The following is a 72,089-nucleotide window of genomic DNA, read 5'->3' as shown; positions in this document are numbered from 1 at the left end:
AGTTAAAAGAATAGTATTCCCACCCCCACCCCCCATCTTTTTGATCATACAGTGGAATCTCGGGTCACGGAAGTTTTTGTCCATGACTAAATTGGGTGATGACCAAAGATTTCAGAAAAGTTTTGCACCTGGTCACAAAGAGATCCTCGGGTGGTGATCAAATACAGCTGCGGCAGGGAAATTTCCCCCTCTGCACCATTTTTTTTTTATCCACACATGTGCAGTCAGTCTTGCTTCTGGTCACAACCAAATCGGGTTGTGACCAAAGTCTTGGAACAGATTACGGTCGTGACACGAGGTTCCACTCAAGTCCACTCAAGCCACTCAAGTCAGCCACAGCTTCCCACTCAGCTCTGACAGGTGTCCGTTGGCATGGCCTTGGTTCACATGCCGGCTGGTAGATGTTTTGACTAGCAGATGAGGCACCACATTCCTAAGTTCCCCTATCCCTCCCTCCATGAATGGCCACCAAGAAGTGAAACAGGATGAGAGAGAATGGCTTCAGCTGGAGTCGTTCAGCTGAAGTATCTACGAAAGAAATGACAGGCAAGATGACGGCTGCAATGTCACAATTGAAATCCCACCTCCCTTTGGACATGAATCAATATTGCACACATCTAGACAAAGGGGCGGGCTTGTGCGATGATGATACAATTGCCATCTTACCTGTTGGGACACACACACCCCGGAGGATGCTGCTGTTCCCACCCTTGTGGGAAGCTTTTTCAATGATTTTTAAGATCCAGAAGGTTTAGCCAAGAAGAGATTAATTTAGCAACAAATGAATATCCTGAAAACACACAATTGGATATAATACTAAACCAGTGCTAGTGTACCTGTGATACATGTGTCAAAGTTAATGCACCATGTTTTGGGTGATGAATCAGTTTTTTACCAACATCCAATGCCAATTATTCTCAAAAACTAGCCCCATTCTCACACAATTTTTGGAAGCTGTGTAGAACATGCAAGAAAGGGATACGTTCTCAAGAGACAACTGGAAGTTGTGTGAGAGGGCTATGTCCTAGCATGGTCTCTGGAGCCTCCCAAAATCATATGAGAATGGAGCATGCTTTCATATGATTTTTGGAGGCTGCAAAAGAGCATTGTCTGAAGTCACCATGAAGAACCAATGCCTCGTGTGACCGCAATCTTCAACTTCAGGCCAGGTTTTGGCACTGCCGCTAAGTGCCCATTGTTCAGGCTGGCTTAAATGGGAAAGAGAGAAGTAGAGAATTGTTTCTCTTTTATTTGTGTAGGTGTGTTTGTGTGACATACGAGCAGAGTTTAGGCATGTTTTGAATGATGACTGTGATGACCCAGGATGGGATACAAAATAAATACAGTCACAAAAAACAGGGGAAGCCCCTTTTATTCCTTCACTTTGTTTGCAAGCTCCAAATATCCTTGACTGGAGACAAAAAACTCCCACAAGAGCAGTTACTAGAAGGAGGAAATGGCATTTAAATTATAAAAAGTAAAAAACAACACAAACCTGGGCATGATAAGGGCTGGAGGACATCCACAGATAACAGAACAGACACTGGGAAGGATGTCAAACTCAGAGAAGAACAATAAACTAGAGATATTTCCATGCTTTGTTTCCAGCACTCGCCTGTACACATGTCCGTTCTCTTCAGTAGTGGGATTAATTTTTTGTTTTTACTACTGGTTCTGTGGGCGTGGCTTGGTGGGTGTGGCAGGGGAAAGTTACTGTTCAATCTCCAGTCAGAGGTGGTATTTGCCGGTTCTCCTAACTACTCAAAATTTCTGCTACCGGTTCTCCAGAACTAGTCAGAACCTGCTGAATACCATCTCTGGTCCTCTTATTCAGTTGTCACAGCTGCAGCCCATGAAGAGGATCAAGACCCTCTCCTCCCGAGTATACCACATCTTTCCCTTATCGTCTCCTCCCTGCGTGCCCTAGGATGGAGAGGGGATGGGCCTGAGTCCTCCTCTGACTGCTCAGCCTCTACCCTTCCCCAGCCTCCTCCACAACCTCCAGAGCCACACTTCCACTCCCTGTTGGCTGTTCCTCCTCTTCCTCAGAGTCAGTCTCCACCAGGGACATGACAATGACATTCCAAGTCTTCTTCATCACTATAGTATATTAATTCTCTCTCTCTTTCTCTCTCTTTTTAAAAAACAAAGATTTTTTTTAAAGAAATTGGAAAACTGTTTAGACAGCATCTTCTTTTTCTCCCTCAATTTTTTTCTTTCTCCTTTTTACTTTCTTGTAATGAATTAATAAAGCTGGCAGGAAGGTCCTGCTTTAGATGAGAACTCATATTCACCAAACAAGCAGGGCCATGTGAAGAAGACGTTGAGAAAAGAAGAATAGCTACCATTTGCTTTCTCAACTCGATAAGGCTGTCAGCCTCCTGCAGCCCAGATTCAGCGTCGAAAATCCCAGTGTACTGGGGAGACCAGAGAAGCGTGTTCATATATTACCTTGAAGAAAGCGAGAGCATTTATATATTATGATAATCCAAGTATTGCCTGGCTGTTCATTAGGCATGGTTAGAACTCAATTTCTCCTTCCTTCGACAAATACAGTACGAAAAGGAATGCTTGTATTTATCTTGCCCTGGCAGCAGCTCTCAGCTCAGCTGAAGGTAATGGAAGAAAATTGGTCCCAGGAGTCCAGCTATGTATTGCTCTTGAGTAAGGGGAGGAAGGGAGCAGGTAAATTGCATTCATTAGGCAAGACAGTTGCAATTCATGTTAAACTGGAAACTGAGAAGAGGCAAGGGCTGGAGCCAGGGGGAAGCGAGAGGAAGCGGAGAGCACCTCTCTCAGGGGGGTTGAAATGGTTACTCTGGTATGATAGTTGATTTCCATATTTATTGGATTTGTTCAGGTTTTGATTGGGGGATGGGATGCAGGGGGAGAACAGTAGGCTCAGAATCCTAGGAATTTGTTCTTTTTGAGAAGCTGGAAATCAGAAAGTCTAGCATACTTTTACTTAAGAGATGCAGTTAAGGAGTTAATTTTTTTTCCAAGGATGCCCTCCATAAGTTCAATAAATCCAGTTGATGGACCAGTAAGTGATAGTTTGTTTAATGCAACCTTACTCAATCAATCACAATTGGCTGGATTTGCACAACATGTTAAGCCAACCATGTCAATCTCATTCTCTGCAGAAGAATAAAGTTCAACTCCTTGAAGTATTTCAGGGGTTGCCACAAAGAAGAGAGAGTCAAGCTGTTCTCTAAAGCACCTGAAGGCAGGGCAAGAAGCAATGGGTGGAAACTAATCAAGGAGAGAAGCAACCTAGAACTAAGGAAACAGTTAGAACAATTAATCAGTGGAACGACTTGCCACCAGAAGCTGTAAATGCTCCAACACTGGAAGTTTGTAACAAGAGATTGGACAATCATTTGTCTGAAATGGTATCGGGTTTCTTGCCTAAGGAGGGGGGTTGGACTAGAAGACCTCAAAGGTCCCTTCCAACTCTGCTATTCTGCTCTGCTCTGCTCTTTTCTCTCTTCTCTTCTCTTCTCTTCTCTTCTCTTCTCTTCTCTTCTCTTCTCTTCTCTTCTCTTCTCTTCTCTTCTCGTCCCTTCCCTTCCCTTCCCTTCCCTTTTCTTCTTTTCTCTTCTCGTCCCGTCCCTTCCCTTCCCTTCCCTTTCCTTCAAATTCTAATTCCAATTCCAATTCCATTCAAAATCTTGGCTGGTGCAACAGAGGAGTTAGGAGGTCCCAGATTAGGGGAAATTGTGTCAAGCCATACTATGTGGCTGGGTTAATAAGACAAATCCAAACAGAACACATTGAAACCAGGCAGTATCTTTCAAACTGGCTTTTTAAAAAATGAAATCTTATGCTCAATCAATCCTCTCAGGAAGGTTGCAATCCAGCAGGGATTTACTTGGGAATAAGTGCCATTGAATTTAATGGAAAACACTTCTGAACAGAGGTGCGTGGGATATTGCAGGTCAAGTACCTTTTATTCCTTTATATATTCAGGAGACCTTTCAAGCCTCATGATACAGCATCCTTTTCATTTTTCTAAACTTTGATGGTGTTGAGTGCCAAAACGCATTTCCTTCGAAAGATCTTCCCCTAATCAGATCAGATCAATCAATCAGATCAGAGAGCTGAACTTCTGGCAGCAGAGACCTCACCAAAGAGAACCACTTACTGATCTAACCTATCTATCTATCTATCTATCTATCTATCTATCTATCTATCTATCTATCTATCTATCTATCTATCTATCTATCTATCTATCTATCTATCTATCTATCTATCCCTACCATCTATCAACTGATCTATCCATCCATCATCTATCTATATCTATCTGTCTATCTATCGTCTATCTATCCATCTATCCATCTATCTTTCATCTATCGACTGATCCATCCATCCCCTGTCTGTCTGTCTGTCTATCTATCTATCTATCTATCTATCTATCTATCTATCTATCTATCTATCTATCTATCTATCTATCTAACAATTAGGTGCAAATGTAGGGCAGAGTTCAGATATTTAAGTCCTAAACAGGGATGAGCAACTATGGCCCCTTTACAACCTGTGGACTTCAACTCCCAGAATTCCTGAGTTATGCTGGCTCAGGAATTCTGGAAGTTGAAGTCCACAAGTCATAAAAAGGCCATAGTTGCTCACCCCTACCCTAAACTATTTTGCCCTGGACTAAATGTTCTGTGACATCATTTGCAAGTTGGAACTGCTAGCAGGCTGAAAAAAGAAAAGAGAAGAATTTTAAGTCTCATCCTGAAGTGCTTGAGAGGCAGTCAGGAATGAAATGGGCCTTTCAAATAGTTCAGAAGTGGGTCTCCAATGCTAGCACCACTCAATATTAAACTTTTAGCAGTTCAATATTTCAAACATTCCTAGCTGAAGTGCTCATTCTGAAATTAAGATGCTTTCCTTGTGCAGTGCTACCATAGACGTGGAAACTTCGGACACATCCTCTTGCTTCTTACCCAGAGGAGCTGAAGTGGATTTGCTTCTAGGAGAGGAAAATAAAAATCACAATTGGTTTCACGTTTTGCCTGATGTGGGCTTAAAGCCGACTAAACTGGTTGTAAAAACTTCAGAAGAGCTTTAGAGGGCAACAAATAGACATTCTCATAGCCATCCAGTGATTACTGATAAGGGAAGTCACCCCTCCTAGAAGAATGAAATATTTTGAGAAATATTAAAAGGGCAGAATATTATATTTCCCTAAAGAAGAAAAGTGCTCTTGGAAAGCAGCCCTCACCTGTCTTAGTAGCCCCAGCAGGACTGGGCCAGCCTATCTACAAGACAAAAGACCTTCAGCCTCAGGGATTAGCCCGCACTCAAGATCCAAATCAGGACAAAGCCATTAAGACATAATAGGAATTGCCCAACACCCTCTCAAAACACAAGCCTTTTCATTACATTATCTTCCTCTAAGCTTCAACCAAATCTGAGAACTCAGACAACCTCAGCTATGACCTCTGCGTAGCCCCATGGGAGTCTGACAGCAACCAATAGAACACATGCTCTTGCCACAGGAACAGGAAGCTCAAGGGCAAAGCCCAAGAGAGGATATAAATACCCCTCTCTCTCAACTCCATGTGGTCAGCTACCCAGAATCACATGTGCTTGGTGGTTCTGCTTCACTATTAACCAGGCTTTTCAATCAGCCTCCATGTTTCCAGTATCTTTCTCCCCACTTGGAACTGAACCAGATGGATATTTTTTCCAACACTGAGGCCCAGTGCTGTAGTCCTTGACGTACGATCATAATTCAGTCTGGAATCACAATCACAAGTCATTGTTGTCATAAGTCAAGGCATCATGTAACCAGACCCAATTTTTTTGTAGCGGTGGTTAAAGCAAAGGTGGCAGTAATTAAGCAAATCTATTTTAGGCAATGGGCATTTGTTGTTGTTGTTGTAAACCGAAAGTAAACACTCTCAAAAAAGTCCATCAGATATTATGGTCATATGATTGAAAGATGCTGCAAACAGCCCTGAAGATGAACGAATTGCCAAAATTTCAAAATGCCCATGAATTTGTATGTGTGTGTGTGGGGGGGCTGTCAAAACTTCAAAATCTTTTTGTAAGCAGGTTTTTGGTGTTGTTGGGGTTTGTTTATTTTTTGTAACTTCGAACCCGTTGTTTTCATCCGCCTTCCTTTCCTCCCTTTATATTACTTGGCAGATTACATACTTCCTAATAACATTATTATTTAAAAAAAGTTTCACCATAGGAACCCAAAGGGATCTTGCTTTAAGCATCGAAGAAAGGAGAAATAGGCATACTTAAGCATTTTTATCAAAGTACTAAGTAAGGAGAGAGAGAGAGAGAGAGAAGAAGAAAAATCACCTGGCAACCTAAACACCCCCATCAGGGAACTGCCTGAGGGACAAATGATATTATACACTGCACAATGACTTCTGTGCTATCCATTCAATATCTCAAGGTTTACCACACACTGCTTTTATACCCAGGAGACAGCTAATGCAATTCCTTCCAAGCTCTCTTCTGACTTGAACTGAATCTGAATACAAACGAGTTAGGTGTTCAAGGCAGGTGAAAGAAAGACATTAAATGCAAGGCATATGCAGGGGTTTTCTCTGCCCAAATCCCATCTGGAGTTTTTTTTTGCATTTAAAAGGGGCACCAGCTCCATTTCTGAGACTTAAACATTCTTTCTAGTGAATCGCTTTAGCTCCTCTCATCCCTGACACACAGATGATCCATTGTGCGTGTGCATACATACAATCACGTACATTCTCAAAGCCTCTTCCATTCAGGTTGCCAAGCTCCCTTGCTGCTAATCCAATCATCACCATCATCTTTTAATAATCCCATAATTCCTTGCGGGATGGAGTCTGGACAACTGAATGGAGCTAGCAGAGTGTTTTACTGGCTGGATGCCCTTCCTGTCACCAATGCAGAGTTATATTCAGCAGGTATAGTCTCATTGTGCCAAGAGGGAGAGAAATATCTGCCTCTACCTAGGATCGAACTCACAGCCTCCTGATTGTAAGGCAAGAGCTCCACCACTAGGCCACCATATGTATCCTTGCTACTAATCCAACTGACTCATTTGTTATCCTGCTTTAAATTAAACTTTCAGGAAACCAGTTGGTTCACCAGTCTTTGGTGAGGGTTGGCTGGTTTCACAAGGGTTAGAGAGATCTACCGCTACTATGTCATGTCAACTATGAGAAAGGGAAATTGAAAACAGAAAGACTCTCCCTAAATCCTTTTTTAAAATGATAGATGAAATAAATTTAAAAGATACATGGAGAGAAAGAAATGCTAAGACTAAACAATACACCTTCTATTCAAACAGACATTTATCATGGTCCAGAATAGATATGATATGGATGTCAACAGAATTAATAACTAATATTCAAGAAATAAATATTGAAACAAGTACTTGGGCAGATCACAATCCAATGACAATTAAATGGAAAGGACAAAGAAGAAGATCTAGATGGACGTTAAATAATACTATATTAAAGGAAAAAGACTTCATACAGTGGATGGAGAAAGAACTGGCTTTCTTCTTTTGAGAAAACAAAAAAGAAGATACATCAATGCAGAATGTATGGGATACAATGAAGGCATATGCCAGAGGCTTGATAATAGACTATACAAGGAAAAGAAATACCATGAAAAGACTAGCCTCTAAGGCATTAGAGGATGAGTATAAAGGACTTGAAAAGAGCTACAGAAAATGCCACAGAAAAAGGACATTAAGTTAAAAATGGATATAATTAAACATAAAATGGGACTAATGGAAAAAGAAGAACTAGCACAGAAAATCAGAGGTGCGATACAGAACTATTTTGAAGATGCAAATAAACCAGGTAGATGGTTAGCATACAAATTGAGAAAGGAGAAAGAATCAAGGAAAATATTGCAATTAATAGATGACCAAGGCCTATGAGGCCAAGTTTGCTATGGTAGTAAAGAGAAGAAGGAAATTATACAAGACTATTATGGGAAACTATACACACAAGAGAATATTGATAAGGAAAGAGTTAAACAGTACTTACAGAATGCTAATCTACCCCAGATACCTACAGAGATTGAAACAATGTTAGAAAGCAATATAATGATGATGGAGTTAACTAAAGCATTTAAGAAGCAAAACAATGGAAAGGCACCAGGCCCAGATTGACTTCCGGCAGAATTTTATAAAACACTACAAGAATCGTTGAACCTTCCATTGCTAGAAGTTATGAATGAAGTTATGTTAAAGAAGAAGATACTCAAATCATGGTCAGAAGCTTATATTGTCCCAAAAGAGGAGGCCAATCCATTACAAATCAAGAACTATAAACCTTTTTCCTTACTAAACACAGATTATAAAATTTTTGCTTCAATATTGGCAGAAAGACTTAAAAAATACTTAAACAATTTTATCTACCCTGATCAAAATGGATTTCTGCCAAAGAGACAAATTAAAGACAATATGAGAGTAATCTTGAACACTTTGAAATACTACAAGGCACACCCTGAAAAACAAATGGCTTTGATATTTCAGGATGCACAGAAGGCATTTGATAATGTGAATTGGCAATTCATGTTATTACTGCTGGAACAGATGGGCTTTGGTAAAAAATTTATTCAAGCAATAGAAGCTATATATCATAACCAAACAGCAAAGGTAATGACAGAGAGAGAACTGGCAGACTCTACTGACATAAGTAAAGGAACAAGACAAGGGTGCCCACTATCACCTTTGTTGTTTGTGTTAACCTTGGAAGTGTTAGAAATATTAGAGAAGAAGAGGATATAAAAGGGATGAAAATTAAAAAAGAATTCAAGTTGCAAGCATTCGCAGATGTTCTGGTTTTCATTTTAGAAGACCCACTAGAAACAGCATCAAAATTGATAGAAAAGATAGAGGTATATGGAAAGGTGGATGGTTTGAAAATAAATAAAGATAAAACAAAGATCTTGACAAAGAATATGCTATCAAGACAAAAGGAAGAACTGGCGGATGTATTGAAAATCACAAATAAGATCAAGTACTTGGGGATACATTTGACAGCAACTTGTAGTACACTAAAAGAGAATAATTATATCAAACTTAAGCAGCAGATAGCGCTAGATTTGGCGAAATGGGAAAATTTACAACTGTCATTAATAGGGAGAATATCAACAATCAAGATGAATATACTACCCAGAATTTTATATTTATTCCAAACAATTCCAGTTAGGCTTGGAAAAGATTATTTTGAAGATTTAAATAAAATCGTGTTGAAATATATATGGCAAGGTAAGAAAGCGAGAATAAAGTTAAAACTTTTGCAAGATGCCAGAATAAGAGGAGGATTTGGTTTGCCTAATTGGGAGTTGTATTACCAAGCTATAAATTTGATGTGGGTTAAGGAATGGATAACATTAAGAAATACTAGATTGTTGACATTAAAAGGACATGATCTGTTGTTGGGGTGGCATGCTTTTCTATGGTATAAAGGAACTAAAACAACAGGTTTTTTTTTGAAGACATTATTTATGGGAGTCTCTGTGGTTAAACTGGGAGAAGACTAAAAGACAATGTTATTTGAAAATTCCAGTCTGGCTATCGACTATTGAAGCATTTTCCTATCCTATAATATATAAAAAAGGAACAAACAGATAGGGTGAAATATTGAATGAAAAGGGTGAACTTAAATCCATGCAAAAATTAGAGGAACAAGGTATAAAGATGAAGTGGTTTTCATATGCGCAAATACATTCAAGGTATGATAAAGATTCTAAAACAGAAGGTTTCTATGATAAACTGACTGATTTAGATAAGATTTTGACAGGTACTGATGAAAAGGTGATTTAAAAATTATATGGATATTTATTAGAAATTAAACTAGAAGAAGAACAAGTTAAAGAAACAATGATTGCTTGGGAGAAGAATTTTGGATATGGGATTGATCTAGAGAAATGGCAAAAATTGTGCTCTCAAAATTATAAAATGACAATGTCAATAGCATATAAAGAAAATTTGTATAAGATGTTTTACAGGTGGCATTTTCCTCCGACAAGAATAGCAAGAATGTTCAAGAACAAATCTGAAAAATGTTGGAAATGTCATCAGACACCTGGCTCATATTACCATATGTGGTGGACTTGTGCGGATGCTAAAAAATATTGGACTAAAATCCACACGTGGTTGGAAAAAATGACAAAAAGGCATATAGACTTGAAACCAGAGATATTTTTATTGGGAATTTTACCTGAAATATATAGTAAAGACTTGAAATAGTTGATTGTAAATGTATTAACAGCGGCTAGGATTGTATTTGCCAAAAACTGGAAAAATGAGAAAATACCATTACAGGAGGAAATCATTAAGAAAATATTGGAATGTGCTGAAATGAGTAGATTGACATTTGAAATTAGAGAACAACATGATGAACAATTTTATAAAATTTGGGATCTATTCTATCAATGGTTAGACAATAAAATACAGTAGTGAAATATGTAGACTTTTAGAAAATAATAAATATATAAAGATGTATTCTTTTCTAATTATATCTACAAAATGATTGTAGGATAGATTTGAGATGATAATATGAACTGTCATAAAACAAATTAAGTAAAGTATGGATTATTTCATAAAACATGAATGAATAAAAGTATAGTCAAATGATTGATTAGAGTCACCATTGATTAGAGTCACCATTATATTCAATTTAGATATTTTACTATGGGTATGTTTCCAATTCAGAACAGAGTTTGAAAACAGGTTAGAAGGGTGGGGAGGGAATGGAGATTTTATAGTATCCTTTCCCTGCCATGCACACCAAGCCACACCCAGCAAGCCACGTTCACAGAACCGGTAGTAAAAAGTTTTTTTAAATCCCACCATTGACTGGAGAGAACAAGTGGAGTTTATAATCACCTTGATAAAAATGGTGCTATGTTTCTTTTCCCCTCCCCACAAACCAAATATATATCCTGGAGCCTTCTGCTGTGCCAGAGGAGATCTACTTTATCAACCTCAAGATCTCTAGTGCATCTTGGTAGCCATTAATATGTGGGAGTTCTTGGGTCACTGGACATGTGAGAAGTAAGCAGGTCATGGATCGGAGAGGATCCCAGTCCGAAAGATCCAACTCCCATGTGATTTCTGGATCTTCACATCTATTCTGATGCAAATCATCTGCTTCACTTGGAACTTTAATTGATATCTGCTCTAGCAGTCTTCCAATATTTGAGGGGCTGCCACAGAGTGGAAGGAGTCAAGCTATTTTCCAAGGCCAGACAAGGAATAACAGATAGAAACTGACCAAGGAGAGATTCAACCTAGAAATAAGGAGAATTTTTCTGACAGCGAGAACAATCAACCAATGGAACAGAAGATGCCTTTAGAAGTTGTGGGAGCTTCATCACTGGAGGCTTTCAAGAAGAGATTGGACTGCTATTTATATCAGAAATGGCGTAGGGTCTCCTGTTTGGGTGTGGGGTTGGACTGGATGACCCACAAGGTCCCTTCCAACTCTGTTAATCTGTTATCTAAAGAAAAAAAGCAAACGACATCTCTTGGAACTCAGTTTAGTCACCATTTGGATTTTTCTCATATTCCTCAGAGACAAGACTGCTCTACAGCACTGAAACAAATTAAAAGAATAATCTGAAAAAAATGTGGTTACTGCAAGAACTTGCTGGAGCTCCTTGCTGAGCTTGTCGCTCAATGAAAACCTCATGATACTTGTTTTGTAGCATGTGAAAAGTCTGCAGGCCTATCACTAGGCCACTGAACTTGTTTTCCTCTTTCTTTAATGATTGATTATTAAATATTCAGTCTGTTGTTGCCTCTGTTCAGCATCAGGGTTTTCCTCTATTTCACCCACGAAGACTCAACTTATCCTGACATAATGACTTTTTCTTTTTTCTTTATCAAGCTGAGATAATTGCCCAGAATCTATTGAAAAGGGCCAAATGCAAGCCTTGTATTAAACGAAGAAATACAATAGGCAGATACATGTTTGCTCCTGCATGTGTGTATTTTAGAAACAGCTAGCTTAAAAATAAAAGAAAGAAAGAAAGAAAGAAAGCTTCAAGATATTTTAGTCCATATTTAATCCAAAACCTTTAAAAGTTCCTTGGATAGCTTCATTAAAAGGCAATTCTTTGGTGCATTGGCACAGTCTTTTAAAGGCCAATAATGTTGGAGTCTTAATTAAAAAATAATGTAAATTTTAAGGATTTGGGGTGATGAGACACCCCTCCCCCAGAAGAATGAAATATTTTGGAAAATATTAAAAAGACAAAATATTATATTTCCCTAAAGGAGAAACATGTTTTAAAGACAGAAATCAACTACCTGCCCCCAGCAGATATTTGGTGCCCATTAAGAAAGACTGGGGCAGCGTATCTACAAGACAAAAGACCTCCAGCTCCAGGGTGATGGGATTAAGAAGAACAGGACATGATCCTTCAGGACATAATAGGATTAACCCACTACCATTTAGCAGAAGACACAGAGATCACTACATTGCACAATTTCCTAAGGGTATTTCAAACATTGCATGACTCCCCCACCCCACCCCACTGCAGAGCAGTCCAAACTTCAACCAAACTTAGCTCAGACAAACACCTAGGGTTTGCATTTGCCTATAGAGACAGCTATGTCCCCTATATAACTCTTACATGACCCCATCTGGGAACATCCAATAGAAGTCACGTTCTTGCACAGGAACAGGAAGCTCAAATACAAAGCTCAAAGAAGGTATAAAAACACCTCACTCTCAAGTCCATTTTGCCAGCTGATGGTTCTGTTCATCAACAAAACATCTTTCCAATCAGCCTCCATGTTTCCAGTGTCTTTCTTCCATCTTGGAACTGAATCAGATGAATATTTCTTCCAATGGGGGAAGGGTATGTCTCCCCACCACAACCGTTTCATCGGAAGTCAACAGGAAGGATTACCAATCTAAGTGTGAAAGATTTTGATTCAGCTTTGGTTTTGTCCTCTTAAAATATAGGTCCTCAATTCAGGGAATAATATCAACATGTATTTCTTTATACAGCCTCCTGACAAATTGTAAATGGCCTTGCAGCAGGATTTAGAGGTGTCTGTAAACATTCAACATAAGAAGAGGCATGGGTGAATGGCCTCTGCAACTGGTATAATAATCAAGTCAAAAAGAGCATCAGGAGAGAAACCTAACATTGGAGATAAAATGGAAATGGAGGGAGAGAAACCTTTTGCAGGAAAAGATCTCAAAACAGGTAGCTCCCAGGACATGAGTGGATTTAAATCTCTATGTCAACACACTGAATTCAATTCCAAACTGACTGATAGTCAATGAAGATGCCACAGTATCAGCTGTTAGTTCTCTCTCTTCTCCAACTTATGCTGAACATCTCTTCTACCAGTTTCAGTTTCAGAATAGCTTCTTAAGAGAGCCCGCTAGGGTTTTACAGTTGACAAAATGCTGTGGCTTGTGAATATTTTTCTTCCTGAGAAATCCTTTCTTCCTTCAGCTTTATCTTGATTCCGGACAGCACTTTAGAAATCTCTTCAACAGTCATTAGTTTAAAGGCACAGTAGAGTGAAACCTAATTGAGGAGGGGGAAACCTCTTCATAATATTCAAATATGAATTACACCAAAGTATCAAAAGTGGCAGGAAGACTCCCAAATGAAGATCTGTAGATAATTTGAGCAGTTGATACCTGAAGTAAGACAATGATATGAGACTGGAAATTTTGGTCCAAATAGTCCAAAACTAGTATCCTTATGATAATGAAGACTAACTGTGGCCTCTCTTTAGTTTAGATGATAGTTGAATCAAGATAACCTAACAGGAGGTCCTCAAATCCTGGAGGAATCAAGAATGATTTCTTTGTTAGCTTGTGCCTTCTTGCTATCTTCAGTCATGGTGGATTATTCTGTCCCATTATCCATCATGAACCAGGATTCAACCTTCATAATGTTTGAATTTTTTCCATTACATGATAAAGCACCATTCAATTCCTCATTCTAGTTTGTAGAAAGTTTTGGGCCATCCACACTTGTTTTGTCCTCAATACACGCTAGTCTGTGTGCGACATGCAGCGAGGGTGGGATTCTACCAGTTCGGATCGGATATATAGAACCGATTGTTATGATTCTGCGCAATTTAGAGAACTGGCGAATCATGATCCTGGCTGGCCCCTCCCCTCTCCGTCTGCCCCTCTCCTCCCCTCGGCACCCAGTCAGTCTTTATTGGGCATGCGCAACATTGCCGTGCGTGTCCAACATCGCTGACTGCATTCTTTCCTGCCCAGTCACTCCTTAAGGTATTTCTTATTTATTTTTCCCCTCCCAACTGATGATCAGCTGTGCCAGGATCCCTGTTGCTGTCTTACTGCTTCACCCAAAAGGCTTCCCTGAGACCCAGGAAGCAAAAAGGGGTGTGGAGGGGGGGGAGCTGTGCCCCCCACTCCATTTTTTGCTTCCTGGGCCCAAGGGAAGCTTCCTGGGAGCAAAAATGTCCCCCAGAAGGCTTCCCTGAGGCCCAGAAGGCTCCAAAATGGAGCATGGGGGGGGGGGTGCTGCAAAAAAAGAGAAAAAGTAAGAAAGAAGAAGCCACACCCACCCAGTCACATGGTCACACCCACCTAGCCATGCCCACAGAACCAGTTGTTAAAAAATTTGAATCCAACCCCTGCATGCAGCTACACCCACCAACCCTCCAATAAAACAGACTGTGTGCATAGATCTGAACGCTTTATTGAAAGAACATGATATGGTGAAACTGGGAAAAATAGGAATACATACAATGAGAACCAAATACAAGATAGACAGTATTAAGTTACTGCTGCACATAACAATTAAATAATATAAGCAATTTAAATCTCACCAGCAATATTCTGTGTGTGGGATGTGGGTTTGTCCTTGGATGACCATGTGCCACAGATTAAGATGGATACTTCTTGTGCTTCTGCCTTCTCCAAATGCTAATGGAAATGGAGTCTGGCTTCCCAGAGTGCACTTGGTCTGAGAGTGCAGGCTGCTGGGTAAAATGGTCAAGTTTCAAACAGTATACTGGGTATTTGTGTCTCCGATCACTAGATGGAGCTAGAGAGCAACAACATATATAAAGATTATATGCTGGGGCATGACAACATTGGTCCAGATTCCAGAATAGCCCACAAAATTTTCAGTCTTCCGTCATTGTCTCATTCAGCTGCTTAAATTATCTACATATCTTTCCTTGTTGCTGATGAGCAGTTCGCTCCCACCTCCTCATTCTTGGAGATACACTACGCTCCACCTGGAAAAGTAAACTTGGATAGCTTTGTCATGTTCCCTGGAGGCAAAATGTTTAGCAATTCGGCATTGCATTATCAGGATTAAAAGCTTGACAGTGCTCCGTTTCATAGCGCTGACATGAAAGTGACGATGGCTGTTCCAAACAGCAGTTAATTTGGTTTAGAAATTGCCAAGTTTAAATTATTAACAAACAGACAAGCACAGCAGGAAAAGGAAGGAGAAGTCTACACATACTCCTATTTCTTTCTCTAATGAAATATACTGTATTTATTGCCATCCTAGCTGTTGAAATTGTCATCCTGTGATAAGAAAGATTCTCTGATGTTATTCATGCTAGGAAGGAACAATGGTGCTACCTTCCCCCATTCTTCTGCAGAGAGGGCTTGGTTTCAAGATCTGAAACATTTCAGGAATAATTGGAAATGGTCTAAGTTGAAGAGCTATTTTGTTTTTGCTTTTGCTAAGCTCAGGCGAACTAAACATGAAACACAAGGAATTACAGTAAGCAATTTTCTTCCGTTTGAGTATGGCAAGATGTTGAAAGCTGAAATTACTGGGGTTTGAGGGTGGACTCTAACAGTCTTATCGGTGCAAATCATGGGTGGTTGTGAGTGACAGGCTGAATTCCAACATCCGAATTGCATTTTTTCAGTGGCAAGAAGCTCTCTGACACTAATTGGCTGAGATGTTTCAGGATGTTTATGAACATTGCAAGTGTACAAATAACAAGTTGTTGGCAGCAAAAAACAGCCTCTGACTCAGAACAAAAGCACTAGCAAAATAGCAAAAGCGCTTAGACTTATATACCACTTCACAGTGCTTTGCAGCCCTCTCTAAGCGGTTTATAGAGTCAGCATACTGCCCCCAACAATCTGGGTCCTCATTTTATCCACCTGGGAAGGATGGAAGGCTGAATCAACCTTGAGTCTGGTGAGATTCGAACTGCCAAATTTCAGGCAGCCAGTAGTCAGCAGAAGTAGTCTGCAGTACTGCACTCTAACCACTGCACCATTGCAGTCCAGTCCAGCTTTTGAGATGGAAACAGAAACTATCATTTTGGTTTGGATTAAAACATTCAACAGTTCTTAGGGAAAAGGCTTGGGAAAGTGCACATAGCTCTGAGTCTCTTTTAGGGAAAGAAGAACTCACCCCTAACTGTAATATTTTATCTGGTTTTGTACTTATTGATGTTTTAAATGTGCTTTTGTTTCCAATTCTGGTCAGTGACTTTAATAAAAAATATTCACTCATTAAATTCTATATTTGTATAAGAAGTAGGCTTAGCACATCTAGTTTTCTGTAGTGTACAGTAGTTCTTGACAATCTCAAGAGATGAGAATTCCCCAGGACATTAAATTAATAGCAAATTAAAAATGCTATTTGGATATGAACATTCCCGGACATGCCTGTGTTGTGAATTCCATATTTGCTAAGTTGCATTCACTGAGGAACTGATGCTGTTTGTCATATGTTCACAGACAAATTATTCCAGCCCCCTCCTCCTCCTCCTCCTCCTCCTCCTCCTCCTCCTCCTCCTCCTCCTCCTCCTCCTCCTTTTCCCAAAGTGTATTTAGATGGTGGCAATGGGAACCATTAGGGCAAAAGTTGGATCTTCTCAGATATGAAGATCCAGAGGGTTTCTAAGATAAGAAATTTGAGAACCTGGCTTTTCACCTTTTATAGACTCAGCAAGCCTGCTACAATCTGAAAGTCAGTTTCAACCTTCACTCTGTGAAAGAGATATTCCCTGCTTGTATGAACTCTTGCCATCAGCTCTATTTGAGACGTAAGCTCATTTATTTTTGGCTTAGCTTCAGAGTATTTGAAATTGCAATAAAACCTTTTTGGAAATGCTGCGATTCTACAAAGCTGGTTGATTCCTTCATTTGTAGGTACATTCCTTTTGCAAGGAGGAATTTTAAAAGGGGAGGTAGTTTAATGGATTGGATCCTCTTTGTCCTAGAAGCTGCCTGCATATTTTTCATTCCCATACAATAAATGCCATTTGTTCCTTGTCCTCAGCATTTGGGGGGTGGGACAGGTATACACAATGCTTTGGAAAAGGAATTGTAGCAATGGGGAATCGCTCTAAATTGAACTGTTCTGGAAATGGATAATTTTGGGAATAGAAGCAGTGTAGAATTGTTAGGCTGATGGGAGTTCAAGGGAAATCTGTATAATTAAAATGTAAAACACCCAGCAACCACATGCTTAATCACTGAATACATTCTGAACTCCACATGAACCTAAATAATTGATTATGGTCTACATCTCTCAACTGAGAATGACCGAGTAGTTGGTACACATCCCATGCTTTCTCTACCGGTTTATTTATTTATAGTCTTTTAGACATTTTTTATACATAACTTCAAGACAGCAAGCATACATTAATTCTGCTTACCCCTCCTTTCCTCCCATAGTAACAACCCTGTGAGATGGGTCGGGATGAGACAGAGTGACTGGCCCAAAGTCACCAAGCCAGCTTTTAAGACTAAGGTGGAACTAGAACTCACATGATGTCCTAGTGATTTCCACAAAATCACCCAGGTGGCTTTCATGCTTAAGGGGGAACTAGAACTCCCAGTCTCCTGATTTCTTACCTGGGACCTTCACCCTTACATCAAACTGTTTCTATTTAGTTTTTTCATCAGTCCAGTGTCTCAATAACAGGACAGATTTACAACAGTGAAAATGATTTCCATAAAGTGGGGACTTCTGGTTTGAGCTTCTTTGGCAACAGACCGAAATCCGTGATCGTGCGCAGTTTTGATCCATGCTCACCACTAGAGTGCCCTGAGCTGGCTGGTTTCAGGGCTAAGCCACCCTGTAGAGGTGGTGAAGAGGGGGGAGACAGCCAGCAGGGTCAAGGAGAGCCGCATCTCTCCTCCCCAGCTGGTCATTACTCCCTTTCCCAAAGGTGGTTGCAGCGGTGGTCAGAAATGGCCACCTCAAAGAAGAACTTGACCAGAAAAGAATGTGCAAGAGGAAGATAAGAAGAGAAAGTATTGGTTGACTGGGTCAAACAGCAAAAGCAACAAATAAGGTACCCTGGAATTTGAACTATTAAGAATAACATTGTTCCCAAAGACGATTTTGAAGCGGCGAAGGAGAGAGGGAAGGGAAAGAGTTTGGCTTTTTTTTCTTTTCTTCCTCATATTGACAGCTAAGAGATTTAAGTAAGAAACTGACAAAAATCCACTTTGACATCAATAGGCATTCAAGCTGAAAATAAAATATCAAAGGGATAACAAAGACTTTTGGATATTCAAAAACCTTTAAAAGAAGGAAAGAAGAGAAAAGGAAAAAAATAAAAGAGTGGGATCTGGAAAAATGGAGGAGACTGCCTGGAAGTAAAAGGAATTTACAGTGAAATGTCAACAAGATTCCTAAAAGATACATTCTAACTGAAACTTTGTAACAAGATAAGAGAACCCCCAGGAAGAGAAAGTGGAAAAAAGAAGCAAGAAGAAACAGCTTTGGATTATTTGGATTACTTGGTGATTTTTGGATTTTTGTTTATTGGATTTAAATGACTAAAATCAATCGGGTGGTTGTTTAGAACTTAAGAAACAGAAAGAAGATGCACAAGAAGGAAGAGGCTTTTTTTGGCTTCATATTTCAATTTTTAGAAATGGAGATCTGGAACTATGGGAAACAACAAGAAATGCTTGTAGAACAAGAAGGGCAGGACAAAGAAGAAGCCATCTTTAATGACCAAGTAATTTTAAGTGGGGAAAAAAAGGAAAGGGAGGAAAGAGAGTGAAAAGTTTAAGATTTAAAAAACAAACAAAAAAAGAATAGTTTGAAAAGTAATTACAATACTAGGAAAAAACAGAAGACTGGATTACAGAGGAGAGAATTAGAATTAGAGAGAGAAGGGGTCAAAAAGGGGAGGGAGAAGAAGAGGGGGAAGAAGGAAAGGAAAAGAAGTTATAAAGGACAGAAACAAGATATAGAGAAACAGGGCAAACGTACAAGGATTAAAGGTATAAGCCTATTTAGAAGATATAGAGATAATGGGCGAAATTTAATTGAAAGAGGAATTCTGCAAGGGTACATAAGATAGTATTGTTATATTAGAAATAGAAATAAACTTAGAAAATATGAAACAAGTGTGATTAAAATGATAGATAAAATACTTACTGTAATGTAATGTAATGTTTGTTAATAAATAAGAGAGAATGAAATTGAAAGGATGGGAACATTTTAATTATTATTAATGATTTATAAAAACTTAAGTGAAGAGAAATATGAAAGAAATACGGGGAAAATTTTTTGGAAATATAAGTGTTCCTAAGGAAGTATGATATTCAATTGAAAAGAAATGTTAAAGCTGTTAAAGATTGTAACTAACTTTAATGATAGAGCTGAATTGGAATAGAATAAGTGTTTTATTGACTATTGTTATATATATTTTTTCTCTTTAAGAACATAGTATGTATTTTAAGAATGTACCAAGCAGAATTCGATTGGAAGTTATGTGTTATATTGAATGTTATAAATTGTAAAGGCATAAATTGAAGTTTAAATAAGAGTTGAATGGACAAAATTAAAAGATACAAAGGTGTCATACTCCAATTAGTAACTACAGGGGAAAACTTGTTTAATGAGAAAAGAAAATATGAAATTGAAATAGGACAGATAAAAGTATAAATATAGTGATTAGAAAGATACTGAAACTTAGAAAAAGATACATAATTGAATTTAGATAGGTATGAGATAATTAAAAACAAAGTTGAGAAAACTAAGGGAGGGAAAAGATATGGAGAAAATGTTAAAATAGTAATAAGATATGGAATAGAACACAAAGATGAATATGAAATTGAGTTTGTGTCTGTATGGAGAAGTGATAACCCGGGATCATGCTATTCTCAAAAAAGATGTTTTATTTGTATTATGTTTTGTGAAAACCCAAATAAAATTTATTTTAAAAAAGAAAGAAAATGATTTCCATAAAGTGGAACAGTAGTCTACATCTTTTCATTCCAAAGCCAACACATTAATCATCTATCAGTCATTATCCTTTATTTCCCAAATCATATTAAATTGACAAGGAACGCAAGCAAAAAGCACACTCAGACACACAGATACACACACATACATAGACAGACACACAAGACTGCTGCTTCCTCCTCCTTCTCTTTTCCTTCTCTGAAATTGCACCCACAGCTCAGGAGGGAGGTGGTGAGAACAGAGTTGGGTGAAACTTCAAGTTTTATCTTGACAACTGGCATGACTGCCTGGGATATAGAAACTCTCACTTCTCATAACAGAGCATATTGATAACTTGGGATGGCTTTCTCCAGGCATTTTATTGTCTCAGTCAACTCTTTCCCCACTTCTGAGATTTGAGTATTTTATTATTCACCTTATCTAAATTCTCACCCTGCCCCCTGATTTCTGAAAATGTCTTTGAACTGTGTTTTGCTCAGGAATATTTAATATTGCATTGCTTCAGGTAAAACCTGGTGTTGAGACTATTTCAAATTAAATAGCTTTGATGGAAGAACTAATTCCCAATGCTAAAGAGGTGAATGGGGAAATCAAGGGATGATTATGCAAAAGCAAAGACTTGAAGCAGGAAAACCTGTTGCTTCACAAGCAACTTTCATTATTTGTTTACATTCAACTTTCCTTTTTCTGCCCCCCTAAAGATGTATTAGAATTTTAAATCACAATATTCTCAATTGGGTGGAAATTCTATGAATTATAGACCCAGCATCTTTGAACTGCATTAATGTTGACAAAATTGTTGTTCCTTCTTCTAAATTCACATCAACAAATTTTTACTGAGAGTTGTCCTTGACCATTTTTTTGTATTTCCAGAGTGTGGACATAGGGTAGCATCAATTTGTAGTATGGCATTTGGAGACAGTTGCAAATTCAGTTCCTGACATCTGTATTTATATCTGACAAAAGTTCTGTTTGAAATCTTAGAAAGCCACATTAACCAAGATAAATGTGACTATATACAATCTAGGTTATGGATGTACTCTCATATGGGACCTGAAAACAGGAAACCGTCACTGAAGCATCAGTAAAGGCACTTATTTTATTGTTATATTGATATGCTGCTGTTATCAAATTGATTTAGAATGACACATAACCTCCGCATTGAGTACAACACCAAGGAGAACTCAATGAGATACAGATAGAGTAAGACTCGAACCTGGGGCTGTCCAGTTCAAGAATAACATCTAAAGTGCTATCTCACAAGACCATCACAGCATATACACACCCATGATCAAAATTTGGGTGCTTGGCAACCAGAAAACCATTTTTATATAAAATGGCTTGGACATGTATATGGAATCCAAAGTTGAACTTAGCTCAAGGTATCTTTGCCTCTTAGTTTAGATTTATTTAGAAGCACAGATTCCAATTTCTAGATGCTACATAAACCCCTTCAACATCCTTAGTTTTGGCCTGTTGGCAATAGCTATGAGATTCTCATGAGCAGATCACTCAAAATGAATGCCATGCTTTGAGAAAGAGAAGGGATGATCAATGCCAGCCCAACAGCAAAGGGAGCAAATGTGTAAGTCATTTCAAAGAATCATTCTAACAGTGCTACTCATTTGTGTGTCTGATTGCCCTTTCATGGCTGAGAAGTATCTTGGCTTTTCATCAAACTTGCCTACAGCTAGGGATCCAAGCTTGCTTGCCTATTGTCTCTGACCACTTTGCTCACAAAAGTATTCCTGGTCACCTTCTAAATTCATCTTCATATAATAGTTAACATGGACAAGAACCACTCAACTCTTCTGTTGAATTATCTTTAAGTGAGAATTGATGGCTGGGAAAGGCATGTTCATTGGTTAGAGTCCAGCATCTAAGGATAGAGTGATGCTATAGGGCAGTCTTTCTCAGTCTTGACAACTTTAAGATGTATGTCCCAAAGGTGCTTTTAAAAAAGGCAGCTGGACTTCCTGTTTTTTCTTTGAAGATGTTACTTCTTGGATGAGAAGTGAAATGTCTTCAAAGAAAAAATAGGAAGTCCAGTTGCCTCTTGAAAAAGCATCTTTGGGACAACCATGACCTAGATGACGGAGAATCTCTACAGACATTTAAGATGCATGGACTTCAGCTTCCAGAATTCATTCACCCTAAATTGACTTTTGTTGACCTTAAAGATTTGTTTATAGAAAAGGGTGTGATATAGGAAGAAGAGATTATTGGTTGTATGTTGAGAGAAGGTGAGAAGTTACTAAAATTGTTTATACTTGTAGTAAAAGGGAAGTAATTTATTTGCAGATGTCTTTTCATTTTCTGTAACATTCCTATTTTTCTTTCTTTTCCAATTTTTTCTTTCTGCATTTGCTTTTTTCTTTGATGCACTTCCTATCTTTTTTCTTAAGTTTGTATTGGTTTTCTATCTTTGTAAATTGTAATATTTAATAAAATGATGTTTTTAAAAGTGGATTGGAAGGAGGTGAAAACCTTTGTTTCAAGGAGTCCTTTCATGTAAACAAGCCGTTTAAGAAGAAGCAGGTTTCCTTTTGTGCAAACAGCCTAGAGATGATCCCTTAATCAGAGAATGTCAAAACAATGATTGTGATCCAATTATTCATGCATGCAGCCACCAAAGCTGTGCATGTGTCACCCAAGTCAAATTAAAAATGAATAAGAAACAAGCATTGATCAGAATGTACGAAGAAGCTGAGGAAAAGAAAGTTGGGGTAAAAATCTGATCTGGTCTTTAGAAGTTGGGTATAGAACTTATTAGATGTGTCCTTAACTGAATGCAGGTGTGGCTATTTAATCTTTAAAAAAGTAGAGCTATCATATCTGGATTGTATCATATCCCTTCCTTCCATTGTAAATCATGTGCTTATTTAATATCACTGGTGACAGTCAGGCACACAACCGTTCATGGAGAATCCTAAGGCGTTACTACATCACTGAATTCCTGATGCTGAGCTAAGTAACTTAGAGCAGTCATATCACATTACTTCTCCCTTATAGCACAACAATCTCCAAATGTTCGGGAAGGTAATGAAGAGACTGGAAAGAGTGAAAGAGCTGTTGAAAACAACAAAGGTAAGGACAATGCCCTGTTAGGATTATCAGATGCAAAACTCTATGCAATCACTAGACCAGCAAAAAAAGTCCAAGTTACTTCACTACTGTCCTTTAATGGTTTTCTGGGTTTTACAGACCACATCTGGCAATTTTGCCATTTGCATCAATTCTGTTGAAATGTATTTACAAGATCCATCCAAGAAATGACTTCCTGTTATGGAAACCAGCCAGCTAATGGGCATCCAGGAAAACAGCCACAACAACACTGCCAGAGATGTGATTCATTTCAAGTCCCTTTCGTACACATTTTTTTTTTTAAATGTAGGAAAGTGTTTAACAGAAAACACAACTCTTGCATTTATTTTTATTACACTGTCTGCCCGTGCGTTCATCGCTTTAAAGAATAATTATTTTTAGCACTGTTCAAAACTGTTGCTATTCTATAAACCACTAAGTGTAGGGCATTATCTTTTCTATGGCTTTTGACTATCAGGGGGTGAAAAAGCAGCAACAACCCGTGCATCCTTCATAGGTACTAAGAGTGAGAAGGTACTGTTGTAAATTAGTTTTGATTGTATATAGCATTTAACCGTGAACTGTACCACACAATCCCTCCACTCTGTTTATCTTAAAGAGCTCAGAGAAGTGCAATGCAGGCAGGGAATGTGTGTGTGGGGAGGGAGGGGAGACGGAATTTAAAAATACATGTGCTTCTTTGATTCACCCAGTATATTTATCCTATCCCTTCTTTTAAAATAATAATGTGCCCCTTTTTAAATTACCAGTTTTAGGTCAAAGCCCCTCTGTTGACTTCCAACCACAAGCCTGCAACTCTGCCCAATGCTCATGAAATTCACTCATTCCAAAGCTGTGTATATTTGTGTGCTAAGGGTGTGGGGTACTTTGAAATCAATCTGCAACACCCTAGGGCCTAAAGTAACCAGAGCCATGGTGGCTCAGTGGTTAGAATGCCTGCAATTTGGCAGTTCAAATCTCACCAGGTTCAAGGTTGACTCAGCCTTCCATCCTTCCAAGGCTGGTAAAATGAGGACACAGATTGTTGGGGGTAATAGAGGCTGACTCTGTAAACCGCTTAGAAAGGGCTGTGAAGCCCTGTGAAGCAGTACATAAGTCTAAGTGCTATTGCTATGGTTTTTCTAGGGTAATGCAGACATGGTTTAAGGCAGTGGTTCTCCCCCTGTGATCCATGAACCTTTGGGGGGAGAGGAATGACACCACAGGGAGTCCATGAAGGCTGAAAGAAATGTTATGGTTTAAATCTTGAGTTAAGGCTCTGGGATCCGTGGCCATGGTCTGTGGCCAGAAAAAGATATTTAAAGGGGTCCATGGGATGAAGAAAAGGTTTAAAATGTTGCAAGCAGATGACCTGCTTATACTACCACCATTCCAAAGCACTTTCTGGAAATTGAATCAGAAATGTTACCAGAGGACTCTGCAGAGTATGATCAGGACAGCAGCCATGATGGTACAATTGAGTTACTGATTATTCTTTAGGTGCTTATTTATTTATTATTTTTTTAAAAAAATTAAAAGTGGATCTGGGGCAACAACAGGATGTCAGAACTTCAATGGTAGGATATAAGGGGTAGAAAATCTGGATTTCCACTGAATATGGCTGTGGAAGTGGGACAATTGGTTTCAACATGTCTACATTCTCTGAGAACAACTCCCTCAAGATTCTAAGGTGGATCAGAGCAAGATTGTCTTCTTATCCTGCTCCTTGCTTTTTTGCAAACCCTCATCACAACTTCTACCCTTGAGGCCTTCGATAGTTAAAGGCTCTTGTTGTGTTTGCATAAACTGCTTGGATAGGTCTGCAGAGCCCTTTTGACACAGTTCTAATGTTATGGCAAATAATCCACCCTGATAATAATGCTTAACACTTATGCAGCACTTAGCATCTCCAAAGCTCTTCACAAATGTTCACTAATTGCTCATTATCTGTAAAATAGGGCCAGACTTGGGCTGTGTAAGGATATCATGATCAGCATCTTGAAAGCACAGTCTGTTCATGTACAGTATGCCAAAATGGAAATATAATTTACCAGCCTCCACCTTAATGGTACTAAAACTGTAGCACTTCTTTGAATGTTCTCTAAATCTTGAAATATTTTCTCATGTGCATTGAGATGAGGATAGAAAATAGAAGTTTCCTTGGCAAATAAGGGGAAAAAATAATGTCTGAGAAATGGCAAGAAATGTTTTAGCATGGCATTAATTCTAGAATTTGGATCCCAAAAGTGTTTTTTCAAAAGACAACTGGACTGCCTTTTTTTTTCTTGAAGACGTTTCATTTCTCATCCAAGAAGTTCTGAATTTTGAACTGAAGAACCAGCTTCTGGGATGAATGTCTATGGAGATTCTCAGTCATCCAGGTCATGGTTTCACTTCTCATCCAAGAAGCTTCTCCAGTTCCTTCAGCACAATGAATTTTCTTTCCCTTTTCTGTCTTTTTCCTTCTGTAACTATTTTAAGACTGTAAATGGGACTTTAAAAAAAAAGCCAGCTGTTTCCAAAAGCACTCCAACGGCCACAAACAATGAAACTTCATTCAGTATCAGTGAAGCCTACATCTCTCAGAAGATTATTTTATGATCAGATTGTTTAAATTTTGCTTTCTTTTCATGAGATTTCATTCTTACCGTTGGGCAGGATTACACCTGTTCTCATCTTTTGAAATGAGGTTAAACTCATTTTGTATTGCTTTGAACAGGTTGCTTTGTTCGTGATATATTTAGTAAGATGTTTCACGAGCTTTTTATGTAGAATGACCAGATTTGATGTAAAAATATTTTTTAGGAGCAAGAAGGGCTGAGAAATCACTGACGATCAAAGCCCAATTTTATGTTAAACTATCCCAAGCCTCTATTTAAAATGAATATGCTTATTAACAACCACCTAATTGGGGGACAAATCCTTAGGTGCCAATATGATATTATGCATTTACCCAGAATACATTATCCATTCTACACATTGCTCCAGTGAAATAACCTTTTGCTTCATTTTGGGGATTCTGTCACAATCACCTTCTCGGAAGAAACTTACATAATGCACTTAAAATATTCCTTAATTAACCTTCAGTTGCTTCTAAATTGTTCACCAATACCATTGAATTTGTGACAGAAACAAAGATGTTTGTAGGGACTTTTACTGTCTGGCCACCTCTATTTCTATTTAGAATTATGCCTCCCTTAATATAGCATCTTTTACATGTGTTGGGATCTCTGTAGTCAACCATCATCTCAGTAAATATCAAAGTTCAAAGATTTAGCTTGTGATGTACCTAACAGTCATGAAAATATTGTTTGCGATTTTTATTAGCATATTTTAGTGTATGTTAATTTCTTTATTTATTTTACTAAGAAAGCACGTCTTCATTTTCTTATTTATTGCATCCAGCTAAGCTTGTCTGGTGGACAGCTGGATAACTCACACCATTTTTTCTCAGAAGCCCTCTGGGTCTACCATAACAGTTTGGTAGCTTTCCAGATGCCACCATCCATCTTCAAGGGGTCACCTTATCTGCTGTCCTCTTGCAAACTGAAAATTAGACAGATCATAGGAATAAAATTAATAATTTATTGTACTCAACCTAAGGTTTCATTCAAGGTCATCCCAAAACCCAATTATCTGAATTGTGCAAAGAAATAAAAACATTACACTTAACATGGGGTAGGAAATATGAATTCGTAATCCAAAGTGGAGGTCCCTGGAGGAATGAGTTGCCTCGAATACCTTGAAACGGGTATAAGTATATACATAATAAATGAGTATGAATAAATGGATAAATGGGAACAGTAGGACAGGGAGGGTAGGCACGCTGGTGCGCTTATGCACACACCCCTACAGATCTCTTAGGAATGGAGTGAGATCCACGGTAGACAGTTTAAGGTTAAAGTGTTCGGGGGTTTGAGGATGTAACAACAGAGTCAGGTAGTGGGTTTCCGGCAATGACCACTCTGTTGTTGAAGTCATATTTTCTGCAATCGAGTTTGGAGTGGTTTACTTTGAGTTTGTATCTGTTGTTTGCCCATGTGTTATTGCCGTTAAAGCTGAAGTAGTCATTGACAGGTACTGTAGGATAGGGGTTACCAACCTTTTGGACCTCAGGGACCACCAAGCTCATAATTTTAAATCCCATGGACCAGTAACCCTGGGAAAAATCCCCCCAAAAGTCTGCAGGAAAATTCCTATTGATTGATCATCCTTTATTTGGGATTGCAGGATACCAGCTCCAGCTCCGTTCTTAGGGAGAGAGAGAGAGAGAGTGTGTGTGTCTTTGTGAGACTTGTCACACCGGTGCAGCCTCTTGAAGCAGTATGCCTTGCAGGGTCCCAAAGACTCATTTTTGGGGGAGTTTGGGGGAGAGAAAGAAATATTTTTGCTGCTTTCTTTGCGTGTAGTCAAAAGCAGAAGAAAGAAGTGAAAAGAAGCCACTCAGTGGCCAGGCCAGGTGCGTGGGGTGAGCAGGGCAAGTTCCCCCCTCCCCACTTTCCCCCCTCTCCTCACTATTTCATGTTGTTTGCAATGCAAGTGATGCAAGCCTTGTATTCCCATGGGCCATGTGGGCAGTGCAGACTTGTGTTCCTGCACAGCCTGGATTAATTGCTTTGGGGTGGGAGGACATTTCTCTTTGGACCACCAAAATTTTCTCACAGACCACCAGTGGTCCCTGGCCCCAATGGTTGTTGACCACTGCTGTAGGATATCCCTCTGTCTCAGTTATGTGGACATCCCACAGACTCCTGGAAGTCCATTAAAAAAAATGTTTGGAAACAGCTTTTCCTTCCATTTCTGCCTTTAAATATTTTAAGGAGTCAAATTGTCTGTTTCCTGAAAAGTGGGAGGGCCTGAAATACTCTCTGTCTGTAACAAGCCCTGACTTTTCATGGAGATTTAGATCAGGGGTGAGCAATTAATTTTTCCATGTAAATATCCATATCTAATGTGGAGGGCTGAACCACAGGTACAAAGGCATGCACACAGACATATATGTAAATTTTAAATCAGCAGTCATCTTCCAAATAAAAGCAGAGCAATTGTATTGCATGCATAGTGTACTCTTATTTACATTTGATTTTCAATTTCCAATTGACCTCAGCTAAAGGTAGGGACAGCTAAAGGGCTGGATGTGCCCTGGCGGCCATAAAATCAGATGCTCAGATCTGATTTAGGTGATCTGTCTGGAATTTGTTTGATTGCACAGAGAGGGTTGTGTGACTGTCAACCCCTGTGTAGAAAAAATGGATAATTATTACCATTTAATTGTTTACAGGTAGGTTTGTTATTATTCTTGCTTAGATTCTTATTTGCTGAATATTAGGTCTGTGCAATTAAAAAATTTAATAGCCGCTCCAGCTGAAGTCAGCTCATACGGCAACTCAATGACAACCCTTAAAAGTCAAAAGGTGAAAGGAAGGAATATGAGCTCTTTTAACTTGTTATCTTTCAGATGTGCTAAATTATGATCCTCCGTCATTGCAATCAGCATGCTGGCTATTGCCTGTTTTTAGGGCAATGAATGGGAAAGCTAAACATGGTTTGAAAGATAGAAAAAAACCACAGCAAGAACAGAAAAAAGAAGATTTTGGATCAAAATCATTTTGCTGCCAAATATAACATATTCTGAGTCAATCAGTCTTTCTTACTCAGGCTTCCCCATTTTATATTTCATGGGACTGAAGGACATAGCATAGACAGTATAAAAAGGGGTTCCTGTGGATTTTACTCCTCTAGTTGTTGCCAACTCTAGGGGTTGATGCTCATCTCCATTTCAAAGCCATTGAGCTATCCAAAGACATTTCCTCAATCATGTGACTAGCATGACATCATGGAGTGCTGTTCCCTTCTCACCAAAGTGGTACCTATTAATCTACTTGCATTTGCATGCTTTCAAATTGCTAGGTTGGGAGGAGCTGGAGCGAAGACAGGAACTCACCCCATTGTATGTTGCTCAGGTCTTGAACCTGGGCTATTGGCTTTTCCAACCAGCTAGCCCAGCGTCTTAACTAATACACCCCTCAGAATAGACAAAAAGGAGCCACATATTTCCCGAGACAGATGGATGGGTGGGTGAGTGGATGGATGGATACATGGATGAATATATTTGCACTCATTTTAGCATCTTGCTTAGAACCTGGAGTTCATGAATGACTCCCAGATGAGAGGAGATACTACCAGTTGCCTGCCAGCTGGTAGCCATCTAGGTTCCTGCAATTTAGTTTGAATAGTCCTAGACATTGTAGGATTAAGATGGCTGGTAATCCACATACCCACCTCTCCAAAAAAAAAAAAAAAAAAAAATTCAGGGCCACTTCAGAAAAAATTCTTCCACAGCATCTTCCCCCACCCTTGAGCACATCTTGCTGACAAGATGTGTGAAAAATGAAAGGTAAGGGGAGAGAAAAACTCAGACACATTCTCAGGAGGAAAAAAATGGTTCAGTTTTTGTTTCCATGGAGTTACAGCAGGTGGGGAGATGAAAAACCTTCAGTAGGATAACAGGCCAAATATATCACATATCAAAGCAACCAGAGTCCTCTTTTTCATTCTTCCCTGGAGAAATATCCTTTCATTTGATTTTAAACTTTCGTCTGCCATTAAATGCATCTCCTTCTGTCTTTGCACATGTGCTGTGTATGTAAATATCCATGTCTAATGAATTTCCAACATCAACATTTTCATTTTTGGAGCATGGATGTTTAGGTTGGATTTTTTTTTTTCTTTTGCTTTCTTTTTAAAGGGCAAATGTCCATAGCTGGACTTATATTAAGGATTTTATATTTATGTAATAGTGATCGCTACCATCTTATCATGCACACTCTTAAAGGTTGTAATTGTCCATAAGCCACTCTAAATTCTTACTACTGAATCCAGATGAAATAATAAAAAGTTATAATGAGAGATATTTTGTGCCAACTGCCAAGCTCATCATCTGTCTCACAGACTATTGTTTTAATAACAAAGTCAATGGATAAGTACTGTTAGCCCAGCCAGGCAAACCAAACAGGAAACACATTTAGATGAGCTAAAAAATCTTCTTTATTGTAGGGCTACTTTAACAAAATCTTGCACGTTTGAAGGTACAAACTTTCTGCTGCCATTTTTAACACTCAATCCATTAGGATGGGTCCTTCCTAAGGACTTTAAGCCACCGGGGCCTCCTCCCTTCTCTTCTCCTGCAAAACATTGCAGGTATTTAGACATATAACACTGAAGCAGAAATAAATAAATTTATTCAGCTGTTCAATACTACGAAGAAGTAGATGTTTTATTTTATTTATTTATAAGATTTTTATCTTGCTTTTATTACTTTATAAGTTATTCGAGGCAGCAAATGTTACTAACACTCCTTCCTCCTCCTGTTTCCCCCACAATCGTAACCAGGGGTGGGATTCCACCAGTATAACAACCGGTTCAGTGATCACGTGCGTTCACGCCAAAAGTGCACTTTTCACGCACGCTCCGCATTTTTAAAAAGCCCATATTTACTTTCAACTTCAACCTCTGTGACTCAAACAGCTGAGGACTGGCAAACCGTTCTTCTGCATGAATCAGCTGTTCTCTGAACAAAGGAAATAAAGCACAGCAAATAGCAGGACCAGGTGGGCAGGTGGGCAGGTGGGCCCACATGATTTGTTGCAACAAATCGGTTCAGAGGCAGCTGACCATTGGAACAGGGGGTTCGCCCAAACCAGTAGAATCCCAGCCCTGATCATAATCCTGTGAGGTGGGTTGAATGGAGAGAGAATGATTAGCGCAAAGTCACCCAGCCAGCTTTGAGGGGACTAAAACTCACAAAGTCACTAAGACAACTTTTGTGCCTAAGGTAGGACAAGAACTCCCAGTTTCCTAGTTCTGAGCCAGCACTTTAACCACTGTGCTAAATCCCATAATTCCTCTACCCGTTCAGTCTCTGGAACTTGATGTATGAATGGCAGGTTGACTAGATCTGTAACTCATTTGGTTTCTTTGGATAGCATACACTGTTTTCTCCTCTTCCAATATTCTCCTCTCAAACAACCATGCCAGATAAGTTGGGGTTAAATAAGATGATTGGTCCATTGGTCAACACATTACAGAGCCAAGTGGGGGGGTTCAAATCCAGGTGCCGCTGACTCTAGTTCCTTGAGCCACTTCATCCCACTGGCTCTCTGCTGTATGATAATGACTGCGTTTTCAACACCTAAATATTTCCACTGCAAATTTTCTGGATAAATTTGACAATGCTGCAGAAGCAAAACAATATAGTGCATGTTTCTATGTTTACAGAATAACAATAACTCCCAAAGATCTCATTGGGTTAATTAGAAATAGTGAGCTTTGGAGGTGAGAGAGAGAATTTATCCAATGTGTTTTTCTATATGATCAAGTCGGTTAGACCAGTCTCTGTGAACTACGTTCACCATATAACAGAATGTCCAAGCAACAGCAAATGAACTGTCCACCCGCCAGCCTCTTATCAGCTGCTTCCACAACATTAATTCAACTTATGAATAGGCATGACACTAATTTCTTCTGAATTTCATTTAAACCACTGTCTTGTCTGGGGTAGCATTGTTTCCAGTCTCAACTGCCCAGTATGGCTAATGTGGCCCCTCATTGTCACTGAAACAAAGCAGGGCAAGAGAAGAAGGCTACTGGGAGTCAAGCCTATAAAAAAATAAATTTAGCCCCTCCTAATGAGGTTTGGTGTCAAGGATTCCTAAAGGAATGGCAGTTGTATATTTCATATCGGCAGGTATTATTATTATTATGACATGATGTATGTCATGCCTTTTGCAAGCCTTAAGGCGTGTTAGCAAATTACGAACCATTAGAGCTGGCAGAGCTCAGCAATTTGCCTTCTCAGGGGATCTGCAAATACTCACCTTGGTTTTGATCAAGCTGGGTTTTCCATCTCTTCTTCTGCATGAGAAAGAGCAAGAGAAAGAGAGAGAGAGGGAGGGAGGGAGAGGGAGCGAGAGAGAGAGAGAAAGAGAAAGACAAAGAGAGAGAACTGCAACAAGACAAACATAATTCAGGAAAATCCATTAGCTCCAATCTTTCATGTTAGGTATGTCTTAATCCGCATGTGTCTCTAGAGATTCTCAGTCATCCATATCATGGTTGTCCCAAAGGTGCTTTTTACAAGAGGCAACTGGACTTTCTGGTTTTTTGGTTTTTTTTTAAGACATTTCACTTTTCATTCAAGAAACTCCCTCAGCTCTGACTGGATGGTGGGGAATGTAAGGATTTATACTCCTTGCAGACAGCTGGTCATTTGCATCCTTTTAGTGAGTCATTAAGGCCACCTGGAGGTTTATCTGTATTGTCAGGGTCTTCTGAGTAAGTAGAATCCACAGGTTCCTTTGAAAGTCCTTGAAGGCAGGAAGGTTACTCGGAGATGATCGCATTCAAGCTCTGTCTAAAATCATCACATACATTTTGGTGACAGATTTTTCTACATTATCCCTTCTCCCATTTTAGGTCTATGAAGAGTAATTTTATTAAATGTTATCTAAGTGCTTTTTGGATGAACATTGGGATGAATCTTAAGCGCTGACAAGATGATGATTTGTCTAACTTAAAATTCAAAATGTAAAATGATAGTATGGATTATGCTGAGAGAGGCTCACTATCCTAAATAAGAGTAGGAATATTTCTTGATATAAAAATATCCAGGGGTATTTGGATCATTCTTTTCAAAAATATACAATGAGAAGCCATTGGATTATTAATGCCCTTATCCTTTTTCTTCTTCAAATAGCAAATTGCTCTACAAGTGCATAGCAATATAGTATTCTCTATAGTTTTTTTTTTTCCCCTGGAATAACCATATGGGATCCTAAATAAGAACAAACCCCATTTATTTCTAACCTAATACTGATAATATCACCTAATTTGGTAATGAAATATCTGCAAGAAAACCACAAAGTTCAGAGAGCAGCAAGGTCTCCACAATCCAACCCTGAGCTACAATATTCTCTTCTAAAGAATGATCATGTAGCAACATAATTTAAGATTTCTTTCATTATTTAGATGATTTTTTTAAAAAAAAAAGCATTTCAAAATTAGTAATGGCAATGTTTGAAATGCAATAGCAATCTCATATTAATTGCAACAAATAGCGATAAATAAATAAAGGCTACAACGTATAAAGGACAGCTACAGGAAACGGGTATGTCTACTCTAATGAAAAGAAGGACTAGACATGATAGCAGTATTCCGATATTTGAGGGACTCCTACAAAGACAAGGGGGTCAAACTATTTTCCATAGCACCAAAAGTAAGATGAGAAACTACGGATGGAAGCTAACTAAAGAGAGCAGCAACCTAGAATAAAGAGAAATTTTCTAACAATGAGAGCAATCAACCAACAGAACAGCTTACCTTCGGAAGTTATGGGTGCTTCATCACTGAAGGCTTTCAAAAAGAGCCATTTATCTGAAATGCTATAGGCCTATATGCTGTATGTTCTAAATACCATCAGTGATAGTTAGGACAGAGAGAAGAGAACAGATGTAGCATTAATTGTCTGGATAATGTCTTGACTGGCTGCTGGCAGCACAAGGGAAGAGCATCTTTTTTCTTATGATGTTATTATGTCATCTATCTTGAGATCAGTGAACCATCTCTCAAAGTTTTGAAGTGAGAATTTCAGCCAGCAGATGAGTTCTGATAGAGACAGAGCAACATTTCCCAGCCTGATGCCTTGATTTGAACTGGACTTTAACTCCCATCCTTTCTAGGCAGCGCAGGAAAGATCACATGTGGAGGGTACCAAGATAGAAAAGGTGGCATATATACTGGGAAAATTAAATTGAATACGTTGGTATAAAATAAAGCATTTCCAGCTCTGATTGGCCATCTTAGAGGAGAATGATGGGACAAGGGCTGGCGGTGGTGGTGGAGGAGGAACATGTTGAAATCACTATCGTGTGGTGTAGGCAACATCAAAAATCTGCTTGAGGTCATCATTTCTGTAGCAACAATATGTGCAAATTATACGTAGAACCTTGGAGTCTTGATCTCAGGTTTGGAAAAATCCTTCCAGTTTACTTGGTAACATTTTCTGAAATGGTTTTCTGTCTTTGCTTGCTTTCTTCCTACGGCTAAAACAGAACGATTGGTACCCAGCTGCCTTTATGTCAAAGACAATACTAGAATTTACCTGATGGCTATAATCCTTGCGCCAAACTCATCCTCGCAACATTCCTCCTTGACTTTAGACTTCAAACACAAGCAGTGACCAACTCTGATAAACCAAGCTCAGCTTAATGTCTAGGTTTTTAAGGGTTGTTGTTTTTTTAACAATTTAAATCTGAAAACACTTTTTATGTGTGCACCCCTTAGCCCCATTATTTTGATATTGCAGAATTATGTTTAGGTCTAAATTGGAGAAGATGCTGAGAAACTAGAAACTAGAAAGGCTTCTGCTAATCCTTTTCATTCGGCTGATCAATACTGCATATCTCCCTCTTCTTAGGTGGGAACATGTTTGTATTTGAAACATGGCCAAAGGGAAAAGAGTTAAGCACATACAAGGAGATACAAAAACTCACTTACAATTCTGTCTCTGTAATTTTGAAAGAGATCACATCCAATTGTTCAGCCTCAAGAATCTCTAGTTTGGTTATTCATTGCATTAAGTTTATATTTACTTTTTCTGCATTTCCTCTTGATGCTTTCAATTAGCAACTGGTCATGGGGAGTGAGTGAGTGAGTGAGAGTGAGAGAGAAAGAGAGAGAGACAGACAGACAGACAGACAGAAAAAGAGAGGAAGAGACAGACAGACAGACACTCAGAGAGAGAGAGAGAGAGACAGAGAGACAGAAAGACAAAGAGACCCTGATTAACTTTGCAAAATACTAGAGTCCAGTGGTGGGGATTTTTTGGTTGCATGGGGAAAATCACATTAATCTTAGTATTCATTGGATGAGAAATTTCTGTTTACCATGGATTCTCTTTCTGTTCATTATTTCTCCTCCATATGTGTGCTTTGATGTTCAGTGAACATGAATTCTGATCAATTATATACAATCTTATTTTTCTATCTCCAAAAATGGACTCTGGCGGGGAGGGCAGGATGAGAAGAGAAAGGGATGATCCTTATCATTCTTCTGAACAATATGAAGAAGAAATATTCAGGCTGCAGATCAGAGAGATATTTTTAATTATTATTTGTTGGGCAGATTTCAACCCTCCTTTTCTTAACCACGAAGGCTTCAAGATGACCAACCATCCAAAACAATGCAAAATATAACACTGTTAAAGTTCAGTAAAAGCAATACCCAGATAAAATGATTGTCACTCAGGTCCAAAGGAAAGTGCAGATTCTTTTTCTGAAGTTGAGCAGAAGAGACGCTAAACACAAATCTCAAGGGAATGAGCTCTGTAGCTGGGAAGTGATGAAGAAACACCGACTTCCTTGCTAACTTTATGCTCAATGGGTTCAATGAGATTACAAATTCTCCCAGATAGACTTTAAGCATTTAGAGCTCCACTGATTAAAGCTAACTTCCAATTGAGTTGAAAAAGCTATTACTGCTGTGGACTTTTCATGAAGAATCTTATCCTGATCCGGCATACTCACCATCAATTGAGATGCTACATTTTGCACCAACTGAAGTGTCCAAGTGTTTTTCAAGGTAGCCCCACACAAACAGCAACAGCACTTAGAACTTAGAACCCTTCGAGATTAGCGAAAATGTACCCTAAAATGAGTTCCATATGTTGGAAATGTAAAAGAAAAAAGAGGGAACATATTATCATATGTGGTGGTCTTGCCCAGAGGCTCAAAAATACTGGCTCAAAATCCAAAATTGGCAACAGGAAATCACCAATGAATAACTAGACCTAGAACCAGAACTCTTCCTATTGGGGATCTTCAAAAAAAAAATACGTAAAGAGTACAAAATACTTATTGTCACACATACTGACTGCTGCCAGGATCGCCTTTTCTCAGTGTTGGAAACAGCCATATACACCTGTAGAGGAACTGGTTATACAAAAGGTTATGAATTGGGCTGAAATGGATAAATTAACGCTGAGTTTAAAAGATAAGGAATCTTCAATATTTTATAAGGTATGGGAACAATGGTATGGCTGGATAGATTGGAGACAGATTAAGGATAAGTAATTATTAAATATAGAATATAGATAGAATAAGAATATAATTATGCACAAATTAATATTTGTAAATATCGCACAAATGATTGTTACACGATAAGCACCACAAACGGCTGTTATTGAATTCTTTTATGAATTCTTTTATGTTTTTAATGTAATAAAATTCAATAAAGTTTATTAAAAAAAAGAACTTAGCAATAGCACTTAGACTTATATACTGCTCCACAGTGCTTTTACAGTCCTCTCTACGTGGTTTACAGAGTTAGCTTCTTGCCCCCAGCAATCTGGGTCCTCATTTTACCCACCTCGGAAGGATGGAAGGCTGAGTCAACCATGAGCCTGGTTACATTTGAACTGCCAAATTGCAGGCAGCCGGCAATCAGCAGAACTAGCCGGCAGTACTACATTCTAACCACTGCACCACCACAGCTCTGCATTCTAACCACTGAGGTTAGTACTGCATTCTAACCACTGCACCACTGCAGTACAAATGCATTGTACCAGCCGTGGTGGTGCAGGGGTTAGAATGCAATACTGTAGGCTATTTCTGCTTATTGCCAGCTGCCTATAGAGTTCAGCAGTTTGATTCTTACTGGCTCAAGGTTGATTCAGCATTCCATCTTTCCAAGGTTGGTAAAATGAGATCCAGATTGTTGGGGAAAATATGCTGACTCACTTAGAGAGGGCTAGAAAGCACTGTGAAGCAGTATATAAAACAAAGTGCTATCGCTATTGTATTCCAATGCATTCGTGTGGGGCTATCTTGAAAAACATCTGGACATTTTAGCTGGTGCAAAACATAGCATCTCAATTGGTGATGAGTATACAGTGTGCTGTCCAGACAGTTTAGAATAATGGGATTTGGGATAGTTAGGATTTGAGATCTGTCCCCTTTAAGGGAATGCATCATGGTAAGTGTAGTTAAGGTATCCTGGGAAATGTAGTTCATGTCATGTGGCCACATTTGTAATCCTGATTGGTCACTAAATTGACCCTTGTTGGGTTGGGGGAGGCTCCCTCACTCTAGCCCAGGGGTGGGATTCAAAATTTTTAACAACCGGTTCTGTGGGTATGGCTTAGGTGGTGGGCATGGTCATGTGACTGGGTGGACATGGCTTGGTGGTCATGTTATTGGCTGGATGTGGCCAACTCAATATCACTCACATCAAGGCATGCATCTCCTTGCCTGGCCTCTCATGACTGCGGGTATGCTGCAACAGTCGTAAGTGTGAAAAATGGTCATAAGTCACTTTTTTCAGTGCCATTGTAACTTTGAATGGTGACTTCACACAAGCAAAGTACCAGCAAAGGAGGGAAAAAAACTCCAGAGACATTCCTGAGACAGGAAGTCTAGTCCTGCCAAGAATGTAATAAGGGTTAATGGAGAAGCAATTTCTGTAAGCAACTTCAGAATGTTTCCTTCCTGCCTTCCTACCGGATTAGGCCAGTAATTTCTTCTAACAACCGTTTCTCTGAACTGCTTAGACAACTGGTTCTAGCGAATAGGTGAGAACTGGTAGAATCCCACCCCTGCTCTAGCCTGAATCCTTTACCATGCAGCTGCTTCAATTATCATGGGGATGAGACTTTATTATCTTTCTACACCACAATTCAGATATGCAAAGGATTGGACATTAAGAAGAACCTCATCATAAATGTGAGTTGATAGGATGCCTGATGAAAAAGACTTTGTATGGATGCTTTGTGGAGTTGCTCTGCTTTATACCCATTCAGAATGTAATAAGCAGAACTGTAGAAAGATAATTTATCTTGATTCCTGGGAGAAGTAGAGTGAAGCAAAAGTAATTTGAATTTTGTGATAAAGACAAAGATATTTTGAAGCCAGAAGTAAATGTGCATGCGATCCCTTTGTACCCCTGCCTTAAACCTCATCGTGGATGCAGGAAGGAGCAAATCCCCCCCACCCCTCTCTTCATCAAGAGAAGCTTCTCAGTCTCAGGTTACATCTCTGCTAACTTAAAAGGAACTAATTGGGCAAACAAAGGGAGGAGCCAGGTATGACCCATGTGCCCAGGTCTTCCCTCAGTTACTACCTACAAACTCCTTTTAAATGCAGGTGAAGAGTCAAAAGTAATCTCTTCTTTTTTTTTTTTTTTTGTAAATTTTATTTGAGTTTTCACAAAAAGAAAACAAATACAAATAAAACATCTTTTTTGAAAGCAGCATAATCCCGGGTTACATTTCTTTGTACAGACGCAAATTCCGGTTCGTGCTCATTTTTATATTCTATTCCATATCTTATTACTATTTTACATTTTCTGCATAGCTTCTCCCCTCTTTTAATTTTCTCAATTTTATTTTATTTATTTCATCTCAATTCAAATCATTATATTTATATTTTTTGTCTTCAATTGTTTCAATTATCTATTATGTTTTCTCATTAAACATACTTTCTCCTGTAGTTACTGATTGGAGTATGACACCTTTATATCTTTCCCCTAAAGTTGTAACACTCAATATAATACATAACTTGCATTTGGATTCTGCTTGGTACATCCTTAAACTACACACTGTATTCTTGAAAAAAAAAGAAAAAATTATAAATGTATAAAATTAAAACAACATTCCATTCAAATTCAATTCTATCATTAATATTAATGTTCATTAACGTCTTAACATTTTTCACGTTTCTTTTCAATTAAATATCATACTTCTATGGGAACAATTATCAACTTTCCATAGTTAATTCCCCCCCTCTTCACTTATATTTTATAAAACATTGACTAATTAAAATATTCCCGTTCCTTCCTAATTTTCTCATTTATTTTATTTCATTTATTTTATTCACAAACATTTCACTAAATTACACTAAGTATTTTATCCCTCATTCTAATCATATGTTTTTTCCAATTTTCCAAAGTTATTTCAATTACAAATATAACAATACAGTCTTATGTACCTTTACAGAATGCCTTTTTCAGTTAGATTTTCACCCATTATCTCTAAATAGGTCCTGCTTCTTTATATCTTGCTCCGGACCTTTGTAACTTCTTTTCCTTTCCTTCTTCCCTCTCTTCTTCTCTCTCCCCCTTTTACCCCTTTGTCTCTCTACCTCTATTTCCCTCTTCTGTATTCCCCTTTTCTGTTGCTTTCCAGTATTATACTTATTTTTCGAATTATTTTTCTTTTCTTTGGTTGTTTTTTTTAAGTCTTAAATTCTCCATTCCCTTTCCCCCCTTTCCTTTTTCTTCCCCACATAGAGTTACTTGGTCATTGAAGATGGTTTCTTCTTTATCCCACCCTTCTTTTTTCTACAGGCATTTCTTATTGTTTCTCATAGTTCAGGATCTCCATTTCTAAAAATTGAAATACGAAGCCAAAAGAACCTCTTCCTTTTGTGCATCTTCTTTGTACTTTTTAAGTTCCATTTTCAATTCATCCAGAAGTGATGCCATTGTATAAATTTTTAAACAACCACCCGATTGATTTTAGTCATTCAAATATAATAACCAAAAATCTAAAAGTCACCAAATAATCCAGATACATGCAAGCTGTTTCTTTTTTGCTCTTTCTTTTTTTTTCACTTTTTCTTCCTGGGGTTACTATTTAGTTGCAAAGTTTCAGTTAAAATGTATCTTTTAGAAGTCTTATTGAAGTTTTACTTTAGATTCTTTTAAAGTCCAGGCAGTCTCCTCCCTCTTCCAGATCCTGCCCTTATTCTTTTTCTCTCCCTTCCTGCTTATAGAAGAAAAAGTTTTTAATGTCCAGAAATCTTTATTGTCCCTTTGGCATTTTGTTTTATTTTCAGCTTAATTGCCTATTGATACCAAAGCGGATTTTTCTGATTTCTTATTTAAGTCTCTTAGTTGTCAATATAGGGAAGGAGAGAGAGAGAAAAAAAAGCCAAACCTTTCCCTTTTCACTTTCTTTCACTGCTTCTGACTCTTCTTTGGGAGTGATGTTATTTTTGTAAAATTTAAATTCCAGGGTACCTTAGTTGTTGCTTTTTCAACTTAACCCGGTCAGCCAAAACTTTCACTTCTTATCTTCCTTCTGCATGTTCTTTTCTGGTTGAGTTCTTCTTTGAGGTGGCTGTTTCTGACCACCGCTCCTACAGCCTTGAGGAAAGGGAGTAATGGCCAGCTGAGGAGGAGAGATGTGGCTCTCCTCGACCCTGCTGGTGATTTCCCCCCTCTTCACCACCTCTACGGGGTGGCTTAGCCCCAAAACCAGCCGACTCGGGGTGCTCCAGCGGCGAGCCCAGACAGAAACCGCGCACGATCGCGGATTCCTGTCTGTCGCCGAAGCCCTTCAAACCGGAAGTCCCAAAAGTAATCTCTTGTGTTTTAAAAGAAAAGCTAAATCTGCTCTGCTCAATCAAACTGAAAAGCTCAGCATTTTTTAAGCTCTGGCCTGCTTCGAACAGGCAATTAAGAGAGGCCTGTTTTTTCTGGCCGTTTTATTGGGGGTCATAACTTAATTACTGAAAGACTGTCTTCAAAGCAAAGGAGCCCATTCCCCCCTCCCAAGATACAAGGTTAATTCAAGCAGCTATATGAACAAAGGAGCAATTTCTTTTTTGCTTAAAAAAAAAAAAAACCTAGAGTTTATCCATCTTTACTAAAAACATTAAAAGTATATCTCTGCATGCAACCTTTGGTGTGCTGTATTTGTTTGATGAATTTCTCTTCCAGTGAGTAAGCAATAAATTCCTTTGGGGCTCACCCCTGCCTCCAGACTTAAGCAAAGCAGCCCACAGCACCATCTGGTGGTCTAGGAGAAATTTCCCAGAGTATTCAAAGACTTGTCTGTAAATTTTTGTAAGAACTTGTTCACAAATTTTTATAAAAAATATAGGAAGTTTCCCAAATTTAACCAGTATTTAACCAATGAAATTTCTTTTTTTTGTAATTATTGTGGTAACATTAAGCAACTTAATGCAAGGTTCCAGTACTACCTGTCCTTAGCAACAGTGTCTTCCAGACCTAGCAAGCAACACTAATAGGCAACCCCGCATTTTGCTTTCACTTCTTCAGACTCAGCAACAACGCCTACTATAGCACCCACTTGTGTAGCAAGCACGCAATGCACCCTAAAAGTAGCCATATTGTGTAGCGCCACCTATGTGCTCAAGTACTAAATTTAGCAGACACTCCTACTTTCTGCTACCTGCGCACAATGCCCCCTAGCAAAATAAAGGGAATTACACAGAAAAACACTAAATTTTCCAAAATTCACCTTTGAAGTGTGGCAACTTCTTCAGCCATGACAGATGTACCAGAAGACTTGAACCTTCCACCCATCTAAATGTAAACGTGGAACCCAGTTCCCAAAAACCAGTTTCAGATGTCCAAACCTCTGGAGAAGCAGAGATATTTCAGAAAGCCTACAACCTCAGATGGCATAGGAAGCTTACCCAACCCATGGTAGCACGCTTCAGAGAGGATTGGAACAGGTAGTATAACCGTCGTGCAGATGCATTGAAGGAGCTGATCAAGATCTGTGACACCCCCAAAAGCAAGTTGCCCCTCGAGAGCCTCAACCTAATGCAGAAGGAGTTAGAGGAGCATCTCGCACGGTGGAGGGACAGTGAAAATAAGCTTAAATACATATAGTAGAGCCTGGAACACCCAAAGCTCCAAAAACACATTCATTGCTTTGAGGAGGTGAACAACGAATGTGAAGACAGCATTCAGGAAGGCAGAAACTCCCCCCAGGCCACGATCTTCAATGTGCTTCAAAAGGAACAAGGAACAAGGGAGAGGGCCACATCTGACATAGGTCTTCAATCACAAGCACCTTCTTCCCACCATTCAAGGAAAACTTCCTCCCTCCATCCCAAATCGGCTAGATCACCAGCAGGTTCTAGCAGAACAATACAGGATCAGGACAAAATTTGGTCTGCAGTACAGTAGTGTAACCGTGTTGTCACCAAGTAATGGATAATAATTGCTTGTTGACATGAGTCAGAGAAGTCTACCTTGAAATAAATTACAACTTATGTAACTATCTTGTGCTGCCTCATAGTTGCCATGAAGCCTGAGATGGGGAAGGGAAGGGGAAGTAGATAGCCTGGCTAACAAGTCAAAACAAAAAGTTTTCCTGTGGGAACCAAGGTCATTGTAACAGCTGGCGTTGAAGGAGGACACGAGCCATCCATCCATCCTAATTGGACAATGTGACCGATGACACCTGGGAGAGAGGGATTTTATTATTTTAATTAGGTAAAAACCACAGGAAATGTTAGAGTTGGCTTTCACTGGCTGTGCCAACATGATGTATCCAATAAAAATGTTCTTTGAGGAATGTACCTGCCTTGGAGTTCTACTTTCAATGGGCGTATTACTTGGAATGCTGACATTTCCATTGTGAGAAATGATGATTTGGAAGGAATGTTACACCATTGTGTTGCATATCTAAGTGTGTGTGTATTTACGTGTATGCATTCCAATTTCTTATTCACACACCGTTCTTTGGAATAAATATTCCACATTTTGAAAGATGTGTGGAGGAGGAAAAGACCTCATATTTTTCTAAGTAGAATATTTATACATGGCACAAAAGTAGGAGTTGTGCTATTATTATCCTACATTGCCTTCATGCTTGAATGCAAACATTTATTTTCTAACAAAAAAACCTTAAAGTTCAAGGTTTTAGGCTAGTTACTGACAGAAGCTGATAGGTACAAAGCTCCTGCTGGGTTTTTTAATGTTACAATTTCCCCCCCTTTTTTCTCTCTTCTCTTTTGTATTTTTTTTTCCACCACCAAGATTTTGGAAAAGATGACATGACATACTCATTGAAATCACTAGGGAAAAGTTTCTGCTCTGCAAAAATCTCAATGGGCGTGTTGAACTTTTAAAGACCAACAGAAATGTAGAAGAGATTCCTTACCCCTCCTCCCCTGTGTTTTTGGACTAATGTGCAAATTCCATCTGTTCTTATCATGGATATTTTCCCAAGCAGGAGAAATCCATACTAACTTTGTTTCTATCACATTTGTCCTGCTATGGATCTGCTGGGAGTAAATTTGTCCCTTGGAGAATTTGTAGTGGATTAAAAACACACACAAACACACATACACACATACAACAACAAAATAGGTGGACCCAGTTACAGTGGCAATGACTGAAAGACCTTGTTAAGGATAGATTGTCATGGAGAATCTCTATCTATGTGGTCACCAGGAGATGACAATGACTGGATACCACAACATTAACTTATTTCCATTCACAATTTTCTGATCTAAAATTCGAAATAACATTAGAAGTACCACCTTATGAATGTTTACTAAGAGGTACATTGAATAACTAGGCTACTAATTACTAGACTAATTATGCTGAGCATCTTAACCTGGTCTTTGTTCAATGCACCCCCTTTTGATTCATTCATGACTCTTACTGAAAGCATTGCAGGATTGCTTTTATGCCTTTATGGATTGAGTACAATCTACTTAAACTATTTTCTCTTTCTACAATTGTTTGCATTTTGAAAGATCCTTCAAAGAACATTTTCTAAGTTGCCGTGCCACCTGAGATAGAGGGGGTGACTATGGAAAAAAATAGTGGTAGTATCAACAGCCTTAGAATAGCTCCCATACGGATTCTCATCTTGCATTCACTCTGATGTTTTTCTGACAACAAAGACTTTTTTTTCTATTCTCAGGCTTCTTTTAGAGCTTTTTTAAAAATAACTTTTTCATAGATTATTTTACAAAGATGTTGTGTTTATAAATTGTTGGATTTAGTTGGTTTAGTTGGTTTTCATTTGTTACGTTAAGGTGCTTTGAATATACCATTCTCTTCCCAGTTACAGCATCTGAAGGGAAGAATGTAGGAAAGTCAACAACACTCTTACCTGCAACAGGTGATATTTCAGAAATGGTTTCACAGAATAACAGAGTTGGAAGGGATCTTGGAGGTCTTCTAGTCCAACCCCCTGCTCAAGTTTTTCACCTGGATAGAGAAAATTGTTCCTGCTGTTTTCTCCCCTTTTCAACATTTCTTTTGACTTCAACTTTGTTCCCTCACCTTATGAAGAAACGTCCAGATTTTGGAAAACTCATTGCTGGTTGATTTTGTACTTTTGATCCCAGCTTCTCACCATGTTTAACCTTACAAGCTTGAGGTATGTTGTATTTAGAAAAAGAAAGAAAGAAAAACTTGATTATATATATATAATCTGTTCATGAGGGCGGGTTTCCAACAGACGAGTACCTAACATGAAGAAGGACACCAGACCTACACCCATGAGAGCCACACAAGATGCCACCACCACACTTCCATGTAGAAAACAGACTCTCACCCACTCAGAAGATAAGACACGACCATGGACCAGAAGCTGCACTACAGCTGCATCACTACCCACTTCAAACCCCTCCGAGCCATACATGAAGCAAACCGACACCCACTATGAAGATGCAACAGGACCACGAACTAGAAGCCAAACAGCAAGATCACAACTCACCAGCTCAAATCCCCCAGCAACTAAGACTAACCGAGCACAGCCAAGCCCTCACCTGAACAGAACACGCCTCCAACCAATCAGAACACGGCTAACCCCCAACCAATCAGAACACAACCAAACCCCTACCAATGAGAACACACCCCACCCAATCAGAACACAGCCAAGCCCCACCCAATCAAGTCCCACCCCCACTGGCAGTTAAAAGGAGGAAGCAGCTGCAATCTCACATTACTCTGAAAAGCACAGAGCCGGAGACAGAAGCCTGAAGATGATGAATGAGACTTCATCGAAACGTTGCTAGATACTTGAATCTACGGAGAAAACCCGAACAACCAAAGATCCACATATAAATACCCCAGAACCTCAGAAAACAAATATATATATATATATATATATGGATCTTTGTTGTTCGGTTTTCTCCCGTAAGATTCAAAGTGTCTAGGCTATATATATAAACCCCTACCAATGAGAACACACCTCACCCAATCAGAACACAGCCAAGCCCCCACCCAATCAAGTCCCACCCCCACTAGCAGTTAAAAGGAAGAAGCAGCTGCAATCTCACATCACTCCGAGAAGCAAGAGCTGAAGACAGAAGCCTGAAGATGATGAATGAGACTTCATCGAAACGTTGCCTAGATACTTCGAATCTTACGCGGGAGAAAACCCGAACAACCAAAGATCCATATATATATATATTTTCTCCTAAAGGATTTAAGTCCTCCCCTCCCATAAAAGTGGGAAAGGATGCATGTAAATAAAATGGATAATCTATAATTCTGAGTTTGACTATTATATGTCACACTGCAAAGCACTAATTATATTGCACACTGAAGTTACAGAGCAATTAAAGAAAAACTCAACTTCTAAGGCCAAAAGAAACTCCACTGATATTAAAAGTGTTTTGTTCAGGTTGCAGCAAGGAAACATCATACAACAGAATGCCAGGTTTCTCACAGGTCTGATTCCTGTTGAACCATATTCACCATTTTTTATCAGATGAACAGGAAGTGTATTTCCTCTGTATGTGTATGTATGTGTGTGTTTCTGTTTTTGAGTCGGTACTGACTCCTGACAATTGCTTGGAGAAGTTCTGGCAGTTTTGTTGATGAGATTTCAGAAGCTGTTTAACAGTATAACAGAGTTGGAAGGGACCCTGGAGGTCTTCTAGCCAACACAATAGAATTTCCTACACCGTCAGGCTTGAAATTTTGGGCCTGGACAATTTGGAACTGCGTTGCCTGCAGTCTGATCTAAGCATAGTTCACAAAATTGTCTGTTACGTCTTACCAGTCAACGGCTTCTTCAGCCTCAACCAAAACAATACATGGCCAAACAACCAATACAAACTTAAGGTAAACCAATACAAACTTGATTGCAGAAAATACAACTTCATCAACAGAGGGTCAATGCCTGGAACTCCCTACCTGACTCAGTTATTACAGCCTCAACTCCTCACAGCTTCAACCTCAAACTGTCTACCGTGGACCTCACTTCAGAGTCCTTAAAGGGGGCATGCACAAGTGCACCAGCGTGCCTATCGTCCCTGTCTTACAGTCCCCATTTATCTGTATTTACTTCCTTGGTTCATGTTTATGTTCATACCTATACTTGTTATCTTGTACATGTTCAACAAACAAATAAATAAATAAACAAACCCCCAGATCAAGCAGGAGGTCTATACCATTCCAGTCAAGTCTCTGTCCAGTCTCTTTTTAAAAGACTCTAGTGATGAAGCAACCACAATTTCTGGAGGCCAGTTGTTTCACTGGTTGATTGTCCTTATTGTCAAGAAGTTTCTCCTTAGTGTTAGGTTGTTTTTCCTCCTTGATTAGTTTCCTTTCGTTGCTTCTTTCCTTGCCTTCAGGTCAGCGGTGAGATTCAAAAAATGCACCACTTGTTCGGTGGGCATGGCTTGGTGGGTGTGCTTTGCGTACGTGCACACATGTGCCAAACACGCACTTAGCCCAGGCACAGAGGTGTTCCAACTCACCTCCTGCAAGCCTGCACTCTCCTGGTCACTTCAGCAGCTGCCACGTGACACTCTTCTGTGCCGCGCAAAGCAACTGCGCTTCAAAAACAGAAGATAAAGGTGAGTATAAGAGCCTGGGCAGGCGGGTGGGCTCAACAGCAGAGCAGCGGCGAAAACTGGTTCGGTTTCTGCTGCTCATCACTGCTACTTGCTTGGCAGAACTGGGTCGAACAGATAGCATACCACCGTTGCTTCAGGTGCTTTGGAAAATAGGTTGACACCCCTCTTCTTTGTGGCAGCCCTTCAAATATTGGAACATTGTTCTTAAAGATGAGGGGTGACATGATGGCCATGGTTTGTCATTTCCTTCTTCCTAGGGTCGAGAGAAAATGACCGGCTAAGGTCATCTAAGTGGTGTTGTGCCTAAGGTGGGACTAGAACTCACAGTCTCCTGGTTTCTAGCTGGTATCTTCACCACTACACCAATCTGGGACTCCCACAAATGGACTGCTCCTGCATTATTGCCTCCAAACTCAGTGAAACAAATACCCCTGTTTAGCCTGTCTCCAAGCCCCCTGGCTTTCCAGACCTTCTATTGAATGATGCACCAGAAAATGGCAGCTTAGGTGCCTACTAGAAGGCACTGCACTGAATTAACCAGACTAAGCTTGCTTTGCTTTGAGTGTGTCTTTGTACACAGAGAGGATTCTGGAATCCTGTTCCTCTTGCTTTCCTAGCCCAGAATTGCAGATAAGCTTAGCAAGTTTTCTGTCTCTAGGGAGAGCATCCATCACAAGCAAAGCCTCAGTCTACTGAAAATGTCTGCATATATCACTACCTGCCTTGCAAGCAAGTCCATTATTCAACTCGTAGCCCAGCCTCTGTGCTTTGTGACTGATGTCTGAATGAATATGCAAAGTTATGGGGCTGGGTTTCAGTATTCATCAAAACAATGACCTAGAAAGAAACTGGAAAGAGCTATTGTATTAAAGTCACATTTAGGATTCAGAAGTTTGGATGACAGCATTTCCTTTGTAGGGAATTAAATGTTACATCCAAGGCAGTGTACATTCTCCCAGGGGTGCTTAAAATAGAACTTTGTTCAACTAGTCACTCAACATTCTCCATTCTACTTAGCGCCAGAGGAATTGGAGGATACTTCTGACCAAGGCTGTCCAAAGCAGAGATAAATCCTGAAATGGTTTTCCAAATGGGACTCCCCAGGACCATTGGGAGAATATCCTTCCATCCATCCTTCCTTCCTCCCATCTTCCCTCCCATCCTTCCTTCCATCCTACCTCCCATCGACCCTCCATCCCTCCCTTCTTTCCTTCCTTCCTCCCTCCCTCCCTCCCACCCCATCCATCCTTCCATCCTTTCTTCCAAATAAAAACTTTCCGAAACACCTTGAAGGAAGCGGAAAAAAAGGTATTCAGCAAGTCATCCTAGTGTAAGTGAGGGGAGAAAAATAAAAATCTCATGGCATATTCTGAGAGGAAAACAGAAAATAAAATAAATTTCTGCATACATGAAGTGAGGTTTGTGTCCTTCATTTCTCCCCATTAAAGGAGTTCAAATGCAACCTTCATAAGCTATTCCAGCAGAACCATTCTGTTGTAATGTGTTATCAAAATACACATATCTTACAGATAATTGAGCTGCAGCAAACAGCATGAACCAATTCTGAAATTCATTTTTAACATTCTCCTTAAAGCTCTTGAGAATACCATGGATAGCTAAGAAAACAAATGCATCATTAAACAAATCAACCGAGGCTTCTCACTTGAGGCACAAATAAGGAGACTCAAATTACCTTACTTTTGGACATATTATGCAAAGACCTATTATGCTGGGAAGAGTGGAAGGGAAGGAAAGAGGATGACCATCAGCAAGGTGGATGGACTCAGTTATAGTGGAAAATCTGACGAAGTAGATTAGGGAAAGATGGTCATAGAGAATGTGATTGCTAATAGTTGACATTGACTTGAAAGCACAAAATCAATGGAGCAGGAGGAGGAGGAGGGAGGAAAGGAAGGAAGGAGAAATGGAAGGAAGGAAGGAGAAATGGAAGGAGAGAGAAAGGGAAGAAAGGCAGGGAGGGAGGGAGGAAGGAGAGAAAAAGAAATGGAAGGAAGAAAAGCAGACAGGAAGGGAGAGAGCGAGGAAGAAAGGAAGGAGAGAGGAAGGAAGGAAGGAAGGAGGAAGGAAGGAAAGAGAAATGGAAGGAAGGCAGGGAAGAAGGAAGATGAAATGGAAGGAAGGAAAACAGTGAGGGAGGGAGGGAGGGAGGGAGGAAGAAGAGAAAGGAAGGAAGGAGTTCCAACATTACCAGATTCTGTCTGCCTAAACTATAGTTAACCTCATTTGATTTGGCAATATTGTTCTCTCATCTTTGGCATGGCATGACTGTATGACAAAAAGAAGAGGAAAAGTAACTAAATTTTGCAGTTCTATCTCCAGAATCTTAAATTTATATCTCCTGTAGCGCACTTTCCATATCTATTTATCACTTTCCCTTTTCAATGTGATTGACACTTGTACTGGAAGGTTCAATACAAGTGTTACATATGGTTCCTCTTTGTGTCAGATTCAGGCTCATGATAGAGTAGGGGAAGCTTGGTAACTGTTTACAGAAGCTTTCAATCTCTCAACTCTGATCCCCTTATTTTTACACCTTTCCCACCTTCCTTTTAGTTAAATTTGTCTTTGTCACATCTGTAAACCCAGATAGGAGAGCATTATTTAATTGTGTGGCTTTCAGTCCTCGCTGTTATAGGAAGATGCCCTCATGCTTCAACAGGGTTTGCTGAAAACCATCTTCATAAAAGAAGAGTGCTTAAACATTAACGCCAAAGAAAACAACTCTCAAGCTAAACACTCTAAAATTAATATCTCTCTGGGTAACCTATAAAAGTGGTTTTAAATAAGCCTTAACATTTATCCCATCACCTCAGATAGGGTTATTCTTCCGAGATGTGGTCAAAATCATTGCGTGAGTGAAAAGCTCTGCCTGGTTTTCTTTCTTTCTTTCTTTTAAATGTGTGTTGTACTTTTTCAGCTGTGACTCTGACAATGTTGACCAAATTCTTTGGACACTCTTGACCTAAAAGGAACTCCAAAGAATAATAATAATCTACTTTCTCTCTAGTCCCAGTTTGGCAGTACAGAAACAAAGAGAAAGCAGCAAAACAGCCGTAACTGTACCGAGTATTAATAAATCGGTAGAAAACCTTGTACACATTTTTTAAAAAAATTCTGGGACAGGTGTTGTTTCCTATGTCTGGCAAACATCCCAAAGTCTTGAGAATGTCTGTCTCATGGGGTACATTTATAAAGACACTTCCACACAAGGTGTTTGTATTTTGGGGGAATAGGTTGGCTCACTCTTCTTTATGGCAATCCCTTAGCTATTGGCACACTGCTATCATGTCACATATCACTCCATGTCAGTCCTTGAGAGATGGTGATGCCATGAACTGTCTTGATCCCAATGAGATCACGCCCTTCTCCCACCGTGCAAAACTAGCAATCTGTTGCAGAGACCTATGGTGATAGCAATTAGTTGACCCTACTTACATTTCAACCTGGGAACCCAGATAATGCCAGGATTCGCTTAGAGGTGAATGAATCAGTCAGGCTTTGTATCTCAGGTTGGTTCTTCGTTTTTAAATGCCTCCAAAGCTGGAATAGCAAAATACCTAGATTTATTACACAGAGTAACCTTTAAAATGTGTCTCATTAAACTTCAGTTTCTTACCCTCTGGCTTTCTTTTTCTAGAAATATGAAATTGGGGGATTTCACAGCCAAGTAGGGAAATGGTGAGAAATGGTAGCATTTAAATAAGAATAGCAGCAGCAGCAGCAGTCGCATTAATAATATGGAAGCTTTCAAAGGAAAAAAACACACGCACACACTATTCTTCTTTTGAAGGTGTGGATAGTAGAAGCTCTGATCAGAGTCATCTCAAATTGTCAAGTCTGAAAAGTCTCTTCCCTAGTTAATTCGCTGTGAATCCCAAGTAATCCAAGTAATTGCATACAAACAGTGTGGTTGCTGCAAGCATATCCACAAACACAAACTAACATGTTGCACTAATGTCCAGATTGGTTTTCTTGACCTTGGGGAATTGTGGAAGGAAAGTCTTGTTGTAGTCAATATGATGGCTGGGGGATCCCGGGAGTCGAAGTCCACAAGTCTTAAAGTTGGATGCTTCTGAATTAGAATATCGGTGTGTTTGAGATCAGGGTTGTGTTATGTGCAAAAGCATTAAAAGAAGATATTGCAACGTAGGGAAAGTAGCAGCTGTCAGCTCAACAGATGTGAGAGTGGGAGAGGAGCAGGCATGGACTGCACTTCACCAGTGCAGTGATAAGATAAGTTGAACTGAAAGGTAAAATACACCTTTTCAGAGAAGTGCTGAGAAGCTACAGCCAGCTAGCAGCTGGTAAAGCACCTTTTTTTTCTCACCTTGGCATAGATTGAGAAACTGCCAAGCCCATAGTTTAGAACAGCAGTTGATAGCAACAGAAGACAGAAGTCTGTAGAGATTCTCAGTCATCCAGGTCATGGTTTTCTTAAAGGTGCTTTTTCAGGAGGCCACTGGACTGTCTTGTTTGTTTGTTTTTTCTTTGAAGACGTTTCACTTCTCATTCAAACCCTAATCCTTTGAATGATGTGGGAATAGGAATGGATTTCCAGAGGAGAAATTGAAGACTACAGGAACCAGGAGCACTAACTCAGGTGACTCTGAAGACACAGATAAACCTCCAAGATCTTCAACAACCCTCTAAAAAGATGCAAAGGATCAACTGCCTGCAAGGAATATAACTCCTTCCATTCCCCACCATTCTGTCAGAACTGAAGAAGCTACTTGCATGAGAAGTGAAATGTCTTCAAGGAAAAACAAGAAAGTCCAGTTGCCTCCTGAAAAAGCACCTTTGGGAGAACAGAAGCCATCTTTGAAGCGACCAAAGGCTTTGGAGAAAGCTCAAGCAAACAAAGAGAATAGAATTGTTTAGGTTGTTTAGGGAAAGGGTGCATCGATATAGATGTTACTATGAGTTTAAGCAGGGGTGGGCTGCTGGGGTTTTTCAGGGGTTCTAGCTAAGATTCTGTGCAGTTCAAAGAACCCCCAAATCCCACTCCTGGCTGGCCCTGCCCACCCCTTCCCTCCCCAGAATCCCCGCGTGGCCCATTTTGGATGTAGGTAAGTGCAGGGTGTGCACGGAGGCTCCAGGAGGGCAAAAATGGGCCTTCCGGAAGTTTGGGAAGGTCCAAAGAGCCTCCAGAGCCCAGGGAGGCCATTTTTGCCCTCCCAGGGGCTTCGGGAAAGCCTCTGGAGCCTGGGGAGGGCAAAAATGCCCCACCCTGCCAGGGTGCAGGAGGCCGAGTAGGCCACACCCACCATGGCCACGTCCACCCAGAAACCGGGCAGAGACCCCTTTGCTAAAAATTCTGAAGCCCACACCTGTGTATAAGGTGATATAGCATTGGCTTAGCAATAAGTGATTAAGGTAGATATTTTGGTGGTGAGGAGGAGCAGGTTTGCTCATTTTTAAAATAAAACCTTCCCTAAAGGAGGGACAAACTTTTTTGCTGGTCTGCACCATTTTCCAAAAGGCCCCCTTCTCAAAGAAGTGAGCAAAGAGAGAGAGAGAGAGAGAGAAAGAACCCTTGTTAACTTTTGCCATCCTAAGACAAAGAGGAGGAGGGGTATTGGCTTTAATGTATGGTGAAATGAACTGGGAGTGATGGCAAGGAGGAAGCTGTAAGTCCCAAAGACTGAAAGAAGGAGGGGTTGATATTCATACATCTGTGCATGCCCACCTACGCTTGCCTTTTCCATAGATTTTGTATTTCCTCCAAGTGCATTTGAAGGAAGCTTGCATTATTCATGAGCCTGAGAGTTTTGACAAGAACTTTGTTTTTCAGGGAGGGGAAGGGGAAGAGCTGAGGGGGAATGTGTCATTATAAGATGTCAGTATCCAACATGTAACATTCCTGGGAGAGACAGTTCTTTGTAAGAAGTGCCAAGTTCTTACCACTCATCCAGAAGAATCCAGGAGGGGACGATCATGTTGTAAAATAAAAGGCCAGAGAGATTTGGGGAAAACTTCTAAAATTGGGACTTCTGCCTTCGGTTGTTGAAATTTGCAGCCCTGGCCACTGCTGGTTCAAGACCTTACAATTACCTAGTACGTTTGCAAAAGGAGAGATGACCACTTTCTCCTAACCTGGCTCACATCTCAATTTCAAAAAGTCTTCTCCCCTTTCCCTCCTCTGCCATCTGCTGCTTGAGAGAAGCAGAAGGAGAGGGATATGAGTGTGAGAAACTTTATCTCCACCCTCTTTGGCTCCATTCACTCATTGCTTCAGCCTTATCCACTATGCCAAGTATCCACGAGACCACCAAGAGGAAAAAGTCACACATGTCAATCTATGATCTAGAAAGAGTCATAGCGTCCAGACTTGGCTGCTCCATCACTGAAAGTTTTTAAGCGTCCAGACTTGGCTGCTCCATCACTGAAAGTTTTTAAGCGTCCAGACTTGGCTGCTCCATCACTGAAAGTTTTTAAGCAGAGGTTGGACAGCAAATTTGTCTGAAATATTCCTGCCTCAGCAAAGGGTTGGGCTTGAAGACCTCCAAAGTCCCTTCCAACTCTGTCACTCTGACTTGAAACATGACATGTTGAGCAGGTTGGGTTTTTTTTTCCTATCAGGGAAACCTGGTCTACCCAAATATGGGCCGGAGCGTACTGCTTCTACTTTTGCGACAAACATTTTTGTGTGTGTTGAATTTGTATTTACCAAAGAAGAAATAAAGAGAGACTAGTAAAGATCTATTTCAAGCTATTTGGCTCTCATCAACTAGCCATATCCTTCTGGGATTGCAACCCAGGCTGCTTGCTTATTAGGTAGACGTATTAACCCAAGGGTCTTCAAACTTGGCAAGTGTAAGACTTGTGGACTTCAACTCCCAAAATTCCCGAGCTAACATTTTGAGGCCAAATCATTGGCACAAATTCTATATGGGGCACAAACAGGAATCCTTGCAAAAAAAAAATTGCTAGAACCTATACAAACCAAATTCCAGCGAGCCATCTTAGCTGCACCCAAAGAAACTCCAAATGCCCAGGTAAGAATCAAGACAGGCATGCCTCAAATTCAGGTAAGAGCCTGGAAGATGATCATTCATTGGCCAAAAATGCATTTCTTCCCAGAGAGACTGACCCTGCTAGTACTGATTGATAACTCCCCCTCCCCCTGGAAACAGGTGATAGACCACAAGCTGGGCTCCTATGGGCTCTCACCAGTATTCTTAATTTCCTTAGGCTTTGACCAAGCAAAGCAAGTAGTAATCAATAGAATGAAGGACATGGAGTTCCAAGAACTAAATTGGTTGACTCACCACAGCAGGGACAGAATCGAACAGGGAGTGTGGGAATCGGCATGATATCTAAATGATCTGATCTTTCCAAAACAAAGAATAGCATTCTTCAGAGACACATTTTATATTCTCCCGTCAGCACTCCTTCAGGGCAGGTATAAGAAAACACCAACAGCAGAACAGATGTGTATATGTGGTAAAGCAGAAGCTGAAGATAGCTCACATGTTTTATTCTACTGTGAGTTATACAGAGTTTATAGGTCATTGTAAATTCTCCCCTTCCTAGAGAAATTGCCAGGGAGGGCAGACAATTTTTATGTAGACTTTCTCCTCCAGGATTCAAACCCAGCTATTGCATGTGCAGTGACAAAATTCTGTGTTGCTGCAATGTCTACTAGAAAAAAAAATGATTACAGAATTATATCTGTCAATTTGTGACAATTTTTGGAGATAGAACAATCTTTGGAAAATGATATTTACACACATACTTATTGGCTCTCCACTCATATAAACCAGGGAGTGTCCCTAACTGTTTGAGAAGATGTATTTTCTTAACAGGGATGTTTTTATCCACTATTAATGTATTATAATGTGTCAGTATTTTTATATATATATAAATTTACAATATATATATTGTAAATAGTGATGTCTATTGCTGGTCTAAGACCATAATAAAGTTCTATTCTATTCTATTCTATTCTATTCTATTCTATTCTATTCTATTCTATTCTATTCTATTCTATTCTATTCTATTCTATTCCAAGCTAACATGACTGGAGGAGGAATTCTGGGAGTTGAAGTCCACAAGTCTTAAAGCTGTCAAGTTTTGAAGACCCCTGTATTAACCTCTAAGCCACCAGCTCTCCTCTCTTTGTTGGCTATACCAGGTGAGAGATTAAGTGGGATGGTTTTTTTTTCCTATGGGGCAACCTGGTCTACCCAGGTTGGAGCATACTGCTTCCACTTTCCCTTTATTTCTGTGTCAGTAAATATAAATTCAACACAGCATGTTGAGCCACACACTTTTCCCCCCTCTCGTGAACTTTCATGGTCCATGATCACGAACTTCTCTGATCCTTGATCATGAGCTCTCGGGATGCATGAAAACAAATGGATACAAGAAGGGGGAAAAAGACAAATTGTGTATCCCATTAGATCTGGCAGAGGGTCATGCTTCAAGTCCATCTGCTAGGAACTGGCACTTGGTGGGTCCAATCTCTGCCACAGTGCCTGCCTAATGGAACATCCTCCCTTCACTCCACAACATCCCAAAGTCAGGTAAGTTTTTCCCCCATTAATGTTCCAGAAATCCCTCAAGACCTGATTATGTTACCAAATCTGAGCATGCCATGGATCTGAAGACATTCTTAGATAGCTCCATCATGATTGATATATTCATCTTCTCTGTGATCTGTATATGTTAAAATTTCAATAATATTTAGATTTTTTTAAAATAATTGTTTAATATTTTAGGGATTTTTTAAAAATACGTTTCATTTGATTGTTTTAAAGCTGCCCAGAGTTGCTTTTTGCAGGATGGGCCACCATGATAAATTTGATAAATGAATAACTAAAACAATTGGATCACTTTCCTCATTGATGTATTGCCCATTTTCTCCCTTAAATCAAACTAATTACAGACTCACATCTTAAACAAATATTACAATCTTGTCAAACACACCTGTGTCGGTGGACTTAAAAGAATAGGAATGGCTTTGAAAGATAGCAAGTTACATCTTCATTATTCCCCCAAGTGGTCCGTATGGGCTGCCTTGATGCATGTTTTTTTTAAAAAAGAAAATACAGTGCCAGAATTCAGATCACTTTACAGGTGAACATCTGCTTTTCATGTCTGTAGCACATCTGTCAGTGAAGGCAGGGCAACTTAATTAGCAAGCAAAATTTAGACTTTCTCCTGTATGTATTTGTAATTCTTAATTGTATACTTGCTTTATATTTTTATATTCGTATAGGAAACTTTTTTTTTCCCTATTGCCAAATTTTCCTTCAGTGGGAATTTGAGATCACAAATAAGAACCAAATCATTTCCTACCTAACATCAGCGAGTCTCAGATCTCAGATTATCAGGGGAAAATGCTATACTCTAAATCCTTGCTCACATATTCTGAAATGGAAGGGGGTGCAATTTTCATGATAGACCACACAGGTATAAGGGTCGTAGCTTTGCCCACAGATATAGTGCCCAAGGCACAATGCATGTCACCTCTTTTTAGAAGAATCTTACATTCAATGAACTTTTAAACTTCCCACAATCCTTTGCCATTGGTAATGCTGGCTGGGGCCAATCACCTCCAAAATATCTCTTGATATCAGTTTTCTATCCTTTGGGAGTTTCTTACGTTCGTTTTGGCACAAAGACTTCAATAGAGGAGAATAGATGTGGCTCAAGGTTCAACTGTGGAGTCCTTAGCGCTCTCTGGGCTTGGTTGTTTGCTTGCAGACATTTCATTACCCAACAAGGTAATGAGCACAGATGATGTTACTTAGTCAGGTAATGAAGCATCTTCAGGCAAACAACCAAGCTCACAGAGCACCTAGTACTTCACACAAAGACTTCTTAGCTGTTAATACCAATTGAATCATAGAAATACATCAACAGCTCCAGGAAGGACACTAAGCTTAAACAAAACCATCAATTTGCTTCTAGATTTACCAAGCTGCAAAATGTCCTGGGAGGGCAACTTTAAAATTAAGAGCCTCCAAACTGCCTATTGCTAAGAATTTGGGAAGCTGTAAGGGGATTTGGTGGGAAATCCTAGCCATCAAAAATCCATTATAGATTCACAGAATAATTCAGAGATTGTACTAGGTCTTAAAGTGATTTGTTTGACTTTGGATTAGATCATCATTTGTGTACACTCAGCCATAATAATAGTATCTACCTCATGGCTTAGGGTACAGCAAGGTGAATGGCCCCAAGCAACTTACTAACTAAACCATGATTAAATTTTAAATAAGCCTATCGTTTGATGCAATGTGAAACCCAGCACAGTAGATTTTTATTTCTGCAGAATACAGTTACAACAAATGCATGAGTTTGGATGAGGAAAGATGGAAGGTTGGAGGAAAGGTGCCAATGATTGATTAATGTAATGAAATATTGTCACTCAAAAGCAATTTGGTGGTTTTTTTTTTGGTTTAAAAAAAAACCCCATCAGACGTTTTGCCTTTGCAGAATTATATTTGCTATTACTTCAAATGACTACATTGCTGATTAGGTATTGAAAAATCTTGATGTGTATCATACCATTTTAAAATCTTATTTTCTAAATGACTTTTCTTAATACGGCCAGTATTCTATTGATGTGGATTTTATGTTTCTTGGCTTGGCACACCATCCATATTTATCAAAGACAAACAACTGCGTTGCAGATTTGCTTAGGCTAATATAGCTACTTGTTTACGCCAGATTCAATCTGTGTGTGGAAAAAGGAAAGGGGGAAAACATATAAATTAGGTCCCAGAAGAATTTAATCCTAAATTAATTCATGCAAAATGAAGAGAAGGGGAGAACCATATTTCTATCGGGTATAAATTATTTATTTTTTCATTTTTTCTGCATGGACAGTGAATTCCAACATATAGATGACATATAGGTGACATTCAAACCATTAATGTGACAAAGATGGCTTAGGAATTATATTAAACAGATTCTTCATGTTAATTGTCCATCAGCTGCAGGCTTGGCCACAAAATAGAATTTTGGAAATATGGTCTAGTGTTATAAACAATTGGTATGTGTCAATGTACATAACCCAAAAGACATGCAGACTCAAATAAACAATATGACTAACTTTCTTTAAGCTGATACTACCTAACAATAAAACATATGCTGCTCATTATGCCAGATGATAATTAGGTTTTACAATTAACAATAGTCACTGTCATAAGATTCATAGAGAACCCATGTTAGAATCAGGGTGTCCAGACCAGGCTAGAAAGACCATATTGACCGAATATCTAGGAGGACATCCATATTCATCTGAGCTGCATCACCTTAACATTACATGTCTCTGGAACAAGAGCTGGTTGGGTCGTGTTGCATTTGCAGTTCCTTCCCCTTTGTTACAAGTGAGCATGCTGTCCCAAAGGCGCTTTTTCAAAAGACAACTAGACTTTGTTTTTCCTTGAAGACGTTTCACTTCTTATCCAAGAAGCTTCTTCAGTTTTGACCGAATGGTGGAGAATGGAAGGATTTATATTCCTTGCAGTCTTTCCATAGTCCACTATTCAGTCAGAACTGAAGAAGCTTCTTGGATGAGAAGTGAAATGTCTCCCAGGAAAAAAATAAAGAAAGTCCATTTGCCTCTTGAAAAACATCCCTGGGACAACCATGACCTGGATGACTGAGAATCTCCACAGATATTAATAACAAAATAGCAGAATTGGAAGGGCCTTTGTAGGTCATCTAATCCATCCCCCTACCCAAGCAGCAGACCCTATACCATTTCTGACAGATGGCAGTTCAGTCTCTTCTTGAAAGACTCCAGAGGTGAAGCTCCCACAACTTCTGAAGGCTGTTCCACTGGTTGACTGTTCTTACTGTCAGAAAATGCCTCCTTATTTCTAAATTTAATCTCACCTTGATCAGTTTCCATCCATTATTCCTTGTCTGGCCTTCAGGTGCTTTGAAAAATAGGTTCCAAGTAGGTTCTCCTCTGTGACAACTGCCAAATATTGGAACACTGCTATCTCCCCTGGTCCTTCTGTTCACTGGACTAGCCAGGCCCAGTTCCTGTAACCGTTCTTCATATGTTTTAGTTTCCAGTCCCCTAATCATCCTGGTTGCTCTTCTCTGCACTTTTTCTAGAGTCTCGACATCTTTTTTATAGTGTGGTGACCAACACTGGATGCAGTACTCTAGGTGTGGTCTTACTAAGGTTTTATAGAGTGGTATTAGTACCTCATGTGATCTTGATTGAATCCCTCTGTTAATGTAATTTAGGATTGCACTGCCTTTTTGGGCTGCTGCTGCATACTGTTGGCTCATATTTAATTGGTACAATTAGCTCTGACCACTCAGAAGAAAAAAACAATCTCACTTTCTGATCAATTAAAAAAGAAGAGATATGGAAGGTTCCATTTCCCCCCCCTATGTATCTGTGTGTTTTATAAGAAACACACAGAAAGGAAATATAGATCACAATGTCTTGAACCTGGTCGCTCTCAGATGAAGAATGAAGAGGGTTGCCTGGGAAATTCTGGGAGTGGTTCTCATATTTTAAAGGTATCAAGTTTCTCAAACAGATTTCTCAAACTTGGTTGTACAAGGACAATAGACCCAAGGAAATGAAGAAGATCTAAGTTGGGCCCAACAATAACTAGGCTATGCTCAGGAAGTGTTCTCTTCTACAAAAATCTGTGGGCATTGATCACAAGGTTTCTGATTCTATCTTAGTCATCAAGGATTGTGGGCTGCCAACCTAATAAGCCAAAGGAAATGAAATCCTCGCTGATCCTTAAATCTAAATCAAAGCACCCTTAAAAGAATAGATAAAACAGATGTAAATAAAAGCACAAAGAAGCAAAAGTCGCAACCTTTCACAAAGAAACCAAAGATAGAGAACAAAGAAGGAAAGTGGAATAAAGTTATCACAGAAATGGCAAGAGCATAAAGCTAGAAAAAGGAGTCACAGAGAGATCTCAGGTTGACCCCTCCACCCCCAACAAAGCTATCAGGAGATTGACAGGTAGGGTTTCATTGCCAGAATGGAGGTAAGAAAATATTTCTGTTTTTTTTAATGGATTGTGAGTGAATCTCTTTAGACCAGAAATTCTAATAACAAGAACCTGAGGTTGGTGTAGGTGATTGTGATTGCTGAAATTATGTATATCCCAACTTTGCATTTCAGCTTTCAGTGGCTCTTACAGTTTCACAAATGAAGGGGCATATTAATTCCTCAAACATTCTTTGCATGCCTGGATTTTGAGAGGAAATGGAGAATAGCATGCATTTAGTCTTACCTGGTCCTCAATAGAGGGAGAACGAGATGTCATATGCTTCATTTTATTCAGGTTTGAACAGCATGCTAATGACATAGCCAATGCATTTTGTAAATCAGGGTATACAAGGTCAGTAGTATAATGGATGATCCTAGTTGATTATGCATTTTTCAGCAAAGTATAGTTAAAAAATAATTGTTTTCCACGGTATTACCCCCATCCATGATAAGTTCACACATGGAGTCACAAACAAGCCAGTCACATGGACTCTTTTTTCTAACAAACTAGACCAGTGTGATTTGAAAATGGCTTAACAGACTGAGGTCTATTATGCCATTAGCAAGAAATCAGAGAAAATGTTAATTGGCTTCATGAAACATGGCTGACAATTAACCCAGTTTTCAACACAATCTGTGAAATCACAAACAAACCATCTAAACTGGTTTTAGCTTTGCTCTATCTATCATCTAATTAATACAGCCAGATATCTTGTAGGACATAACTCAGCAGTGTGCAACTATCTTCATCCTTTTCTAACGACCTCATAATCCCTTGCAGGGTGCAATCTGGGCAACTGAATTGAGCTGAATGTTGACTGGCCAGATGCCCTTCTGGTCGCCAATACAGAGTTTTGTTTAAGCAAATGTATTCTCAGTGTGCCTATAGAAATATCTGCCTCTACCTAGGATCAAACTCATAGCCTCCTGATTGTGAGGTGAGAGCTCCACCTCTAGGCCACTGCAGCACTCTAGCAGTGTGCATTTATATGACAATGAAAACAATATAATCTTTGTTAAAACAATAAAATATAAATAAAACCCTATAAAGATTTCAGAAGAATACCAATCAACTTACATAATACATAATAGGATCCTATTGGGATCCCCAAGGTTGCTGGGAAAAAAATCATGATCTAAGGCAGGGGTCCACAAACCCCAGGCCATGGCCCACTTGGAATTGGGCCACACAAGCAACTTGTGAGCTCCATTTGTGTGAGCACCCACCATTCATGCAAAGCCATCCTTTTCACCCCACACCTCCCCTCCCGCCACCCTCAGTTGGGTAGTCCCCAACCCTCAGTGGTTGGGAACCAATGATGTAAGGACTTTTGGGAAGGCTAGCAGGGATGCAGTTAATCTTATCTTTGAGACAATGATGTTCCAGAGGGCAGGAGTCACAGCAGAGAAGGCACATCTTCAGAGTCCCACCAGATGGAACTCTTTAGCAGGTGGGACCAAAGTGACAGATAGATGTAATTGGGATGGTCCCTTGGAGACAGACTTGAACACTGGGCCATATCTAACAAAATGAAATGCAATATAGAGAAAAGTAAAGTCCTACACTTAGGCAAGAAAAACCAAAAGTACACATACAGACTGGGTGAAGCCAGGCTTAATAGCAGTAACTGTGAGAGGGATCCTGGAGTCTTAGTGGACAACCAGCTAAATATGAGTCAGCAGTGTGCAGCGGTAGCCAAAAAAGCCAATGCAATCTTAAGTTGCATTAACAAAGGGATACAATCAAGATCAAGTGAGATCAAGATCTATAAAGCCTTAGTAAGATCACACCTAGAGTACCTCATCCAGTTTTGGTCACCGCACTATAAAAACATGTTGAGACTCTAGACAAAGTACAGAGAAGAGCAACCAGGATGATTAGGGGACTGGAAACTAAAACATATGAAGAACAGTTGCAGGAACTGGGCCTGGCTAGTCTAGTGAAGAGAAGGAGCAGAGGAGACAGGATAGCAGTCTTCCAATGTTTGAGGGGCTGCCCCAGAGAAGAAGGGGTCAAGCTAATTTCTAAAGTGCCTATAAGCCAGACAAGGAATAATGGATGGAAATTGAACAAGGAGAGATTCAACCTGGAAATAAGGAGAAACTTTCTGACAGTGAGAACAATAAACCAATGGAACAGCTTGCCCTTGGAAGTTGTTGGAGCATCATCACTTGAGACTTTTAAGAAGAGATTGGACTGCCATTTGTCAGAAATGGTTTGCTTGGGGGGTTGGACTAGATGGCATACAATGTCCCTTCCAACTCTGATTGTCTCTAATCAGATGTTAGGCTAAAAGATGGGATAGGCAAACATAATTTCAGAGTTTTTAATTTCCTCTGTGGTCCATTCATTCTCAGCATGGAATTACATTCAGAGTACAGCCATCAATGCAGGCTATGGAGTAGATCTTAACGATAGTCACTTGAACAATATTTTCATATTATATGTACTGTACATGGCAGTACCACATAAGCCAGATCTCTGTCATCAACATTTCCAGGAAAACATATCCAATATTCAAAGCTGCATTTGCTTTGATTTTTTTTTTGTACTTTACAACCAATTTGCATAAAAGAAAAAATATACTGGTTGTATTGTTTAAAATGGTTTCTTTCCTCTTCAGTTACCAGATTTCTAATTTCCATAGAAACTTTGCTAATGCACACTCATTTCTTCAACTGTCAAAATTCTAAAAGAGTTCAGGCTTTTCTGGTTGCTGTTTATATCACATTATCAACAAAATATTTTTTCGCAATTCAAGATTGCTCTATTTTCATAAATCAAGATTTATACAAATATATATTTATATTTAAAGCAAGTGTTTCTGAAATGAACTGCTGTTTGTGGATTTTCCATAGAAATGGAACCATTCCTATCAGAACTGTTTGGCGATCTGGTGCTGAGGGTTAAGACCTAGATGAAACAAAAATGAGAGAATTCCAATGACATTGATTATCCATCAAGAATGCCATTGGCTTTAGAGGATTCATTTCAGCAATATTGTTTTAAATAGGATTCCATGTCTATTGGAAAAGTGTTTTGAGGGTAAACAGTATTTGACAAGGAATGAATATTTGAAGGATAATTCTCTCTGCATATGAGCCCTGTTATTACAAAGTTTAATTTCTCTCAGGGTGAGGGGATTGCTGTTTTCCTTTGAAGCAATCAATTTCCAAATGCATCAAGGCTGGTGGCAAAAAATATTTATCTGTTGTTTTAGCTTGTAGGAATTCACTGGTGCTTACACTGGGTTTGGCTTTTAGGTAATGTACCAGTTCTTGGTGCTGCTCAGGGTGTGAGATTTGGGGTGGGAAATCAATTGATTCACAAAGACATGGGAAGCTCTGGTGTTTGGATGTAGGAATAGATGTTTGTCAGGGAATTGCCCAGCCAGGTCCAAATGGAGACAGAGACAATGGATGGAAACAAATCAAGGACAGACGCCACCTGGAATTAAGGAGAAACTTCCTAACAGTAAGGACAATTAACCAGTGGAACAGCTTGCCTCCAGAAGTTGTGGGTGCTTCATCATTGGAGGTTATTAAGAAGAGACTGGACAGCCACCTATCTGAAATGGTACAGGCCGGGGTCTCCTGCTTGAGCAAGGGGTTGGACTAGAAGACCTCCAAAGTTCCTTCCAGTTCTATTTGGATTTATTAATGTGTGTGTGTGATTATGTATGTATGTGTATGTGTGTGTATGTTGGTTGAAGAAACTGGTAAAGGGTAGGTATGTAGATCTGGCTTGAGAGTCGAGTAGAGGAATAGAATAGAGTAGAGTAGAGTAGAGTAGAGTAGAATAGAATAGAATAGAATAGAATAGAATAGAATAGAATAGAATAGAATAGAATAGAATTCAGTAAACATTTGATTGTTGGTGAAAAAAAATATTTAGAATGGTGGGCACACTAGATGTAAATGCCTGGAAAATCTCTCCCATTTATCCTGGGTATGATTTCTGATTCAAGCAAAGAAACTTGGCATTTTTCCAGATTTTCTATTTATCAGTCCCATGCATATTTCTGTGAACCACTAATGTTTGTTATGCTGCTTTTATATATGTGTTAATGGTATTTTATTGAAACACTTTTTAATTGCTATTAATGCTTGCTGCAAGGGGCACTGAGGACTATATCATATAGTATCACACAGAGGAGACAAACAACGTTAAATTGGTGTATCTGTTGTATCTGATTCAAATATCTCTGTTGGGAGGGGGAGAAGCCTCAGATATACAGTATCACATTTAATGCAATCGTATTCTGTCTGTTCTAAGAAGAAATAATGTCTATTTACCGAAGCATAATTTTCCATTTCAGATATGCACTAATGCTCCTCAGCTAGCTTGAAAAACTCAGATACTAGTTAGCTTCTGCCTCTTTAAATATTGTTTCTTTCCTGTAATATGTCACTGGGTGAATGTTCATTCTGGAAGTACAATTTGAAGGCAATCTTGTTGAAACATTAAATCAAATCACCTTGACCGATGAATTCAGAAAGCTGATTTGAAGCAGTGAATCAGATACCTCTGATATTGCAAAATATGCTCAGGATCATCTTTTCTTTCTAAATTGGTTTAGAAAGCTGACTTGATCTGATTTAACAATTTGGTCCTGATCGCATTGTTTGTGATTGCAAGCTTCAATCCTTATATATTAGGTGTGGTGGCTATGATGCAAAACAGGAAGTAGAGTTGGCATTGTGACATCACAATGTGATTTGTCTCTGGAATCAAATACACTGGTACCTTGATATTTAACTGCCTTAAAACTCATCAAATTTGGTACTCAATGCATTTTGATGCAAAAATATTGCCCTGGTAACTCATAGTTTGTCTGGTACTTGACACACAAGCTAGAGCTTGTCATTTTCAGCTATCTTTGTGAGTCACTACATTATTCTTACGGGAAAATTTGCTTGGTATTCATTGCACCTCCTGAAATCAATTAACAATGACTACTGAGGAACCAGCGTAGATATTTCAGATTTGATCTGGCTGGCCTTGTAAAAGCCTAACAAGAGAAAAAAGAGCAGGGCACATGCCCAGTTAACTGATGGTGCTTAGCCTTTAACCACAGACAGTGAGGAACCTTAAGAGATCCTTTGATTTATCAGCTATCCGTGGGAGATCTTTTGTCTGTCCGCAAGCCTTCAGCAAGGCTGGCATAGCAGAAATAGTGGGGTTTCCAGCAATCACAATTTAACCCATCTTTAGTTACTAGTAGCCATATTGACTCCTTCCTCTGAGCTTCCAGCAAAGCCCCAGGTTTAAACAGCAGAGGGACACTGTTCCATATTAGCAGGCTTGAAACCCTGCGTTCCTATTGGTCTAGAAAAGCCGGATTGTGATTGGATGGCTTGAACGTTCCTGATTGGCTCATACAGGGTTTGCCGCGACTGGCTGAAACCAAGCGCGGCAAACTCAAAGAGTTGTCATTGGCTGCCTAGCCGCAGCCAGCTCTATAAGAAGAGCTGCCGCGCGCTAGGGTTTTCCAGTCTCAGAATCTATCTATTAAATAAAGAGCTGTTGTTCACTACTCAAGCCTCATCTATTCATGGGACCCACCGACCATACTTAACAGACACCCAAGCCAAACTTTCTTTTGATTGACTTATAAAATCTGCCACAATGAGTAGTCTTTCTGATGTACCAAAGACATGGACAAATGCCAAAGCTAAAAATAATCACATAAGCTGTTTATGTTGTTTTCGCCAATGAAGTAGGAGAAAAACAAAATACTTGTTGTATTATGAAGACTGCTTATGTCACATTGAACAACAAAACCTGTCACTGTCCTTTGTGAGTAACTTGCACTTAATGGTACTAGCTAGCTGCATACTATTTTGACAAAAGAAAAAAAAAACCACTGTGCCAGGGGGTATAATGGGAGTGTTCAGAATCTGAAGAGTCTATAGAGGACTTGGCTATCAATTTAGTGTGGCCATTATGTCAGGAGGGGAAGGGGGAGGAGAAGGAGAAGGAGGAGGAAGAGGATGGCCAAACAACCAAGGTTGAATCTCTGAACCTACTTATAAACAAAGGAACAAAACTAGGGAAATTTGCCTGTTTGCTGTAAAGCTGCACAGATCACTGCATAGGAAAACAGTACAGAGGACTATAGATTTAGTGTAAGAAAAAAAAAGGAAAGGAAAAACATTCCAGAGCAATAAAAAGAAGAATAGCGTCAAGGCCTGATGATGAACCCAACTTAAGTAAGTTTGATAGCAGCAATCCAACCTCTTCATAAAAAAATTTATTGAGTACATCATTTAATCATGAAGTACTTTGACAAATAGAAAGGAGAGGAAGTCTGGAAATAATAACTTCAGAAATGAGTAGGATCAATAATGGTACTTTAAAACTGGAAAACCACTTATGTCTCTGTCCCCCTCTTCTCCTCCTCCTCCTCCTCCTCCTCCTCCTCCTCCTCCTCCTCCTCCTCCTCCTCCTCCTCCAAATGACTATGAAAAAAAAAGCGGGGGGAACCAAGGAAAGAATAAATGCAAATCAACTTGAATACACAGGTGGCAATTGATTAAAATTTAAACTGCAGCATACCTCATCATAATAGCAAAGATACTGATCAAATTGATTTACTTCTTTCATGTAAGATATCTCTAAAGAACTCAATCTCTCGTCAATTAAAGACTCTATAGGACTTCCTCTTCAAACCTTTCTTCCAGAATAGGAATGTTCAAGCATTTTCAGGATGCAGAACCCGCTAATTGAAGGAGAAAGAAAATAACCATCATCATTATCCCAGAATCCCTGTTGGCTGCTTCTCAGAAGCATATCTATGGATGAGTTATTATGAGCACAGATGCTCCCTGAAATTCAGTGGATAATCCCACTGAAATAACTAGGGATGGCTCCTTGTTCAGTACACTCCTTGTATTAAATACATTCCTTGTATTTAGTTTCTCACTAAACCCTATGAAGTTCTTGCAGACCTCTGGGCTCCCATGGAACACAAAGAACATCCGGAAGCTCCCTCCAATTGGTGCAAAATTCAGTGGCTGGTATGGTTTTGTTCAGACTTCGGTGTGCACATATATCACTTCTCCTGCGGGAGCTGCATTGGCTTCTGATTTGCCTCCTGAGTGCAATTCAAGGTGCTGGTTCCCACTTTTAAAGCCCTTCATCAGGGGTGGGATTCTATCAGTTTGCACCTATTTGCTAGAACCGGTTGTTAACATTCTAAGCAGTTCGGAGAACCGGTTGTTAGAAGAAATTACTGGCCTAATCCTGTAAGGAAGGCAGGAAGGAAACATTCTGGTGTTGCTTACAGAAACTGCCTCTCCATTAACCCTTATTACATTTTTGGCAGGACTAGACTTCCTGTCTCAGGAACTTCTCTGGAATTTTTTTCCCTTCCTTTGCTGGTACTTTGCTTGTATGCAGTGACCATTCAAAGTTACAATGCCACTGAAAAAAGTGACATGACAATTTTTCACACTTACGACTGTTGCAGCATCCCCACAGTCATGAGAAGCCAAGCGAGGAGATGTGTGCCTTGATGTGAGTGATGTTGAGTTGGCCACACCCAGTCAATAACATGACCACCAAGCCACGTCCACCCAGTCACATGACCACTACCCTCCACCTAAGCCATGCCCACATAACCGGTTGTTAAAAAATTTGAATCCCTTCATGGCTTGGGACCAGGTTATCTGAGGGACCATCTCTTGCCGGTCACATCTACCCAATCCACCAGAGCCGGGAGGCAAGGAATGTTGTGGGCCCCATCCCCAAGGGCCATTATGGTGAACTTATGAGACACACTCTGGAAGTGGCACACAGGGCCATCTCTGCCGGCACGCAAGCCGTTGCCCTAGATAGAGGCACGGGGGACATGCGGGGGGTTGTGCTATGTGTGCAGGCATTAGAACGGCCTCTACTGTAATACTCTTCTGGAAGGCACTGAAAATCTGGTTCTGCCATCAAGCCTGGGGAACCCAGAGCGGGATGCAGCCCATCCAATGGCTCGTGTGATGTGTTGTGGCCGGAATGGGGGATTATTATATTATTTTATTATTTTATTATGTGATTATACTCTTTATTAGTTTTATTGTTTTATATATGAGGTTTTTATATTCTTGTAAGCCGCCTTGAGTCGCCATGGCGAATAGATGGTAATATAAATCTTGTAAATAAATAAATAAATTGAAAGGACTGACTTCTATAAAAAAAAAAAAGAAGAAGAAGGCATCTCCGTCTTACCTGAAACTCAATGGAGATTCTCAGTCATTCTGGTCATGGGTGTCCCAAAGGGGCTTTTCCAAAAAGCAACTGGACTTCCTAACTTTTCACTTATCCAAGAAACTTCTTCAACTTCTCAGGGAGTTAACCAATGACCCTCAGAGTGATAATGACAGGAACGGCAGAGGATATAAATTCTTCCATTCCCCACCATTTAGTCAGAACTGAAGAAGTTTCTTAGATGAGAGAAGTGAGGTGTTTTCAAGAGAAAACAAAAAAGGAAGTCCAGTTGCCTTTTGGAAAATCACCTTTGGAACATCTTACCTGAAATTTCTGCATCATTTCCAAAGACTTGAAGATTTTAAACAAGATAGGAGAATCGTGGTTTCTAAATTTCTTTCCCCCCTGTATATCATCAAATAGCTACTGGAAGCAACTGAATAACAGTTGCCGGAATAGAGACCTTAGAGGTCTTCTAATCCAACCCAGAAAACTCTATACCAGTGATGACTAACCTTTTCATCATCGTGTGCACCCATAATACAATGCACGTGTGACCCCTCCACGCATGTGCGCACAATCCCCCTGTGTGCGCCCCACACCTCTGCGCATGCGTGACAGATATCCGACAATCGGCTGGTTGGCAGGAGGCATGCACGTATGCACAGTGGACCTGATCTGGGCGATGGCTCACAGGCCAGCAGAGATGGCTCTTCATGCCACTTCCAGCATGCATGCCATAGGTTTGCCATCATGGCTCTATACCATTTCAGACAAATGGTTGTCCAGTCTCTTCTTAAAACGTCCAGTGTTCGAGCATTCACAACTTCTGGAGGCAATTTGTTTCCACTGATGAATTGTTCTAACTGTCAGGAAATTTCTCCTTAGTTCCAGATTGCTTCTCTCCTTGATTAGTTTCCAACCATTGCTTCTTGTCCTGCCTTCAGGTGCTTGGGAGAATATATTGACTGCCTCTTCTTTGTGGCAACCCCTGAGATATTGGAAGGCTGCTATCATGTCTCCCCTAGTTCTTCTTTTCGTTAAGTAGGCATACCCAATTCCAGCAACTGTTCTTTATATGTTTACCCTCCAGTCCCCTAAAACATATAAGGAGTGGTTTCTGGAAACCAGGTCCCACTAACCCAAATGCTTCTTACTAGAGCTAATATGTAGCACCCTTTCATGCCTTTCTACTTTTTTCTGTTGGAATCATTTCAAACCCAGCATACATGTTCAAGCAATGTCCAATAGATAGCATCATCCCTGAACAACTACATGAAACTCACAGACTGTCATGCAATAGGATGAAACTAAAGCCCAGGATGATCTTTGTTCTCATTCTCCCTTGCCTGAAAAAAAAGAGTCTCTTAGAAATTTTATTCTCTGATATTGAGATTCTCAGAGAAAGACTGGATGAATTTCCACCAAGCTGTTCTGTGGGTGGAGACCCAAAGTCATTGTGCATATTTGAAGAATAGGTCATATTAGGGGAAGGCAGTTCCTTAGGAGTAAAATCTGCTTGCAATCATGCTTATTCTCAATTTTTCCATAATTAGTTTCCATCCATGGCTTCTGGTCCTGCCCTCTTGCACTTTTGAGAGTAAGTTTGACCACCCTCTTCTTTTTGGCAGCCCCTTAGATTCTGAATTATCATATCAACCCTAGTCCTTCTTCTCATTAAATAGACATACCCAATTCCTGCAAAAGAAAATTCACATGTTTTATCCCCCAGTCCCTTAAGGTGAGTTCTTCTGTGTAATGAAATAATAGGTTTTATCTGGGTATGCCTGTTTCTATTTTTCTCTTAGATGCATTTCTTTACGTTCTGCTGGGAAACACAAGACACAAGCTACAGGTAAACCATTCTGGGTCACATGATCAGAAAGGGTGTGGCAGGCTTAAAATGCAGCATTCAGGAACATATTCACTGTCTCTCTTATCAGGATGTTATGTGGCGATGTTTTCTGGAATATTTTTCTTCATAGCCTTAAGCTAGATCTTGGCTATTAAAACAAAATAAAGTGAACTTTCCATCTTTATTCTGTTATCCTGCTAATGGATAGAATCCAGCACGTGGCACTTGGAGGAAAATCCATTTTTTCTAATATTATTCATGACCTGAAAACACAGGTTAATTATCTCAAGCCACAAAAACAACAAGAGACCTGTCATTAGTTTTCATTAAACTTAAGCAGTGGGTATTTAAACTTTCATGTATGGATACCAGGTAACTTTCCAATGAGGTGCTTTCAAGATGTGAGAAGCCTTTTATGAAAAGAAGGGGAAATGCATTCCATAAACATGTGTGTTTCCTCACCCCCAGCTCAAACATTACCTTGGTTGCTCACTTCATTACTAACCTATGTCTGAAAGTTGGAAGAAGGGATGGCTGAGTGAGTTTTCACACTAATGAATTCCCATGGGTAGCTAAACCAACAACTGTTCCTGTGGCAACCTAAAGACTAACAACTATATTCTCTCTTGCATCTGGATCTCAACAAAAATTTCCAGAAAATCGTGATGCAGCCATATTTGCTAAGAGCATTTTAACTTTTTTTAGAAGCCTTATGAGGAAAAAAAAACCCTCCAGAATTTCATACTTCACTATGCAGACGAGATTACAAGATTGTAGCACCCAGTGGTGGGATTCAACTGGTGTAACAACCGGTTTGGTGAGTACACACTTCAAACAAAGGAAATATAGAACAGACTAGCGCAGAAGTGGGTGAGTGGGGCCAACTGGTCGCCGGAATTACCAGTTTGGCCGAACCGATCCATACCAGCTGAATCCCACCCCTAGTAGCACCTGTGAAAAGGAAGATTATGGAATTCAACTGGATTGAACAATCCCTTTGCAAAGACACAATTGGTGCTACATGCTCATTTTTGAAGAGGGCCTTGGTATCTGTGAAATGTTGTGATTTATGGACCTCGTGAAACTCTCAATGCATACAATAAACAATAAACCTATCCAACAGTTTCTGAGAGTATTTGGCTGTATTTTAGAACTTGGTTGACTTGCTGCAGAAGACAATGCATTAAATTATTTTCTGGGAGAGGGCCTTGCAAATAATTCCTACTTCACTTGGAAGGGATAGAAATCCTGAATTTCTGGGAGTACGTTTGCCTCTCTATGCAGAAAGAACAAGATTCTTCACGTCAAAGCGTTCAAATGGAAATAGGGTGGAAGCATAATATGAATATCACAGCAATGGGGAGGGGAGAAGGTGCCCTGTACCACTGTTGGGATTGATAGCACTTTGAAGAGTGCTTTGCTTCACTATATATTTTCACCTGGAGTTGACATAGCAAAGTATTCTCCAAAGCACCTAATCAAGGAGATAACCAACCTAGAACTAAGGAGAAATTTCCCGATAGTGAAAACAATTAATCAGTGGATTGACTTGTAGGTTGTAGGTGCTCCATCACTGGAGGTTTCTCAGAAGAGGTTGGATAAGTTTTTGTCTGGAATGGTATAGGGTTTCCTTCTTGAGAGGGGCTGGATTGGAAGACCCCCAAGGTCCCTTCCAACTCTGTTATCCTGTTGATTTGTCTCCACTTTTTGAAAGGTCCTTGTTAATTGCTTCATCTAAGTGATTTCTATGCATTTGCACCCTTAAGAAGGAAAGCATCCTAGCCACTTTGCTCTAATTGTTGTCATGGATCGATAAGGGTTCAAATGACCCTTTTCTCGAAGTGTTTTGTTTAAACCTTCATTGCTCAAGATCAAGGGAGGTACTAATACCACTCTATAAAGCCTTAGTAAGACCACACCTAGAGTACTGCATCCAGTTTTGGTCACCACACTATAAAAAGAGAAGTTGAGACTCTGGAAAAAGTACAGAGAAGAGCAACCAGGATGATTAGGGGACTGGAGGCTAAAACATATGAAGAACGGTTACAGGAACTGGGCATGGCTAGTCTAGTGAAGAGAAGGTCCAGGGGAGACATGATAGTAGTCTTCCAATATTTGAGGGTCTGCCACAGA

This window comes from Pseudonaja textilis, chromosome 9 (genome assembly GCF_049901715.1).
Source record: "Pseudonaja textilis isolate UNSWEBS1 chromosome 9, rPseTex1.2, whole genome shotgun sequence".
NCBI lineage: Eukaryota > Metazoa > Chordata > Lepidosauria > Squamata > Elapidae > Pseudonaja > Pseudonaja textilis.
Note: the sequence above shows the minus strand (reverse complement) of the source record.